At 49.1% G+C, this 71,079-nt stretch overlaps 1 protein-coding gene across 1 annotated transcript; it reads left to right on the forward strand.

Annotated features, from left to right (window-relative positions):
- Positions 1-13,459: 13,459 nt before the first annotated feature.
- SIK1 (salt inducible kinase 1) lies at positions 13,460-24,676 on the forward strand. Its single transcript, XM_066370075.1, has 14 exons — positions 13,460-13,642; positions 14,160-14,327; positions 14,808-14,924; positions 17,296-17,359; positions 17,536-17,697; positions 17,839-17,963; positions 18,063-18,186; positions 18,873-19,093; positions 19,403-19,552; positions 20,007-20,129; positions 20,259-20,472; positions 21,039-21,317; positions 22,021-22,252; positions 22,721-24,676. Exons 2-14 carry the CDS (start codon positions 14,172-14,174, stop codon positions 23,103-23,105), a joined length of 2,352 nt encoding a protein of 783 aa, XP_066226172.1. The 5' UTR covers positions 13,460-13,642; positions 14,160-14,171; the 3' UTR covers positions 23,106-24,676.
- The last annotated feature ends 46,403 nt before the right edge of the window (positions 24,677-71,079 follow it).

Below are 71,079 nucleotides of genomic sequence, written 5' to 3' on the forward strand. Positions count from 1 at the left end.
TGTCCCAGTCAGTCACACCCTGTTCCCTACCCCTCCAAGTCACCTCCCATGTGCTGCTCTGATGACACCTCCTTCCTGGGCAGGGCTATGAAGGGGACAATATGGGGTAGGCCTATACGCTGATGGGGTAGCAGAGATGCTATGTGCTCTCTAAGTTACTTCCTCCAGGGCTGAGAAGGGGGGGGCAATAATCTGTGTGCAGTAACTTGGGCCACAGGTGCCCCTGTGACTGTCCCACACGCCTCCCTGTTCTCTCTGCCTTGGGCCCCACCCAACAAGCTCGTTCCTGCCAACTGTGCAAAAGAAATGTGTCCTCCTGGGCCCACAGTCGTGCAGCCCCTTATCAGGAACCTCTGAGATGCTGTTACCCTTGAAGGTAAACATAACAACATGACTTGGGATCCTGACAGTGGGGCGGGAGCAAAGTGTTAACAGGGACATTCTCTCTTGGAGTTTTAGAATCTACCCCTTGGAAAGAAGAAGAAAGAAAGGAGGAGAGGAGAGAAGGGATGGGCCAGGGCCAAGGCTGGAAAGGACGGTGCCAGGAGCTGGACCTTGGGCTCAACCTGGTCCCAGGGCCCACCTGAGAGCTCCTCCTAGGCAGGCAGTACCAGCCTCTGGCAGGGTCAGGTCAGCGTCCTAGTTACCTTTAGTTCAGGTTAACAAGTTCAAAGTTACATTCCTTATCACATTTTTAAGATTGAGAGAGGACTTGAGACCTACTCATGCAGAAGTAGCCCTTGGCGTTCTTTTCTTTTATTGCACAACCACAGTGACTTTTATAGGCACAGTCACACTTTTATTAGATGCAGTAACAGTTCCTTTGCTTTATCATTCAGCTGTGACGTCTGTAGTAATAAAGATAAGCTTTCAAATGTCAATTCATTTACTGAAGTACGAGACACAGTTTTTTTCTTCTGCTGCTTGATGGCACTGTTCACACTCAGAGTGTGTGGCCTGAAAAAAATCCTCTGATTTGGCATTATTAGGCAATGATGTTATTTAGTAAGGGCCCCACAGTGGTGATACAGTCCAAAAGGCAGCATTTGGCATATCCAGCAGAAAAAAAACTCCACAAAGACAAACGTAAGAAAAATGTGTGTAAGAGATGTAAAGTACTAATATCCTTAATATATAAAGAGTTCTTGGAATAAATAAGAAAAGCATTTACCTTACTAGGAAACATCTTTTAATTTTACCAACCAAAGAAGTCTATGGCTTCTTCATCTGGTCATAACTCTTAGGAACCAACCCCTTCCAACCTTAGTCCATGAGATTTGAATGAGTTGACCTATTCTTCACCTCCAGAGGTCAAACATGTGACACATACCTGGCCAGGGAAGGGCTTCCCTGAGTCACTGGCTGGAAATATTGGGAAAAAGGCATGCTTTTTCCATGGGTTGTTACCCTGGTAAGATATTAGCTATCATTGCTACAAAATGGAACTGCAATAGAACAAAGTCAGCAAGGGAATTGAGCTGAGAAATGTTGGTGAAAAGACAGAAGAGAATGAAGAAACATTTAAAGACCCAGGTCTGGCCCAGCCTGAAGCCTAATATACTCTGAACCCTTTAGTTTTATAAACCACTAACTTTCCATTTTAGCTTAAAGCACTTTGAATTGCATTTCTGTCATTCACAACGTCGGGAGTCTCAGCTAAGACCCATTCATATAAAATAGAACTGGAAAGAAGAACTGACACTCAGAGGAAATACAAATGGCCAATGAACATAAAAACAAGGGTCTATTTTTGTAGGGACATTCAAGAATTAACACAGTAAAGTGCATACTATTACAGGTTGAATCATGTCCTCTCAAAAGCTATGTTGAAGTCCTAACCCTACACCCTTTAGAATGTGACCATATTTGGAAACATTACAGATATAATTAGTTAATATGAGGTCAGACTGGAGTAGGATGACCCTTAATCCAATCTGACTGATGTCCTTGTAAGAAGAAGAGACACACAGGGAAAAGGCCATGTGATGATGGAGGCAGAGCTTGGAGTGACGGATCTATAAGCGCAAGAATGACAAGAATTGCTGAGAACTGACAGGAGCCCGAAGAGGCAGGGCAGACCCTCCCCTAGAGCCTGGGGACACCCTAATCGCAGACTTCAGGCATCCAGAACTGGGAGGGTAAACTTCTGCTGTTTGAAGGCCCCCCATGTTGTTACGGCAACCCTAGGAAACTGATGCAGATACTACTTCCACTTCTGTGATGAACAAATTACTTTTTAAATGAAAATCCTTAAATGCTGGCATGGTGTAAAGTCAGGAGTCTCTTAGTATTTCTGCAACATGAGCCTAAGGCTTTAAGGGTATTTTCCCATTGATTCATTTGTCAATTCCATTTTTAAGGCTTTATCCTAACAAAAATTTTCAGGTAAGAATGAAGGGATTTGGAGAAGATGCTCATGACAGCATTGTTTAGAATAATGCATTAAAAAACAACAAATACCTTAAAATAGCAGAAATAATAAATAAATGGAAATGTTAAATAGATGTTAGACATAATGGAATAGCAGACATTTAAAACAATGTCTTTAAATAAAATAAAATGTGACACAAGGATATTACCTGTACATAAATAGAAAATATAGGATATAAAACTGTTCTTATTCTTAGCCTATAATCCAAATTTATTTTTAAAAGATTTACAACATATATATTTATATAACTAGGAAAAAAATATACCAATATAGTAACAGTGGTGATTTCTGGGTGGTAGAATTATAGATTCTTTTAAACGTTGTCTTTCATTATTTCTTATAGATTCTTATTGTTATATATATTTCTTATAATAGTCATATATTCAATTTTATGATCATGAAAAAAGTTTTTAAAGTTCCAAATTATTAATTGGCATGGATTTGTGATTGAAACTAATGTAGAAGAAATAATCTTCTCCACACCCACATACCACATACCCCCCCCCACACACACACACCACAAAACTTGCTGCCTGTGAAGACATAAAACAACTTACAAATAAAACAAATTTTGTAGCAAAGATCTGATTACAGGACGGGTGTTTCCAGATGAAACCTGAGGAGCAAAGCAAACTCATGACTGCTTCCAAAACCCTCCAGGGCTCAGTCAAGCCAGAGAGCCTGTGCAGTCCAAGTTTTAATGTGAAGTGATTTTATTTTCATCTGGGGACCCTCTCATGTGCCACGTCCCTCAGTGCCGCCTTCTTCTTCCCCGTTTACCTCCTGACCTGTGAGTGTTTGCATTGGGAGAGTCGGCTGCCCTGGAGCAGAATACCTGGACCTGCTGCTGCTCTAGGTCAGCCAGTTGGAAGAAGGCTGGAATTTGACCCTCCACCCCCACCACCCAGCTCAGGCTGTGAGGCTCACAGGGCAACACTCAAATAAGGATAGAAGTGTCACCCAGCCAGGCCCTCTGACATCTTCCCAGAGTCATGGGACAAGCTGAACACATTTCCCTGCCCCATGCAAAACCATGTGGAAAATCCCTCACGCTTTCCTGAAACCCTGTGCATTTAAGAACAGGCTGTGCGGGGCAGGGCTCTGCTTTAATGATTTGTTTTCTCCACCCTCCTCCCCTCTGAAGCTCTGCTGGTGTGGGTAGGGGCCTGATGGGTTCACTGAGCCATCTAGAAGGAAGGTGGGTGCCACCTGGGGAAGGCAGGTTTGCTGCTGGGACCAGCTGAGCTTGTTGGGTGTCCATCTTTGCCCTTATGACAATGGATGTTGTCCCCAGGCTTCAGGCCACACCAAGAGGTCCTGGCTGGGCTCCAGTTGCAGTGCTGGTCCTGGTTACCCTGTGCAGGAAAGGGTCAGGTCTCGCAAGGCGCCAGGTGGGCTGGGTGGGGCCAAGGTGACTCAGGGTCCTAGCCTACTGGTTTTCAGCCCCATGGTTTAAGGGTAGGGACCCCATCAGGTCCCTCTCCTCTGGGGACCCAACCTACGGGCATTTGCTGAGCTGTAGGACCCCTAATATCCTTTGGGAATAGCTCCTCTCTGTAGTGGGTGACTGCTGTAGCCACAGCTGGACAAAAAGGCCAAAAGATAGGGGTGGGACAGGAGCCCCTCCACCCGTTCCATGTTACAGGGATGTTCCATGCCATTTGTACCCACCCACCATCACATGACCTGCACATGGACGATCAGTCAATTTGTGCTCTTTGGTGGGTCTGGCTGCCACTGAGGCTGGGATCTCTGAGGGGGTGGCCAGTTGTCCTGGTATGGGCTCCGGCTCCTGACCTGTCCAAGCCTTGTCCGCAGGCCTTGATCTGCCGACCCCAAGTCCTTCCAAAAGGAATGGTCTTCCTTCTGGTCTCCCCAGCTGGCATCCAGCCCATGGGGTGCTCAAGGCCCAGGAATCCCAAGAACATTAATTTCCCTTTTTATCAGTGTGAGCAGACACCCTGAGAGGCTCAGTTCTAGAAAGTCCCAAAGCGTGAGCACAGTCTTCACCACAGCCAGAGCCAAACATGTGCACATGCCTAGAGACAGATGACACAGACACACCCCACACATATGCCAGAGACATACAAACAGCACACACGTGTGCCACATGCACACACAAGCACCCTCACCACCCACACTTCTGTCCACCCTAATGTGTTGCAAGTACCAGCTCTTGGACAGAAGCATGTCACCTGGGGTTGGAGGGGAGGGCTTTGGGTCTGTCTGTGCATTTGACCTTTGCAAGAGAAGGTGAGTGAGTCACAAGTATGACTTAATAGAGAAGTGATCAAACCTGGACCCTGAGCTGGCTGCCTCTATGGTTGGTCTCTCAGGAGCTGTGCTGGGCCCAGCTTCATTTGGTCAGGAGTCACTTATCAAGGTTGAAACCGGCAGGCAGGTGCAGAGGTGGCCAGTGTCCACCCATAGAGGACACATGCTGGCCTGCCTTGGTCCCAGAGTAGCCTCTGGTTTCCAAAGGTAGGGGAGGCTGCCAGATGGTCCTATGGGGCTTTTGGCTCTGCCGGACCCTTGGACTTGGCTTTTAAAAATATTTTTGTTTATTATGGTAAAATATATGTAATATAAAATTTACCACTTACCCTTTTTAAGTGCACGGTTTTATGGCATTTTGCCATAAAATTATGCACATTGTTGTCCAACCTTCACCACTGTCCATCTCAGAACTTTATCATCCCAAATAGAAATTGTGTCTCCATTAAATACTAACTTTCTCTCCCCCATTCCCTGCAACCATGATTCTACTTTTGCTGTGAATTTGACTACTCTAGAAATCTCATGCCATTGTGGAATCCATAGAACGTTTGTCCTTTTGTGACTCTCTTACTTCACTGAGCACAATGTCCTTGAGGCCCATCCCTGTTACAGCATGTGTTGGAATTCCCTTCCTTTTAAGGCTGAGTCATAATCTATGGTATGGATGGACCACATTATGTTTATCCATTTCTCTGTGAGTGGACACTTGGGTTGTTTCTACCTTTCAGCTGTTGTGAGTAGTGTGGCCATGAATATGGGAGTACAGGTTCAAGTTCCTGCTTTCAGTTCTTTTGGGTCTATGCCCAGGAGTGAAATTGCTGGATCGTATGGTGATTCTATGTTTAATTTTTTGAGGAGGTCCCCCTCCTATTTTCCATAGTGGCTGCACCATTTTACATTCTTTTTTTTAAAAAAATTTTATTTATTCATTTTAGAAAGGAGAGAGAGAGGGAGAGAGAGAAGAGAGAGACAGAGAAAGAGAAGGGGGAGGAGCAGGAAGCATCAACTCCCATATGTGCCTTGACCAGGCAAGTGCAGGGTTTCGAACCGGCAACCTCAGCATTTCCATGTCGACGCTTTATCCACTGCGCCACCACAGGTCAGGCCCATTTTACATTCTTGACAGAGCCTGGCATTCCCTCTGTCCAGATGGAACTGGCATTGAAGCGGGCTGGACACACCCTGCCTCTGTGTTTCCTCTATTTGTTTAGGTGTTGAAGCTCCGTTTAGGTTCTGTATGGATCACGTCACATCACATCACATCACATCATCCTGTGACATCTGTGTGTGCTGTGGGACAGCACCGAGGGAACTGGAAAGAGGCCCATCCCGCCCTCTGTGCACCTGTGTACCGGTTCTCAGAAAGTAGAAGCAAAGCCAGCTGGTTTGGAGATCTGAGAGCTCTGTGGTTCCAGTCCTGGTGACCCAGGTCCTGAACCTGCCTACTGGTTTTGAATCTGTGGTTTATTTGTGAGAAGAAAATTTTAGAAATATTTTTCTACATTTTGAAGTGACCCAGAGATTTCTGGCCCTGAGACAAGTTTGGTGGACTTTCTTCCATGTCCGGCTGGTCCTGAGACACCTTAAAACTCTTGCCTTGTACTAAGCAGTTTTCAATTTAACTGTGTTGTACAAAAAAAGTATACCTCCCCCCCCCCACACACACAAAACTTTTGTTTGTTCTGGTTTAGCAGAGGTTATGGTGGAAACACCAGATGACAAGGGTTTGCTAGTACCAATGGACTTTGTCTCATTTTGTTCCATGTCCTCTATCTTTGCATGGCTCATTAGTCATCACAATGTCCCTGTGAGGTACCATTATGGACTCCTTGGTCTGGGGACTGGTTTATGCTCATTTTTATTACTTGACACTGATGATGTCTTTGCCCGTTTATGACGTAAATCTGTGTGTTTTCTTTTTAAACAAACAACACAACAACAATACCAGAAACCATGAAAACCAGGTCAGAAAGAATGAGAACACCTTTGCAGTCTGCACCAAAGAGGCAGACACCGGGCCAGGTGCTATGTGTTCTCCTGGGCAATCAGAGGCCTCCGTGTCACCTTGGCAACCAGGGGATGAGGTACTCTGCTGCGATGGCCTGAGCCTGCAGGCCCTCAGGGGTGTCTGGGAGCCCCTGAGTTGATGGGATTCTGTTTTTGGTCTCCAGAGACCTCCCTCCTCCCCGGGGCTGTGCTGTCCTGAGCAGGCTGGGCCAGGCGTCCAGTGTTGACCCGGCTGCTCTCAGATAATCAAGTCTTCCAGAGAATGTGTGACCAAGATGTCAGCATGGAGGGGAAGGACAAAGAGGGGTTGAGCAGGGACGGTACAGCCACTTCCATAATGGAATTCCAGGCAGACGACTGAAACTCATGGTTCTGATGACCATTTAATGACATGGCAAGTCCTCAATACAGCTTTGGAAAAGGCAGGATGTAAGTCATGTTCTGACAACGACGGGGTGAAGGATTTCAAGCCGTCCACAGCACCACCAGTGCTTTTGTTTCATTCCTACCTGTTTTTTTTTTTTTCTACTGAACATTTTCTCCTGATTTTTATACTTGGAAAAACAAAGTGTTAATTTATAGGAAAATGTTCTGCTGAGGGAGCATTTCATCTTGTTCCCACTTGACACTAGGATACATCTAGAAGCTGCCAGGATCATACCCCTGCCACCGCCATCCTCATTCCTTTCTTCCCCAGCTTGGAAGCCATGCTCCAAACCAGATCTGCTGTCAGGCCAACACCCCCAACCCCTTCTCCCCATCATCTTCTCCTGGCAATGCCCCAACCCTGGCTAAGCCCAGATACCCACAATGCCATACCATCCTCGTCCAAGCATCTGCAGAGAAAAACTACACCACCATCTGAGCAATAAATGGACAATGTTGACTATTTCCGCCAGTCTCAGAGCTGGTCCTGTGCCCTCTCTCTTCTCCCCACTCAGCTGCCTCCTCCTACCCCTCCTGTGCTGTGTCTGCACCCTTTGCCTTCTCTCCGGTGGAAATGGCAGGAATCCCCACTTATTAAGACCACTTTTTCTGCCAAGCCACTCTATTTAGTCAGCCTGATTTTCTTCCCCTCAGTCACTGCCTTCTGAAAATACCTTTCATCATCTACATCTTCATTGTATGTCTCCTTAAATAGGTGACAGACCTTGAGAGAAGGCACCTTGTCTGTTCCCTTCCCACTGTGCTCACACCCCCAAACAGTGCACAGCACACAGTAGGTGCTTCACGAGACTGGGTGGATACCTGCTGGTGACTCTCCCCGCACGTCACACCATCTCAGGACGTGTGTCTTTCCTTTCTACTTTGTCCCTACTAGCATGTCTGTAATAATACAAGGCAGTTTCATGTTCACTTTCACTATCTGGCATAGTTCTTGCCAAGTTCTTGCAAAGAGTAGAAATTCACATATTTTTTGAATGATTGAATAGTAATAAAAAAGATAGTGCATCATGCCTGACTCTAGTGGACGCCCTGGAGGCAATTAAACAAAAAACACCACTTAGAAGTCTAGTATCTCTCAGAGAAATTGGAGTGCTCTGTGTAGCTCCTGCAGAAAGTCCAGAAAAAAGGACGTGGTGGCACCCCAGCTCTGCACTGAGGCTCCTGGCCCTGTTACCCAGTGTGCTGAAGCCAGAGAAACCCAAGGCATTCTACTCTGCTATGTGGAAGGAGCTTGAACTTTTCTCCCAGATTGCATGGTATTGCCAGTGAAATGGTGAAAAACTCTGGTATGTGAGCATAGGGTTCCTTCCACCTGAGGTTCCCAGCTGGTTTACTCTGGGGGTGTCAGCAAGACAAGTGGCCATACCCCACAAGGTTTCTTGATGCTTTTTTTTTTTTTTTTTTTTTACAGAGACAGAGTCAGAGAGAGGGATAGATAGGGACAGACAGGAATGGAGAGAGATGAGAAGCATTAATCATCAGTTTTTCGTTGAGACACCTTAGTTGTTCACTGATTGCTTTCTCATATGTGCCTTGATGGTGGGCCTTCAGCAGACCGAGTAACCCCTTGCTCGAGCCAGCGACCTTGGGTCCAAGCTGGTGAGTTTTGCTCAAACCAGATGAGCCCGCGCTCAAGCTGGCGATCTCGGGGTCTCAAACCTGGGTCCTCCGTATCCCAGTCCGACGCTCTATCCACTGTGCCACCGCCTGGTCAGGCTTGATGCTGCTTTTCTTAAAGGAGCCCACCACTGAGTACTGATGCCTCTGCGTTGGGCCCTTGCTGACTCACTGCTGTTCACCCTGCTTCATTCTGTACCCCCAACTCCCACTTCCTAGACAACTGTCTTTAGAAAACGGGTTAGGGAGACAGACGCCCTAAGGTCTCCTGGGTCCTCAGGTGCAGTATCACTCAATGACCTATTTTAATATTGGGCAATGCCAACAGTCCCGTCAGCAACTGCTTGCTGTAACAGAAACAGACTTGGAAACTAGAAACCCTAGAACTTTGCTATTGGAAGGGTCAGTGGTCCATGAACCAGAAGTTTCTGCTGGGCTGAAAATGCTGGAATTCTGCCCTGCCCATCTTGTGGCTTCCTTTTTGGAACCCTCTGGATGTTGAACCCTGGTCTCAACATCCCCAGGATCTGGATTCCTTCACTCCAAGCCTGCAGAGGGCCTAGACTGAGAAACGTGGGCATCACCCAGGCAGTCACAGACAAACACACCCCAGAGCAGCGGGGTGTATGAGGTGATGCCATCAGAGGCTGGAAAACTGGCCTATGTCCAGCCAGATGGTTTACCCAGGCTCCTGAGATAGCCTGTGAACAGCTGGGCTGTCCACTGAGGGTTAATGCTTTTCTCCTGCCCGCTGGACCCCAGGTCATGAGCTGCAATTCCCTGATGCAGTGTGTACTTGTCTATCAAGAGTGTCTCTGTTGAGCTCGGAAAATATAGCAGGAGGCAGAAGAAACCAGGGTCACCCTTGAGTCCCGAGGACGCTGCTGGGAGGCTAATCTTATTTTCTGATACCTAAAATCTTTGAACTGGCGCCACAAACAAACCAGACAAAACCAAATGAAACAAAGCCAGGACCGAGAAGGGCCTTGGTTTTCCAGGAGGAGAGTGAGAAGAAATAAAAGCACCTTGTCTTACTCTTGGTGACAAGGGGAGAGCCATCGTGAAAGGGATGCTGCTGGCCCCACAACCTTTAGTTAAGGAGGAGAGCAGGTTTAAAATACTCAGTGGGTAGGCTGGGCACACTCATTCACTTGTGTAAGTGCTGCTGTCAAGGCCGCTCCCTGTGTTTATTGGTTTATTTTTGAGGGTTTCATGATTTCCTCATGCTCACCTCGGGTTGCCTGCCAGAAACCTGTGGGTGTTAGAGATCCCCTTCCTATTAATGGGGTCTCTAGGTTCACATCTGAAAACAGTAAGATGAATGCCAGAAACACTGCAGTTGAAAGACAGTTAAAAAAACACAAACCAAATGGAAAAGAAAACTGACTTACTCTTTCTCCCAAATCTGCAAAGATTAAAAAAAAAAAGTACCATTCTTGCAGACTTTCAGAGTATATCTTCCATTACGTTAAAGGGAGAATTCCTAGAATCATTTGAATATGCCTATAGAAGCAAATGCTTCTATAGGTCTCATAGTGTGGAGACCAGAAATATAAAAAGAAATCAAGGATTCTGGAAGGAATTACAGCTTCCAGGGGCCATGGGTACAAACAACTATAGACACTCAAGCAGAGACCCCTCAGTGGCAAATTCATGCGTATGCCAGGAGGAGCCCGCTGAGGGGGGGGGGGGGGAGGGGGAGATGATAGCCATTCTGAAGTAGCTTTATTCTCTGCTCTGCCTGCATTCTCCAAGAGCAGGCTCCCACCAAGAGTTCAGGGATGGCCACAACCCACACAGGGCTGTTTAGGGAGAGCCAGGAGTGGGGGTCAACTGTACCTGGGTCTGGGAACCGTCTCTGGGAAGGCAGCTCAGTCTTTTGGTTGCAGTTTTTATTCAGTGATTACCAAATGTTTCCAAACAGCTAGCCAGGTGTTTGCAAACACCTAAGACCTTTCAAAAGAGTCTGGCTAGCGCTGGGGCAGGTAGGGAGGAGGGGGCAGAGGAGCCGGTTTGCTGGATATTACCTGGATGAGCCTAAGGAAAGCTCTTAAGTCTCAAATAAGAGACAACAGGTGAGTGTATTCAGGTCCATGGTTTCTTCCTTCTTCCTCTTATTCTCCTAGGAACAGATTGGCGGGCCTCCCAGAAGGGGATAAAAGCTGTTGTAAACTATTTAGCTATAAGGAAGTAAAAATATTCCTCCAAATTCTAACTGGATAAACCTGGGACAGATAACGAGGGCACTTGAAAGACAAGGGAAATGTTGAGACTCCTCGTGTCCTTGAAAGGCCTTTTCAAACAGATTGACCCACAAACCTCCTCCCAGAGAAGAGATTGGGAAATGTCCAGTTGGGCCAGTGGTTGTGCACCACGGGAAGCACGTCCAGTCCGCATGGTGCCCTGGCCAGGTGAGCCATGGCTCCAGGCAGCTGCCCACGCACACACCGCAGCCTCTCCACTGCCAGGTTTCTCAGTTCTGTATCCATTTCACTTAACTCTTGCTTCCCCCGCTTCTGTGAAGTGACATTTTTATTTAAGACAAGGAAAATTATTCTAGGCTACACGCAAAATTGAAATCCTAAACTTCCACTTTCTTAATTAAAAAAAAAAAAAAACTAGTCCCTTATAGCCGCTGTCTTCCCTTAGAAAACATTTATTTTGTGATGAGGCATGAAGAATATAAAATAAACAGCAGTACCAATGTAACTTGTCCCCCACTGCCACTTTTATCCTCTCCTCCTCTTTCCTCTAGAGGGGACAAGGCCACCAGGCACCTCAGTCCAAAGGGGCACAGGTCCATGCCCTACTACTCCCTTGCAGCTCTGGGGAAACAGTGAAGTGGACCGGGTAGCACACAGAAGTAACCAATGTTATAGGACCTACCAAGTGTCCACTCTGCCAACGGGTGAAGTCCTTGCCCACTGTTGATTCCAACCACTGGCCCTCTGGCGTAAGGTGGGGCACTCCTCCAAGGGCAGGGTCCTTTCACTGTGTACAGAGCGCCTAGCTGCTGTTCAATGGACAGTTGTCAGATACACACACACCAAATGAGCCATCATGTGCTGTATTGAGGGTGTTGCTAACCAGGTTTTCCACTACTCTGGTTCCAAGAACCCAAGAACCTAAAGACCTCAGTGAGCAGAATCCATTTCCACTTGGACCTCTGACCTTCCGGAAACCAGCCCGCTAGGCCTTTCTGCCTCTCTCTATTCTGCTGGGTGTTTTCATTAATCACCTAGGGGCTGCAGCACCAGCACCCACTTAAGACGCCAAACCCGGTAGTCACTGGTCAGTGATGCAGACCAGCTTTTATTATTATTGTTATTATTATTGATTGATATGAGACAGGGAGAAGAAGGGGAGAGAGAGAGAAAGAAGCATTTATTTGTTGTTCCACTTAGTTATGCATTCCTTAGTTGTTTCCCCTATGTGCCCTGACTGGGGATTGAACCCACAACCTTGGTTTTTTGGGGAAGATGCTAACCAACTGAGCTAATCAACTTTTTTGTGCTTGAGATTCGCACAAAAGGAGACAGGGCTAAGTTGGGCGACCCAAAGGTCCTCAAATATATCATTGCCATGCTCCACAGCAGGGGTCCCCAAACTATGGCCTGCGGGCCGCATGTGGCCCCTTAAGGCCATTTATCTGGCCCCCACGGATGGGGCACCTCTTTCATTGGTGGTCAGTGAGAGGAGCACATTGACCATCTCATTAGCCAAAAGCAGGCCCATAGTTCCCATTGAAATACTGATCAATTTGTTGATTTAAATTTACTTGTTCTTTATTTTAAATATTGTATTTGTTCCCATTTTGTTTTTTTATTTTAAAATAAGATATGTGCAGTGTGCATAGGAATTTGTTCATAATATTTTTTATAGTCCGGCCCTCCAACGGTCTGAGGGACAGTAAACTGGCCCCCTGTGTAAAAAGTTTGGGGACCCCTGCTCCACAGAGTCCCAGGCAGTGGACGATCCCTCTCCAGGATGAGGTATACTCCCCTTAGTGGGAGCTGGTGTACAGTCACATGTCACTGGTTTCTGGCCTCATTCTGCCAGTATTTGAGGTTTCCTTAGCCTCATCTGGTAACTTCCTAATAGAGGCTCCAAGGCCGAGCGCTTCCAACGGAAATTGGGGGGGATTCATGGAACCTGTACCCCAACAACCAGGGCCGTGGAGTAGGGGTCCAAAGAATATCCAGCTGTGCTGTACTTCTGGGTTTTAGGAACCTTCTTACACCCAGACCTTTTGGGGTGGGTGCAAAAAGAGGGGCACGCGCGAAGGTGGCTGTACGCGCGAGCAAGCGGGCAACCTGCGCACCGGAGATGCACGGGTTAAATCGCTTGCAGCGCCCCCAGCTCCCGGTAGGGGGCGCGCGTAGGCGGGAACGCGGGCGCGGAAGGACCTCCGCGGGCCTTCGGCTCCCGGCGTCCTTGACGTCACCGTCCCGCGGTCGCCAGGGCGACGGCCTCATCACAGTGCGCGTCAGAACCTCCTGTCTCTTGGCAACAGCCCGATCTCCCGCTCTCCCTCCGCCTGGCGCTGGGCCGCGCGTCGTTCTGGCGTCAAAACGACGTCAATCGGGCTGTATCAATCCAGCGCGGCATCGGGGCGGGACCGGCGGAGGCGGGCCGGGGGAGGGGCCGTCCGTATTGGGGCGGGGCCTGGGCGGGGCGGTGGCGCGTGCGGACGGATGCGCGGCGCGGCCTCAGAGCTGACATGCGGCGCGGTGCGGCTGGTGGCAGAGACGGCGGCTTTGGCGACCGAAGCGGCAGGCGCACGAACAGCGCAAACGGCCAAGCGGTCGGCGGGGACCGCGGGACGAGCGGCGTCCTATTCTCGGCGCCCCGGGGGTGGTGAAAGTAAGAAGGAGGCTGGGGTGGTGCCATGGGGCTCCAGACTCTGGTATCCGCCGCCCCGCGGGTGCGCGCGTGGAAGTCGGGCTGGGACTCGCTCGGCAACTGCCGCGTCCCCTTTGTTGTGGGGTGCCGGGAGCGGGTCCACGCGCCCCTCGGGTTCGGGATAAAACCGACCGCGGGCGGCAGGATACACGGCCCGCAGTGTGAGGGGTTTGTTGGTTGTTGGAGGGAGTCCGCCGCGGGATTGGCGGGGGCGGGTCCACGGTCTCCGTGGAGCTAAGGGGGTCCGGGGAATTGTAGTGGAACCGACCACAGGGAGCGGGATATACGCGCAGTGGGAATGAAGCGCCCCAGGGTTCGGGATAGAGCCGACCGCGGGCAACGGGTGGCGGGTGTAGGAGCAGATCCGCGCGCCCCGCCGGGTACGAGGTCCGGGGTCAGTGGAGTGGAGCTGACCGCTGGCGGCGGGACGGGTGGGTGTAGGATCGGGGTCGTCGCTGAGAGCTCCCGGCATCCGCAGGTGTCCGGAGCCATGGTGATCATGTCGGAGTTAAGCGCGGCCCCAGCGGGCATGGGCCAGGTCCAGCAGAAGCCCCTCCGGGTGGGCTTTTACGACATTGAGCGGACCCTGGGCAAGGGCAATTTCGCGGTGGTGAAGCTGGCCCGGCATCGAGTCACCAAAACCCAGGTGCGTGGGGCAGCAGGACCGACATGGTGTGAACCCTCCGGGGGCTGTACCCTGCCACGGGGCAGCTAGCTGGGTGGGATCCCTGCCTATACGGTCCCCTGTATATGGTCTAAACGCGGACAGTTTTTAGTTTGATAAAGAAAAAAAAAGTTTTATATTATGATTGCATAATTTATACAAATATTAAGGAACAGCAAAGAGGATAATGCTCAAATAACCCCGGAGTGCAGTGCTCTCGGTTCCAGAGCTAAAGCCCAGTGAAGTGAGCCTGCAAAGAAAGAGTCAGGACAATTATTTTACTTTGGCTATTTTTAAATATTAATGGTGACTTTGGTTATTCTACCCCCACCCAACTTTTTGTGACCTCATAGGGACATAAAGTGTTTTAGAAATTAACCTGCAAAAAAATGAAATGTGTAAATTAGGTTAAGATAGAGTTAAAAAAAATCAAAATATTCTTTTTGTTTTAAAAATATTTAGGTAGCAATAAAAATAATTGACAAAACACGCCTAGATTCAAGCAATTTGGAGAAAATATATCGGGAGGTTCAGATCATGAAACTTCTGAATCATCCACATATCATAAAGCTTTATCAGGTAAGGACTCCAGTTTGCCTTTCATTGTAACTTCTAGCAACTGTGTTAGTTTTTATGTCCAACAACCTAAATCTAGTTTCTGAAGGCTGCCCTACTCTTTGAATATATGTGGTAATCAGCGAGTTGACTGTATAAGGTAAATAGATTGATTTCTATAAGTGGTGAAGATGTGTTTACAGTTATTTTCTTGCTTTTGGGTCATAACTGAGATTAGCTTTATGAAAATTTTATTTAGTATTATAATTTGTTCCAGTTTGGGTTTTTTGGTTCCAGTTTTAAATGCATAGAGGTGGGATGTTGTTGCCTTTACTATGACGAAAGCCAGATCTATGTATTGCCACAAATCAAGCATTTAGTGTAGAAGGATAGCTTCTAGTGAAACTAAACATTTCTGCTGTTGCACATAATTATTAAACTTTCAAACCAGCTGTGCTTACCAATTTTCATAAACTTATCTTTGCAAAGGCAGCAGTGAGCATTTATCTTCATGTAACCTCTCCATCAAAAATGGAGAGATGAAAACACTTTTGCGATGGTGAGAGCATGGAATTTACACTTAATCCATGTTAAGAACAGGTCTCACCCTGTCTGTTGGTTTGTTTTGTGGCCTTATTTTTGTTCTCCTGTTGAAACTAATAAATTATATCTTTGGAAAACAAAAGCCGGTTTAATTAGGACAGCAGAGCAATCTTACTTAGTGACCACTTTTGCAAAGATGAAATCAAGTCACTTGCAGAAGAAGTTCTTTGCAAATGCTCACTATTTCATCTGGTTGTGTTGGCTACAAGTTTCTTTGATGACTCTCACAAACCCCCAGGAGCCTGAAATGAATATGGGATGATGTGAGTGTGGGTGCAGTTGGCAGGGTTAGGTGTACAGTGGGTAGGAGAGGACTGTAATTGAAAATGATACCACAGAAGGCTCTTTACTCAGTTAAAATGAAGGTAGACATAGTCATCAGATCTTGTGTTTCCAGAATGACAGTTTACTCATGGTTGTTAATTGTAGCACTCATGGTCACGTGCTCTCTGGTTTGTGTTTTGTTTCTGTTGTCATTTGTAAGCTGCAGTCTGGATAAGAAGTTTCATCCCCGGTCACTGATGTCATTGCCCGAGAAATGTGCCTGGCCTGTTTCCGCAAGAGTGGGCTGACCCTTCCCTGTTTTTGACTGAGCTGAGGGGATGAGCCAGAGTGTGGCTTCCTTGTCCTCCTGTCCCCTCTGGTAGCCCAGTTAGCAATGCTTTGCCCACATGATCCAAGTTATTAGTCTTTTCTGGGTGAAATTTCTTGTTGCTTTGTGTGCTGCTCTGCTTGGGACATCAATGATTGTTCTTACCCTGGTTTGACACTAGTATCTGATTTTCGTCTATTTTGGCATATGCCCAGAACCTGGGGGAGACTCTCTAAACTCTTTCCTTGAGGTTTTTTAAAACTTAAAAAATTTACTTTTCATTTTTCTCTGTCACTTTTTTTCATTGAGAAAAAGGGTGAATTTACTCGTTAAAAAGTTACACGCATGGAGGGCAAGGGCAGTGAAAATTCTAGCTAAACTGTGTGATGTTCATTTTTCTTTTTAGATTTACAACTCAAAGCAATTGCCTTTTAAGTGTCTTTTTAAAAGGATACTGTTTTGAATTCCGAAGAAATCTTTTTCTGTAAGAATGCATTATCTGTCTCCCTCCGAAATATTTTAAAATACCCTATTATGAGTTAGTTTTACTTTCAGTACCTGTTTCTTAGTTATGTTTTAAATTCTTCAAAAAAGTTTTTTTTCAAAGTGAAATAAAATTCTTAATAAGGAGACCTTTAAGGTATGCTTGACATAGCTGTTGCTGTTGACACATGCTGAGTAGTTTGCTGTACGCAGAGCAGATTGTTGTAGCTTACTTGGCAAAGCTGGCTTTGTGTGGCCTAATTCAACATGTTACCAACACGTGAGGAAGGGTATTTGCTGTCTATTATTCACTGTACTGGCCATTGGCTTGAACAATCTGTTGCCTGCTAGGTAGAACTCTCGAAATCAGTTTTACTTCTGTAGCCTCCAGAGTCTTCAGGTGGGTGAGACAAAATGAATTAAAAATACATTGTAGGAGAATTACACACATAAACTTTTACAGTGGGTAAAGTTATATCTGGAAAGGCAGGCTGGCAAGGAATTCACCTCTGATATTTTACAAAACTCTCTTTCTGAATAGAATTCCCCTTATTATTATTTTTTTTTATTTGTAAGTTTTTCATTTCTTTCTTTTCCAAAAATAACGAATGCACTCAGCCAAAGAAGTTAACAATTCCCTGGGGTTCAGGTAGATTATTTATACCATTGGTATGTTCCCTTTTCACATGGTTAAACATTAGGTCTTTATTTTTTTAGGTTATGGAAACAAAAGATATGCTTTACATTGTCACTGAATTTGCAAAAAATGGAGAAATGTTTGGTAAGCCACACTTATTTTTAATACTTGTTAAAAACAAATGGTGCCACTTGTTAATAACTGGTCCTCCAATGTTTGGATCTACTGACCCTAAAATTCCACAGCATTCTTCAGTCATTCCCCCAATGACAACCAGTCTTGTGATTTGGGGGCTATAATTTTGTTTTGTTGCTCCTCAGATTATCTGACTTCCAACGGGCACCTAAGCGAAAATGAAGCGCGGAAGAAGTTCTGGCAGATTCTGTCGGCTGTTGAGTACTGCCACAATCATCACATCGTGCACCGGGACCTCAAGACCGAGAATCTGCTACTGGATGGCAATATGGACATCAAGCTGGCAGGTGAGCAGGGGTCACCCTGCACCCAGGAACTGCCGTCCTGTGGGTGGGGCATGAACATGCAAGTGAGGGTTCGTGTACCTTTGCAACCTAGGCCCCTGCTGTTTCCACCGTAACTTCATCGTTCGTTTCTTTGTCTCTCAGACTTTGGATTTGGGAATTTCTACAAGTCTGGAGAGCCTCTGTCCACGTGGTGTGGGAGCCCCCCATACGCAGCCCCGGAAGTCTTTGAGGGGAAGGAGTACGAAGGCCCCCAGCTCGATATCTGGGTAGGAGACCTGTGTGGAGTGATGTTAGGGGCCAGTATGAGTTAAGTGTTAACCAGTATAGGCGTGCCGATGCTGACTGTGCTATCTGGTTATTTGCAGAGCCTTGGTGTTGTGCTGTACGTCCTCGTTTGCGGGTCTCTCCCCTTTGACGGGCCCAGCCTGCCAGCCCTGCGGCAGCGGGTGCTCGAGGGCCGGTTCCGCATCCCCTTCTTCATGTCTCGAGGTAGGTGTGCATGCTGAGCCCTCCCCTAGCCACGAGGAGATGTTAGGTGCCAGCCTGCTGCAGAGGTTGTTGGGGAACCTGGGATAGGAGTTTTGGAGGAGGAGCAAGAGGAGGTGGAGGAATTCATTTCCTGAAATGCCTGCTTGACTATCTTCTGAGTCTGTGAGTCAGGCTCCTATTACTGTATGGTGTTTACCTGCAAGAGAAACCCAACCCACGGGGTGTGTTTGCACTGCCCTACTTATGGGGCAGACAGGTGCCTTTCTCTGGGTGTCTCCTGGAGGGCCGGCTGAAGGCTGGTCTCTAGAGTCTCTGCCCAGCACTCCCTAGTCTCGCCTGCTCCACACATGCTTTCCTTCTCCATCAATAAATAATACGACCTGCACACTGACATGGGTAGTCACTGCAGAATAGGAAGTCTGAGTGGTCTCTGTAGGGATAGTAAGAGGACTGTGTCCCCCTCAGATGCTCATCTCTCAGTGGGGAGCTCTCTTTAGTGGTTGATCTGAGCCGATAGCACAGGCTGATGCTCCTGGCCTTGATGTTCTTTAGAATGGTCACTTGTCCAGTTGCCCATATAAAAGGAGCCTTGTGCTCTGTAGGGCTGCACTGGGAACCTGGTGAGTGGTGGGAACCGTGCATACAGGTGGCCCACAGAGGCTCAGTGTACCTCCCTTAACCTCCAGACTGTGAGACACTGATCCGCCGCATGCTGGTGGTGGACCCTGCCAAGCGCATCAGCATCGCACAGATCCGGCAGCACAGGTGGATGCAGGCCGACCCCACCCTACCGCATATGAGCCCCGCCAGCACTGCGCTCAGCTACAACTCCAACCTGGGTGACTATGACGAGCAGGTGCTAGGCATCATGCAGACCCTTGGGGTTGACCGACAGAGGACCATAGAGGTGAGCACTGCCCCATTCCTCCCCCCACTTGGCTTTGACAGAAGATGTGCTTATTCTAGAGGGGGCAGTTTTATCAGGAAAAGCAGTCACTTGCCAATTGAGTTAAAATGGGAACACAGCTAATTTAAGGGCCAGCTTGTCCATTCTTCTAAAGGATATTCTGGACCACCCAAGAATAACCCTGGGAGCAGCCTTGTCAGGGAGCCTCTGCAACTCTCGTCCCGACGTGCTACCCGCAGATGGGAGCCCTGCTGCTCCACTGAACCCCTCCTCTGGCCTGGCTCTGACCTGCTTCTCCGTCTCTCCTAGTCACTGCAGAATAGCAGCTATAACCACTTTGCAGCCATTTATTACCTCCTGCTGGAGCGGCTGAAAGAATACCACAACAACCCGCTGTCTGCCCGACCTGGCCTGGCCCGGCAGCAGAGGCCCAGAAGCTCTGATCACAGTGGTTTGGAGGTGAGGACGGAATTGCCAAAGCCTTGCCCCTATGTCCCCTGAGTTAGGAATCTTTTGCTCAGATGTGCCTGGGAACGAGATATAGGCTGAGTCCCTATCCCCTGTTCATGCCCTCCTCCTGTTAAGCCCAGGGTAGGGGTGGGAGTTCCCCTGTAAGTCTTGGACCAGAGGATGCATGGAGATGAGGGCATGCTGGCCACTCTGTTGGGAGTCAGGCCCACATGTTTCTAACTGGCCCTGGTACTGGCCTCTCGGCACCTTTTCCTGGTCACTTCTGCACAGCACGGCCTTGGAGGGAGGGTGCACGTATTCCGATCCTGGTAAGCTAGTGACCGACATCTGTTTATGCCAGAATGAGGCTAGAGTGAGGCCAGCATGGTTTTTCTTGTGATGCTAGTGGGTGTCCCCAGAGCCACCTTCCTGATGCCGTCTGTTCTTCAATACTGGCTCATAGGTGCCTCAGGAAGGCCTCCTCAGTGACACTTTCCGATCCTCCGTGCTGTGCACACAGCCCCAAACTTTGGGTCAGTCCATCCTGCAGGCTGAAATGGACTATGACCTCCACAGCTCACTCCAGGTTTGTGAGCATCTGCATTGGGCCCCATCTGGGGTGGAGCAGGGCTTGCCTCATTCCCAGTGGTGGTGACAACCCCTATACTGGTCTCAAGGAGCCCCAGGGTCACTGGATTATGTTTGTCCCATGCAGCCCTTGCTCTTCCCTGTGGATGTCAACTGCAATGGCGTGTTCCGGCATCGCTCGGTCTCCCCCAGCAGCCTGCTGGACACGACCATCAGCGAGGAGGTCAGGCAGGGCCAGGGCCTGAAGGAGGAGGCAGAGGTGCAGAGGCCCCTGCCTGGCAGCACAGGTCGGAGGCACACACTGGCTGCAGTCTCCACCTTCTCCCCGTGTGCCCCTCCGTGTAAGTGTCCACATAGGTGGGAGTGCAGCCTGGTTTATAGTTGGGACTTTAAAAGGCTAATGCTAAACACCTTTCCTACTGGGTGACCTCTTCTGGTTACAGTTCTCCGACCTGCCCCTGGTGACCCCTGAGGCCACGAGGGTTACATTTAGACACTCCATGTGCTTGTTCAGTGGTGGGGAAAGTGTAGGGTTTAGCTGCCACCATGTGCTGGGAAGGCAAGTCCTCGCCCTGGTGCCTCTGTGTCCTTGGCCAACTTCACCGATGAGGTGTAGTTGGGGACCTTGTGCTGGCGGCTGTCAGGACTCCCCAGCCTCCTGTGGCCTCTGGCCATCATAGACTCCCAGTCCCCCAAGGTTGAGGATAGATGTAGGGAGGCAGGTACAGCTGTCTGCTCCTATCAGCAGACTGTGAGGGCTGTCCAAGGGCCTGGGAGTCGCTGCAGCAGGCATGGGGAAGGTGGCAGAGCTGGCTTCTCTACCATGAGAACTGTCAGGCGGGGGTGGGTTGCACTGGTCGTGGGGAGCATGAGAGCTCCCCCTCAAGAGCACCCTCTCCTTCTGCAGGTATAGTCATCTCCTCCTCTACTGCGAGTTCTTCAGAAAGCACCAGCTCTGACAGCTGTCTGACCTTCTCAGCGGCTGATGGCCCCGCAGGGCTTAGTGGACGCCTGGCTGCTCAGGGGCTGGTGGGCACCTGCTCCCCACTCAAATTGGCCTCACCACTGTTGGGAGCCCAATCTGCCACCCCAGTGCTGCAGGCTCAGGGGGCCCTGGGAGGAGCTGTTGTGCTCCCTGTCAGCTTCCAGGAAGGCCGGAGGGCTTCGGACACCTCGCTCACTCAAGGTGACTTCCCTATCCTTCATTCTCATTTCCAACTTCCCAGGACGTGCCGTGAGTGATCATGACAGGTGTCACTTTGTCCTAGATGGCAGAGGTTCCCCCATTCTCTAGCTGGGCCTGGGTGGAGCAGCAATGCTTTCTGGACAGATCAGGGTTACTGCCGGGTTCTGGATGGCCTGGTCTCCTGTGCCAAAGTCATGTGGCCACCAGTATCTGGTCTTAAAAGTTTAAGAGACACTTGGATGCCAGGCAGCAGCTCCTGACCTGGAGGGAGGATGGAATCAGGAAGGGACCCTCCACACTTGGCTGCCTAGGCTTCCTGCATCTCATCCAGGGCTTGGGGGGCCCTGAGCCCCCTCCGTAGCCCCATGGCACTGCTCATACCCTTCTGTCATGAAGGATCTGTGGTCTGCCCACATACATGCTTGTTCAGTGTTGGAACTGCTGCCCCAAACCAAACTCTAAAAGAAAGTGACTTCCTAATCCTGCATGGGGCTGGGGGATGAGGGGTTCACAAAAAGCAATTAGATGACCAGAGAGCACTCTCAGCCCTGTAGAAAGACACACCAGTTGTTTTATCAGTCACTTCCATGTTACGGCATGCCTCCCTTTTTCCTCCTTACTGTCTGGAAATCCCAGCCAGCCTTGGGCTACTGGTCCTGGACTGGGGGATAGAGGCCCATAGACCATCTTTTGCTCTCCCCAGGCCTGAAAGCCTTTCGGCAGCAGCTAAGGAAGAATGCAAGGACCAAGGGGTTTCTGGGCCTGAACAAGATCAAGGGGCTGGCTCGCCAGGTGTGCCAGCCCTCCTCTAGCCGGGCCACCCGGGGTGGCCTCAGCGCCTTCCAGCTGCCCACACAGAGCCCAGGCGTGCATGGCAGTGGAGTCAGCAGCCGGGAGGGCAGGAGCCTGCTGGAGGAGGTGCTATACCAGCAAAGGTACGCCCATTCTGTGCCAGTCACCTGTGACCCTGATAGCACTCATGTTCATTGGTATTTTTTGAGCAACCTTGTTTCTTAAACCTCCCCTTCCCCGTGTAATCACATGTGTATACCTCTGTCCCTTCAAGTCTGGGGAGACATGTGGGTCCTTGTTCCCACAGAGGGGAGCAGTCAGGTTTTGTCACTTTGAAGCATATAAGTAGGGGAAGGGGGGGGCAGTGAATAGAAATGTCACATCTGGCTGGCATCTCTGAGCTGCTATAAAGCATGACGGAGAATGGAAATGTCAGGAGTTGCTCGGGGATTAGTCACGCACGGAGCGCGTGTTCTGGGCAGGTCTGCCAGCATTTCCACAGCACGTGGAGACTGATGGTGTCTGAGCCCAGTTGGGTGGAACTTGTAGAAGAAGCCATGCTCAGAGCTGGCAGTGACCTGTCCCCTCCCTGTTCCCTGTGTCCCCCCCAGGTTGCTCCAGTTACAGCACCACCCAGCAGCTCCACTCACTTGCCAGCAGGCTCCCCAGCCACCCCCAGTCCCACTGGTCCTGGCTCCCTGTGACAGCACCCTCCTTGTGTCAGGACTTCAGAAGGAGCTGGGTCTGGGGTCTAGCCCACTGCTGCCGCCCCACCTCCTCCAGACCGGGATCTCCCCAGTGACCTCAACCGCCCAGCTCCTGGACACCCACCTGCGCATCAGCACTGTTGCGGCACCCCTGACCATTGTGACACCCCAGCAGCCGCACTTGGCCATGCTGCCCCCAGGTTTCGACCCCATGGGGCTGCCGCAGGGGGACTGTGAGATGGAGGACCTGACCTCCAGCCAGCTGGGCACGTTTGTCCTGGTGCAGTGAGGGACACCACCCGCCCCCCTCCTCCTGCATGGGCTGCTGACTCCTCGAAGCAATAATTTCAAGAGTATGTGAAGACGATTCCGGACTCAAAGCCAATAACTTCCTAGAAGCGACACAAGCAATACGTTATGGTGTTTTGGCTTTTTAGTTTATTTTTTGTTTTATTGTCTCCTTGCACTGAGCACCTGCTGCCATGAATAGGGACTGGAAAGTTTCTGAAGAAAAATAATAATTGAGGTTGTGTCGTCGGGTGGGTGGACAGGAGGGGGAAGGAGGGAAGCGGCGCAAGACTGAGGACAGGGCTGGCTCAGCTCACCAGACCAGCGCCACTGAAGATTGGGTAGTGGCAGGAGGGGACCATCAGCTCCCTCGTCCATGGGCAACGTGTCACAGAGGCTTGCGTTGGACAAAGCCATGGTGTGAGCCACATGCCGTGGAAGCGACTATATGTGTTTTGTCTCCACCGTGTGCGCGCGTGCTGTGTTGAATAGTATCTTTTTTTCACATAACAATTCTCCACTTTCTGAAATACTTGTGCTTGGAATGAAAGCTGTGAACTTTGTGCTTTACATATCAGTTTTTTAAAAAGCTCTAATGGCAGCCCAGGAAAAGATAATCTAAATTCTTGGAATTCTCTCCCCTGAAGTCAGAACACAGAGGATCACCTTTTCTTGTTTTAAATAAGGAGTTTATAAACTGTTCGATAGTCGGTTCCAGGATTCCTCAGAGGAGCCACAAGGAAGAACCTCAAAGCGGCGGGCTGGCTGCGGGTGGGCTCTGTCCGTGCACTTGGCACAGGGCCTTTGTGCCTGCAGGGAAGTTACCTCCTGCTGCACTTCTTATTTCCGCTGCTAATTATGTTTTATGCATTTCATTATCAGGGTCCAAAAAGAACAACTGACTGGGGGGGATGTGCAATATGGTGAGGCTGGGACTGGGATAAGAACAGGCAGGGCCTGCCTGCACTCATGGTCACTGTCGCTGGACAGCCCACCTGCCCCAGGCCTGCGTTTGCTAGGCTTTCATTCAAGAAAATGAACTGAGAGGTCAGGTCAGTGTTGTTCAAGCTTTGTTCCTTTTCAAGCGAATACTGTATATGTATATAAATAGACAGACACTACTTATTTTTTATATTTTTTACTACACCTTTGTGTTTCTGGTTTAAATTTCCCTCTGGCAATGTTACAAAGTGCTACACCAGGTCCATGTGGAGGAGGGAGACAAGGTGCTCCCTCACCTGGCAGGTAGACTCAGGTGGCCGCTCAGTGGGCCAGAGGCCTCTTGAGTGAAGGGAGGGTGGTTGCTGCATGCTCCGTCTGCCTGGTCAGCACTGGTCCTTTACCCCAGGTGCCTTTAGCTCACTTGGCTCTTACACCCTTAGTATTAAACAGGTGAGGACGTCAGGGGAAGGGGGGCATTTGTAAAAGCCAAAGATCACTGGAGTTTCTGGAGGGTGGGGCAGGAGCGGCCCAGCACGGTCACAGTCCCCACCAGCCTTGTGTTTGCCCAGCTTGCTGCTGATGTCCCTCCTGCTGCCGCCGCAGGGGCTGCTGCTCTGTGACTGCTTTAAGGATCGGGGCAAAAGACTCGCCTTGTGCCTGGCCACTGAGAAATCCCCGAAGCCTCCTGCTGACTTATAAGGAAGGGCGGGGACTGAGAGAGAACCTAGAGTTGGGCCGCAGGATCCTTTGCCTCCCCACAGAGGTAGCACGTGGATTCCAACACAGAATTGGCTCCCCTTTTGAAATTAATTTCTTGTTCTAATGCCAGAGATCAAAGGCCTCAGAACCATGACAAGCACTTTACTTTTATGGTGGTTTTCTTTTCCCGTTGCTGTAAGTCAAGTTGTGTGTCTTGTTTTTAAGTGTGTGTGACGTGTGTTTTATAGGTTTCTTGACAGCGCTGTTCTCGAATGAATGCAATAGCCTGTTTCAAGGCACTATGTGATTTGATTAAGATGTATATGGTTGTTGGGTTTTTGTTTTTTTTACCATAACTGAATTATTTTGTTTCTTATGTTAATATGAGAAATGTATGCCAAATGATTAGTGGATGTATGTTTTTTAATTTAATATTTAAATAAAATATTTTGGGGGAAAAAACTTGACTTTTTCCCGTGGCTCTCTGTGGGAACGCCTTCCTTCTAAGCACCTCACTAAGAGGCCAGGTCCTCTGGACTCTGACATTTCAGATCCTAAAGACAAGGGCTTGGTGCCTACTCCTGCATTCAGCCTCACCACAAAGAAATAGCAGCAACCTAGCTGCAGATGCCACTCCCCTCACCTGGCAGTGGTGGCGGGCACATGGTGGTCAGGGTACGGGAGGAGTGGCCTAAGTCTGCCATCTAAGGGTGTACACTAGGCCTCACCGGTTCTCAGGCCTAGTGGAGGACAAGCACTGCTAATCCGATCAACATCTTCACACCCATGTCTATTTCCAGCTGGTTCTTCCCCTCCCAGGGCACCATTCACTCTTTACTCCTACCCTCTTAATGTTCTCTGAATCCATGTATAAATCAGGGATTTGGAAGATTGACAGCCAAACTATTTCCTGGTCTCTTTGAGTTAGCTCTACCACCTTCTAGCGGGCAGGCAGACGTGGCTGCCTGGAGAACAAAGGATCTTCTTCATTCCGTACCTGGCAAATATTTCTTTGGTTCAAGTTTTCAACTTCTCACCTGTTAGGATGGTCGTTATCAAAGAACCGTGAAGTGTGGTGAGGGTAGAGAAACTGGAACCCTCACATTGCTACTGGTTGGAGACAGGTCCTCCAGGCTCATTGACATTTCAGATTGTTTAGCAAGTTAAACAGAATCACTGCATGTCCAGCAGTCCCATGTCTGGGCATAGACACAAAGGAACTGAAAGCAGGGATGCAGGTACCTGCACACCTTTGTTCATGGCAGCATCATTCACAATAACCAGGGGGTGGAAGCAGCCCAAGTATCCATGCAAGGATGATTAGATAAGCAATTGTGGTCCAGCCACATATTGGAATAGTATTCAGCCTTGAAAAAGACATTTGGCAGACTACTATGTGGAGAAACGAGGACAACATGCTCAGGAAATAAGTCGCATACAAAAGGGCCAACACTGTGTAATTTTACCTACATGAGTTCCCTAGAAGAATCAGATTCATGGATACAAAGTGGTGGACAGAGCTTCATTCTGGGAAGACAAAAAGTTCTGAAGATGGATGGTGGTGATGGCTGCACAACAGTGTGAATGTACCTCATGCCACTGAGCTGTGCGCTTAAACATGGTTAGGATGGAAAATTTTGTGTTATGTGTATTTTGCCACAATAAAAGAAAAACTTTTTTGGGGGGAAGATGCCCAGAGATGGACAGGAGCTTCCTCGTGGAGAGCTGGGCTTCAGGGCGAGGAGTGAATGAACAGGTGCGTGCAGGACAGATGACTGTAGCAGTCAGATCCTCAGGGAAAACTCAAGAGCATGTGTCCAGACCTGTGTGTGTGTGGAATGACAATGTGTCCAGTGCTGCTCAAATGCAGCCAATGGGGTCTGAGAGGCCGGCGGAGCCTCCCAGTTTGGGGGAATAGGCTCAGCCACCATCTCCCTGTTTTCCGAGGAGCATTGTCAGTGAGGGCTGCTTGGTGGAGAACAGAGGTATAGCACTGTTCGTCTGGGCTGCAGCTCCCGGTGCCCAAGGAGCTGTGAGGTCAGCCTCTGACAGAGAGGTGAGTCAGACCGTGCATGCACCCCCAGGAGAGCTCGCTGCCCCTCCCACCCCCGTGACCTGGGCCTTACACCTAGGTGGCGCACACACCACTCTTGACCTTTTGGTCACCGTGGCCTGGAGAGGGAGCCCAGTCTCTGCTGCAGAGAAGACTAAAGGCTGGGGGGGGGGGGGGGGGTCTCAGCTCACTGCGTGGGATGTAGTCTTGTGAACTAGGAAGCACTTGGTGTGTCTTGGCTCCTCAAGTGAGTGGTCGCTCCTGTAGGGCCCATCGGGTCACATTCTACCCCAACAGCACCGAGCTCTGTTGGGCACATCTGGCTCCCCAACAAATAGTTGGTAGCTAAGGGATTCCTGTGTTCACCTGCTTGGCCTGTTCTTCTGGAACTTGTGATGTGTCATGATTATTATTATTATCTTTATCATTATTCATAACACTGCTTGGAATGATCAGGTTAGAAATTTAAACCCTGCTCGGGCAGCCTCCTGGGGACCTTGTGAGACACTAGAATGCAGCCCCAAGCTCACTGATCTGCTCGCGAGCCATTGCCCATCCCACAGATGGAGAAGGGGCTACATGGCTACGGGGTGCGGCATGGCCGTAGGACTCAGCAGGGCTTGCTGTGTGTGAAGGGATCGATCCCCTCTCGGGGCCCCACCACCTGTGTCCAGCTCTGTGTCCTATCTGTGCCGTTGATGACTGCGCCTGCTGGGTATTTCACAAGATGTTGACATTGTGGTTGTGTCCGTTCCTGCAGGGGTGAGGCAAGGCTTAGGCGTGCTTCGGCACCACCCTCAGCACGTGACCACACATGCTGGGCCCTTGGAGGTTCTGAGAGTTTCTTCCTCCTGATTCCTCTGGTGAGGGGTCTGGGTATAACCTGGAGAGACGACTGCTGCAGACCAAGTGGCTGCTTGAGTCCTTGCTCATGCAAGGTGGAGCTGAGCCCCAGTGGACCCAACACATAGAGCAGCATGTGGCCTGACAAGGTGGCTTTGATGTCAGCCACCTGGGTTTGATCCCCACTCTGCAGCTTCCTGGTCCTGTGACAGTAGACAATGACCATGCAGTGCATTGACTTTCTTGTTTTCAAAATGGTGCATGTGACCATGCAATTTACTTTCTTCTTAGGGTTGTGAGAATACTGACTCCCACAAAAGCTGCTTAGTGCTCCTGGCACACAGTGAGCACGCCATGAACACAGTGGTGCCCACGGTGCCATTGCAGTCGGGGCAGAGGTCCACGAGGGAAGAAGCCTCGGTGGACCAGGATCCTCGTCTCAATGCTGATGTTTAAAATGCTGACTCCTCCCACAGTAGATAGGGGACATTCACCTAAAGCTGCCCCGGTGCCATCTCTGTGTTCCTGTCACCCAGAGCTGGTAGCACTTTCACTGCAGGCCATGGGGTCACGTGTGCTGATGTGCACCCTGGTTTCAGGAGTAAGTTCTTTTGAGCTTCCAGAATTGTGGTCTCAGGACTGAGGCTGGCTTCTGTGGCTGGGGCCCTGGGACAGCATGATGGAGTGTGAGGGAAGTTCCAGGCAGGGACACAGTTTATCTCAGAGGCAGGAACCGAATCTGGCTTAAGAGGAACTGACTTGTTTGGGGCGGAAGAAAAAGTGTTGGCCTATTGGGTTTCCTTCCAGAATAATAATACCAGGCTGTTTCTGTGGTCAGGGCAAGATGCACACAGCTGTCCTGTGGCATGACCTTTGATCTTGGTAGAGAGTCTCAAAGAGTGTATCCAGGTTGGAGAGTTTTTTAAGGGCCCCTCAGGTTTTCAAGGTCTGGTTTTGTGGGCTGCTGTCCAGGCTGAGAGAAGAGAACATGCAACCAAGGGGGTGGGAATCTGGGCTGGGAATATGGGCTCAGGGTTGAGCATCTGGGAAGGCAGTGCAGGGGGTGGGGGAGAGAGGGCGGGGAAGGAGGAGGCAGAGAGAGCATGTGCAACTCCTCTCAGGGAAACTCCTGGGGTCTCAGTCTGACTTACTCCTCCCTGATTATTTCATTCATTTGAATGTGAGTTCTGTTTAAAAATAGAAAAGACTTAAGCATTACTCAGAAAGCCCAGGTGGCCAGAGTGCTCCATTCCCCTTTTATCACTGATAGCCTTGAGGTGGGATGAAGTACCTGAACTCTGGGCCAGCCCGGCCTCCCCAGCAGGCTGTGGGATTTTTGTCACTGTTGTTAAATCTGAGAGAGAGGGTATCTTTCTTCCTTCACAGTGTGTCCACCTCTAGCAAGGAAGGGGGTAAGTGCAACTCCCGGGGCTCCCGGGTCACCCTGGAGTGGATGGAAGACTGTGAGGGACAAGGGGCTGGGAGAGCCCTTAGTAATCACATACCCCCAGAACAGATCAGCTTGCCGGGGTATAGCTGGCACACACTAAAACACACCTATCTATCGTAAGGGAATAGTTCAACGAACTTTGACAATGTACAGGCCTGTGTGACCACCACCAAAGCCAACACACAAGACATTTCTGTCACCGAGAAAGCCTGGCCCTTTGTGGAGGACCCTTCCTGCTCTCCTGGCACTAGGCAGCTGATGGCCTTTCTGTCACTGTGGATTAGTTTGCATTTTCTGGAATTTCCTACCAGTGGCCACACTGTGTGTCTGGCATCTTTCATTGGCATAATTAGGCAGAGACTCGTCCAGGTATTATATCACTGGTTTAGTGCTTTTGACTGCTGAGTTGTGTCCACTAACCTGTTGCTGGACGTTTGGGTTGTTTCCAGTTTGGGGCTCTTACAAATGGTGCTGCTATGAATGTTTGTGTGTGAGCCTTTGTGTGGACGTGTTTCATTCCTCTTGGGTAATAGAGGTGGAAACAATGGCTGCATTGGATGGAATGATAGTGATGAACTTCATAAGAAGCTGCCACATTGTCACCCAAAGTGGCTACAGCAGTGTACGTCCTGCCCACGGTGTGTGAGTCCAGGTGCTCCACATCTTCACCTGCCCTGGATCAGTCCCTTAATTCTGGCCATTCCAGTGGAGCTGTGGTGCTATTCTACCATGATTTTGCATTTTCCTAATGACTAGTAATGTTTGACATCTTTTATGTGCTTATTAGCCATTCTATTTTTCAAGTTTATTGAAGTCTTTGACAATTTTTAATTGGTTTATTTGAATTCTTATTATTGAGTTGTAGTTTTTTATATATTCTGCATATATTCTTTGTCATATTTGTGTATGTGTATGTATACATTTATAATGTAGTATACACATGCCTGTACATACACATATAGATACGTACATAAACATCTGTGTGTATATGTACACACACACTCACACATAGTATTTCTCCCATCTGTGGCTTGCCTTTCACTTGAAGAGTGGAGTTTAAGGTTTCAATTTTTATAAAGTCCAACTTACTATTTTATCTTGTAAAGTTAGTGTTTTTGTGTCCTGTATACGAAAGCCTGTGTCTACCTCAATGTTCAGAAGATCTTTGTTCCCTTCTAGAGGTTTTATACTTTTAGCTTTTATGTCTACATCTATGATCCACTTTGAGATTATTTTTGCCCCATGGTTTAGAATAGCAGTTGACTATCTTAATTACCTCATTTGTCTCCATGTGGAAAGGGAGGTATGTCACACATCCCCTCTGTCCACTTCCCACTGGTCAGACTATGGACACAGCCACACTTCCCATCAGGGGGCTGTGGACTGCAGCAAAGTTGCCCACTTTTATCATGTTCTGTAGAGGAGTGTAAATATAAGATTTATTTTTATGATAATAGCAACAACAAAAAAGTTGAACTAACCAAGAACTAACACAACAGCCTTACTTGATGGATGCAGAAATAAAGAATTAGTGAGAATCAGTCAGTTCGCTTTTGCATAAGCTCCAAGCCTGCACAAAGGCTGCCTGCCCCACCAGGAGGAATTCACTTGAGCCAGTCGGCTGCAAGTGGAGGCAGTGACTCCCTGGCCACGAGCTGTACTGGCCTGGCTGTAACCCCCTCAGCCCCTTCCTTCCTCCTGCCACACATATAACAGCAGCACGTGCCCCAGGCTGTCTGAGGACCAGTGAGGGCAGGCATGGGCGGAATGTGTCCCGGGGGATTCCAAGCAACAGGCGCTGCTGTCATCATTATAAAGCTTGTCCCTGTCATTTGCAACCTGGATGCCAGTGTGTGTTTCAACTCCTGCCTGAGGGGAATGCAGGGCCCAGAGGCTTGTGGCTGGTGTTTCAGCCTGGGCCAGCTCAGCCTGGCTTCCAACTCTGGGCCCTAGACACATCTGCTGTCCATTTCCTCTTGAGCAATCAGAAGACCCCAAAGAGCGTGTGGGGAGAGGAAGGAATTCTGGGGTGGGGCCAACCATTCAAATGAGTGTAGAAACAGCCTTCCTTCAGGGGTGCCTCCAACTCGGCCTCTGAGGTACAAAGTCTCCAAAGGGGCACCAGAGCCAGCCAGGTTCTTGGGTCAGCCCCAGCCTGGGCCCTTCCTGGCAGCGAGTAGGCTGATAGGCTCTGCTATCCAGTGGGACTCCTTTGGTGGGGGTTGAGAGACGGATGACTGGGAGAGGAGCCCACCTGGTGGGGCTGGGGCTCCTGGAGGCCCCGCCCACTCCCTCCTGGGGTCCCTGTTGCAGGCAGGCTGTGCTGTGGCATTCCAGGCCAGTGTGTTTAAGACATTTAATGGGCGAGTTCCCTCTCCATATGGGGTGTAATTAATTTTCCTGAAATAGGCATGACAGCCCAATAGTCTTTGCCTGTCTGAGTCAGGCGGTGATTATCGCCTGTCATGGGCACAGTGTGCTGTCGGCCACTGGGAATTCAGGGCACCCGCAGCAGCTCCCAGCCATGCTGGGTGGGTGGGGTGAGAGTTCAGGGGCAGGCCAGAGGTCGGGGGTGGGGGCACTGCCCACCACAGCCACTCTGTGCAGAAGTCTTGAGGGACCAAGAGGCACATGTAGTTCCAAGTTGCCACTGGATTGTTGCCAAGAGGGGCATGGCAGATCACAAGGCTGGGTGAGGGGTTGGGGTGGAGGGGTGTAATAAAGCTTGGATGGGGAGGCCAGAGTTGCCTGCTGTGAACAGAATGCAAAACTGAGTCTTGGGTGGGAGGAATGCACCCCAACATTCACCCCAGCTGTGGTGGCAGGAGAAAGACTCTCACGACCCAGCAATGTTGGGCCTGGTCACGCCTTAGGCTAGACATGGCTGGTAGTGAATGGTCAGAGTAGGACCCATGGAGGGGGCAGGCAGAGCTGATGTTTGAGGCCCATGTGTTGGGGGGGTCACCTCCCCCCTCTACTAGGCCCTTGGTGGCAGCTGGCATGGAGCAGCCCCTGCAGAGGTGCTGGGGCTGCTCGGGAGGCAGCAGCCATCCTGGAGCAGGGAAACAGGCTGGCATGGAGGGTGGATGTGCACTGTCTTCAGCTGCGGGAGGTGTGGACTGTGGGCCCCTCCAGTGATAGGCAGCCCTCCACAAGCAGGGCCAGGAGGCCATGTCTGGTCCCCCTTCCATTCCTGGGGCTCCTCTTCCCCGCTCAGACAGCCTGGAGCCTCCTCCACTGGGGAGGCTGGAGACAAGAAGGCTTTGTCCCATAGGGTCACAGAGGAAGAAACTGAGGCCTCAGAAATTATCTATGGAGGGGCACTGCAGGCCTGGCAATGGCAGGAGGGTCCAGGCAGAACACAGGACCCACCGCCCCTCTCCTCTCTGCTAGGGGATGGAGTTTCTGTGGCCAGAGTGACAGAGAGCCCTAAGGGTGGCTCAGCCCAGGATTTCCACTCTAGCCCTTCGCATGTCTATTCAGCCTGCTTCACAGAGGGAGACGTGGGAATGAAGCCCCTCATCCCAGGTCACAGAGGTGGGCCCTCACCTGGCAGCCAGACTCTGGAGCTCTCCTGAGAAGTGATGGGACTCTCCTGGCCTTTTCCCTGCTGTCACTGCCCTGTGGAGCTGCCCCTGAGAGACCTTGCCTAAAGCCGGTGTGGAGTCAACTCACAGCTGAACAGGGCAAACCCTGTTTCTGACGGGGTTTTCCAGTTATACCTTCTTTTTAAGAAGAAGGATGTGGGTTGCACTGTGTCCTCCAAAATGACATGTGGAGGTCATACCCCCCTCCCATCTGCAAGTGAGACCTTATTTGGACCTCAAGTCTTTGCAAATGTAAGCAAGTTAAGCTGAAGTCATCAGGATGGGCCCTAAATCCAACACTGGAGACCTCATAAGAAGAGGGACATTAGGACATGCATGGAGGGAAGCGGCTTGTATGAGGCAGAGACTAGGGTGATGCTGCCACAAGCCAAGGGATGCCTGGGGCCACCAGAACCTGCAAGAGCTGGAAGAGGCAGAAAGGACCTTCCCCTAGAGCCTCTGGAGGGAGTGCAGCCCTGCTGGCATTGTGATTTGGGGCTTTCAGCCTTCAGAACTGGGAGAGAATAAATTTCTGTTGCTTCAAGCCCTGCTCCTCCACCCCCACCCTTTTCTGTGGAATTTGATACGACAGCCACAGGACAGTGACACAGAGGCCAGAATAAGCAAGTTCCTGTCTCTGAAGGACAAAGGACTCACAGCCTAGGTCACAGGTCTGCTCGTGGGGAATGTGTGGAGCCACCTAGCCTACAGCCTCACCCCTTGTCTCCTGTGGCTTCTCAGAGATGTGCTGTGTCCCCTGCCCTCTCTGAGCTCCCAGACCAGTAGAACAGCTCTCTGACCAGCACTCATGTTCCTGCTGTGAAACAGACACACTTGCTGTGAGCAGAGCCATCTTCAGAGAGACAAGGGGCCTTAGTGAGGTGGAGGGATACAGGAAACAGGACACCACCCCTGCTGAGTCCCCTTCCTCCTTGGGAAGCCTGGCCTCTTTCACCCTTAGTCTCCAAGGGAAGTGAGAGTCCACCCACCCGGCAACACACATGCTTTCCTGTGGAATGTGGGCAAGATGTACCCGGCTATGTTTCCGAAGGCTGGACCCAGGCTGGGGACACAAGGTGCTCCTCCCTACCAGACTAAACAACTGTTTCCACCCCTGTCCAGGCTTCATCTGAGAAATGGCTTCAAGGGTCTCTTCCTGGGCTGGCAAGGACCTTAGTCACCTGCCAGGAGAGGCAGCCTTGCTCCCAAGGCCCAGGGTTAAGGGGCTGAGGGAGCAGCCAGCCAGGAAGGCAAGGGCCAGGTGAGGGCTGCCCTGCAGGGTAGGGCAGCTGCACCAGGGTTTGACACACGAAGGGTTTTGTGGAGGGTTTAGTGGGGGTTGGGGTAAGTGTGGAGAGCCTGCACAAGGTCTGCTCAGCCCCAACACAGAAAGGGTCTAGCAAAGAGGTCAAGGAGCAGTGGCTTGCCTGCATTGGGCCAGCACTGTCCCCACTGGCTACAGCAGGGCTGGGTGTGTGTGGGACGAGGTGAGATGCTCACCCTGACACGCTGACCATGGATCCTCAGCCACCTCCCAGCGGCTGGGCTGCAGACTGCTGAGGGGTGCTTGTCCTGGTCTGCTGGGATACAGGGGCCGGCCAGTGAGGCCACAGTGGATGTGTTGGGGTGAACTGCGAGGAGGCTGAGCCAGCCAGAGCAAGTCTCCCCAGCCTTGCTCTAGGGTGTGGGACTGCTGCAGCCTGAGTTGGGGTGGGGCTGTGGTTCCCCTGCAGCCAGACTTGTGGCCCAGCCAATGGCCATTTCCTGGCTGAGCCCCATCTCATCTGGGGGCAGGTGATGCCTCTCCTGATTTGTCCTTAGGAAGGACACTAAGTCCCAAAAGCTCCTGCTGCCCCTGGGTGCCAGACCTGCTGCTGCCGCCCTGGTGAGAGCCTGTCCCTACTTGGGAAGAGGGAAATGAAAGCACACGAGGGAAGTGGTTTGCCCCAAGTGGGCAGAGCGAGTGCAGGGCAGAAAGTCACAGGGCACGGCCTGCGGAAGGAGGGAGGCGTGCCTCGGGCTGGCCGTGGTTCTGGAACCACAGACCTCAACCCCAGCAAGGAGCTCTGGGCCCCTTCACTGCTCACAGCCAGATTCCTGGACATGTGTAAACTGCTCAGCTGCCTGAGTGAGCCTATTGGGTGTCTCAGGGGAGAACCTCCTAATAAGGCCCCCTTGTGGGGTGGGGCTCCCACTCCTGAGCAGCCAGCAAAGTCCTAGAAGCCAGTGCTGCTGCCTAAAGGCAGGGCATGGGCACCCCATACCTGCTCCCACAAAAATTGCTCATCTGCGGTTTACACAGGGTAAAACAAGTCAGATGTGAGGCAATGGGCCGAGACAGAGGACAGGAGCATGACGAGTGGCTCTGGCTCTGTCCCTAGGGCCTTAGTGGGACCTAAGCTCTAGAGGCAGCCAGAAGCAGTCATTGTCACTCCCAAAGGAAAATCCCGTCCTTGTATTCCCTGAGCTCATAACAACGGGTGATGCCTCTGGAGGTGGCAGGGCATGTAGCCACATGCCACAGGTCAGGGACAGACAGAGATTCCCCAGGAAAGGACTGTGAGGAGGCAGCAGGGAAACTGAGGCCAGAGGGGAGCGGAGCGGCCTTAGAGCCACCAGCACCCAGGATCAGCTGAAACATGCCTTGTGGGTGACAGATCTGATGCTGGGTCTAATCAGCAGGCGCCATAGCCCAGGAAGCTGAGTGCTGGACCCACGCGGGCAGAGCAAGCACCAGCTGTCACACACAGTCACTCGCCCTCACACCTGCACAGAGGGGCAGTGTGTGTCTCCAGCCCAGGAAGCTGAGCCCCAAGCTCAGCCTGCAGAAAGCAGAAGAGAGGGCACTGGGCTGTGCCTGCTCCCCAGGGCTCACCACAGGCCCTAGCACCCGGATTCCTCCCGCTTCACCACGAGTGCAATGCACATCGCCAAGCACATCTTCAGAGAGGCCAAGGGAAAGGAAGGTGGCCAAGAGGCTGGACGGGCTCTAACCTGGAGTGGGCTGCTGTGTGGTGTGTATTTGCACAAATTTGCACATACACATGGACAGGCCAGGGCGCATGCGGGCACAGCAACCCATCATCCCACTTGTTCTGACTCAGTCACCACAACAGGTTTGAAGAGCAAATATTTGTCCCCATGCTGCAGAGGAGGAAGCTGAGGTTGGAGAGGCTCAGTGACTCAGATGAACTCCAGCTTACTAGTTGGTATTAGTCTGTGTGACTACAGGTCAGGTGCCTGGAGCCGGGGACAGTGCTTTTGGCCAACAGGGCCAGGTGGGCGGGCCCCTGGCAGGAGATGAGTGTCTCATGTTGATCACTTGACCCCAGGGGAAATAGTGACTGAGGGAAGAGAAGTGACAATGTGGGGTTGCAGGGGCAACGTGGGGTTGTAGGTGACCATGGTGGGAGAACTAACCCCAGGAAGAGGTGACTATAGGGAAGAGGTGACTAAGTGGCAAGAGGTGAATGCAGGGAAGCAAAGCCTGCCCCCAAGAGCAAGACGAGGGCACAGGCTTCCATGGGAGGAGGGCAGAGGAGCAGACCCACCCTATGCCCTGTGTGTGGGGACAGCAGACCAAGGTTTGTTTCTCTCAGCCTGGTGGCTGGTCTGGGGCTGACTGGCTGCTGCCAGCCAGAATCCCCAGTGCCTTGGGTCCCTGTGCCATGTGCCAGGGTCTCCCCTGCATAAGGGGCTTCTGCTCCTTCTGCCCTGACCCATTCACAGTCATGGGGCCACCTAAAGGCTCATGAGCCAACCTGGTGTCACCCACACCAGCTGTGTTGCAAGTTTGTGCCCTACGATAGTGGCCTCGGGGCTGAGTGAGTTGCAGCCTTGCTGGGACATGTGAGGAACACTGCCTGTGGGTGCACATGCATGTGTGTGTGCTTGTGTGTATGTGTGTGCATGTGCGTGTGTTCTGAGTCTGAGCTTCCATTGGAACTGGATAAATGCCACATGGTCACAACCGTGCTAAACATCTTGGAGGAGGCTATAGGCTGGACCAGGCAAAGGGTCTGTGTCATGCGTGACCTGAGAAAGCCGAGGGGAGGAGACTGCTGAGGCCAACACCAGCTTTGCTCCAGAAACCAGATCAATGCAGAGACAGATTTTCTTTTTTTCTGGCCCAGTGAATCCTGTGCAACTGGGCAGAAGGAATCAAAGTTTACTGCAAACTGAGTTCCTGGTAGCCTTAGTTTGTCGTCAAATATTATGATAAAGACCTGCCTCAAAGAGGGCCCCTGTGGGGAGCAGAATTGGCCAGGGTGTGGAGGGAAAGCTGGGACCAGCTCTGGGTCCAGAGGAATCTCACTGGCCATGGGCCGGGGTTCTGGCCACCTGTGCCTGCATCCCTGCCCAGCGGGGCCTGCCCTGATCCATAGCTCCCTAGCCTCAGGGCTGAGTGAGTCCCAGCCTTGTTAGGCCTCAGCTAATTTTCTGCACTCCTGTTACTGTGTAAACATGGGTGCTTTTCACGTGGCATTTTATCCTTGACTTTGAAACAGAGGTGACTTTTCCTTTGCTTATTTTGGGGAATAGGTGCAGACGAAAAGCTGAGGCCTAGCAGCCTTGACTCTGCATTCCTCAAGACAGACCTCCTGTCAAGATCTTTCTGCAAGTTGGAGCTGTGGTCCCTTTGCCTCAGGAAAGCGCTGCCTGCCACAAGGTCCCCTTCCCTAGTCCCTGCGCAGTAATCTTGGCCTCTTCGGGCTTCTGTGGACCAGGTGCCCACTTGTGCCCTCAGCCCCCAGCTCAGTGAAGGCCCCACCCCTCCTGGGAGAGGGAAGCCTCCGGAAGGCCCTGCAGGAGTCTTTGCTTAGCATTCGCTCTGGCTTCCTGGCCTGTCCGAGCACGGCTCTGTCAGACATGGACACTTTAGTCCAACTCAGCAATGGCTCCAGCATCAGGCCTCCTGCCTTCTCTCCTGAGGTCGTGAACCAGGTGAGACTGGCTGAGGGGTGGGAGGCAGGCACTGTGTCCCAGGGAAGTGCTCTCAGAGTGACTCATTCACTACAAGCCATGAAAAGCTTCTCTCCTCACCCTGACTCCGCCTGGGCAACCTGAAACTAGTTCACTCACGAGCTTGGGTTGGGAACATTCGTTTAGCTGGTCTAGGCAAGGCCCATACTAGGCATTGCAGCCACCCTAGACTGAGGGCCAGCATGATTTTCAGGAGTCATGAACAGCTCCTAGCCCAGCCCTGTGCCCCTGGGAGCCCTCAGCAACCTCCCTAGGGCTCAGAGGCTGGGTCTGTCCTGTTCCTAGATGCAATCCAGCCCCCAGAAACAGGGCAGGGTGACAGCTCAGGCCTAAAGCCCACATTCTATAAACTGAGGCTGCCTCCAGGCCCAGGTGTGTTCTGGGTCAAGATTTGAGGAGGCATATAGGGGGCGAAGTCTGCAGGCAACATGACTTGTGGGGCCCAGTACAGAGTGAAAACGAAGTGCCCGTCGTTCAAAAGGACCAAGACAGTCCAGGAGCCTACAGCAGAGCCACACCAGGCAGGCTCTCCCGAGCACAGAACCTGTGTCCCTGTGTGGGCACACCCATGGTCTGGGTTCCCAGGGTGGAGGCTGGGTGCTGCTCAGAGCTTTGATGGGCGCCATGAATCAAGGCATTGGGGGGGGGGGGTCTGGTGGAAGGAGAAAGGAAGAGAGGTTCATCTCATGGATAATTAGGTGGGGAAGAACCAGTTGGGCCAGAAAATTAGAGGGATGCAGGGGTTTGAGCAAGGGGTCCTATGGTCTGAGGAATCCATCATGTGGCTAGGAAAAACTGCAGGCCAAGGACTTGTTTGCAAAATATGTTTGGTTGCTGTGAGTGTGTGTCCGTGAAGTGTTTACTCACCCTGCTGCCCATACAATGCCTGCCTCACTGTTTCTCAGCCACTGGCCTCTGACCCACCATTCCCTGCCTGTCTTCATTCCTTCATGGTCATCTTGTGTCCGCAGCAGCGCTGAACACCCTTCTCTGACTGCCTGGTACATTAACCGGGCAGTCCTGCACAAGTGTCGGCCTCTCTGTGCAGGACTCTTTTTGTGCAAAATTCCAATTTAAATGAATGTCAGTAGAAAGAGAATTTGTTGGCTTACGTTCACTACATTGCCCAGTGGCAGCTTCAGGCATGGCTAGATCCAGGAGTCTAATTGATGGCCTATGGCTCTGCCTCTCCATGTCTTGGTTCTGCTTATCTTCATTCTGGATGTCAACTCTCTCCCCATGGGGTGGGAGTGGCCTTTGGGAATCCCACATTTGCCTCCAACCAAGTTAGCAGCCCCACTGGGAAGAGGGCAGTTGCAGACAACTTCCGGAGGGGGCTCTTAAGGTGTGGTTTGGATCATATGAGCATTCCAAAATAAACCACTATGGCTGGCAGAGGGGGTGAAAAGCTGTCCTCATAACTGGATAAGGTCAGCCCCATAGGAAAAAGAGGTTTGCTGGTGGGCAAAGTGAGGGAGGGAGGGTAGGAAGTGTCTATGCCTCCCCAGTCAGATGGACAAGCTCCTTGCAGAAAGGTTATACATTTTTTGGAACCTCTACACCCCCATTCCCTTGCATGATACCCGGCACGTAGGTGAGTACAATTTTTACTGACTGCCACCCCTGCCTGTAGGGGTTCTTTGGTCAGAGAGAGTGGAGCACATGGGCTCTGGAGAAATTGTAAGGTGATAAAGATCATTTTTGGGAACCCTCTCAGCCTCCTAGGTCTTGGCTCTTCTTCCTCTGGTGGCCTCAAGCTAAAGGACTAAACTTTGCTACAGCACTGACCAGGGGGAAAGGGTGGGCAAGTTTTTGTGGCCTTGAAGCCTTTCTCCCAGTTATCACATTGCTCAACCTCAGATCAAAACCTGTAGCCTGCAAGGTTCACTTTGAGAACAGGGGATAGATAGCAAGTGTGAAATGGGTGCTGGGCACTGGTTGCCATGACATTTTTGGCAGGATGCCTAGTGCCAGCCTTGTCAAAGTGCAGAGCTTTGAGGCCCTGGATCCAGCCATACCTGAAGCTGCCATGGGTGATGCAGTTATGTAAACCAATAAAATCACTTTTCAACTTAAGTTATCTGAATTGGTGTCCCAAATTAGCATGTCCCAGAATCCGGAAGAAGGGGGTTAGATATTTGTGAGAATGCAACTTAAAACATTTTTCACTGACTGTACAGTTGTTGACAGGACCACTCCCAGGGGTGGGTAGTGATGTCAAATGGGCCTGATTCCCAATGAATGGTGTATTTCCTTAGACTTCCCCATCACCTGGAGCTCGCTGCTTCCAAGTTTCTTCCTCCCCAAGGGCCAAGAGGCTTCTTCCTTTGCAGACACTACTGCAAACTACCCCCCACACACCAATACACACCAATATAGGGTTGCAGCATGAGGGATTGAAATGATAACCCACGTCGATCTGTTGTTGACTGCGGGAAACAGTGAAGCCTCAGTTTGTGACATTCACACAGGGTTTCTGGTTCACTCCCTCAGTATTTCTTCACTAACTCCCTTTCTTCCATTGTCTCTTTTTACTTACCAAGCTAAAAACTGTCTCCCTAAAATGCACACAAATGCATTTATACTATTGTAATTGTTTCTTTTAAAAATCTGCAAGTGATATAAGTTATTGCAGAAAAAGAAGAAAGATCACTACGTATGCATTCTCTCGGTGTACAAGATGGATCGCTGGGCCTCAAGTCGCTGTGAACCCAACACTGTCTCATGCGGTCACAGCTTTCAGTCACGCTCGTCAATTCCTCAGCCCCCAGTGAGCCCAGTGCAGCTCCCACTCCTGCCTGGTCACTTTGGGTCTAAAACAGCTCTCCCACATCTGCTCAATGCTTTTCCTCCCTCTTGGGAGCTAGCTGGTGTCTCTCAGGGTTTGGCATGTATTTACTTCCCCTGGGCCCTTCCATGACAGGCCTCCAACTCTGACGACCCTGTCTCCCCCCGTTCCACACAAAGGATGGTTGGGAGTGGGGTATGGTGTCTACCCTGGTCAGTTCTCATGCATGAAGCCTTGCAGGGAGGGCCTCTTGGGGTATGTGTGTGCATGCATGTACACATGTGTATATGTATATGTGTATAGATATGAGTATATATCCTATTGGTCTGTACCTCTGAGAAGCCTGACCAGCACAGAGAGCATTGACAGTGCACTCAGGGACTTTCCTACCACTGTGGCTGCAAGGTTAGTACCTGTCTCTGCCCAGGTTTAGGGGCAGACACGAACCCCTCATGGCAGGGCAGGATGCCCCCATTCCTGCCTTGCTTCCTAAGACCCATTTACACTTTTGCAAATGTCCTTTTATAAAACACTCTTCAAATGACCCAATCTGAATGTACATCTATTTCCTGTCAGGCCCACAGCTGGCATTTCCCTCTCCAGGACAAGGCAGAGCCAACTTCCATCGGAAGGGACTTCCCCAGGCCTTTCCCAGCTGTGGAATCAGGAAGCAACTTTCATCCCCCCCCCCCCCCTCCAGATTTATCCCCAGTGGCATCAGCGACTGGTAAGGACTTTAAATAAAGAAAATGCAATCAAACGCAATGCAATGGGTTTTGCTTCCTATGACTTACTAATAGTTGATTCCCAAAATAATTATGCAAAGGAGTAACGCGCTAGAAAATACTGACCGCTTAGCCTGGTCTGGGTCTCCTGGGGTCCAGGAACCACATTCCCCCAGGGAGAAAGGGTCTGAGGCTCCATTCCTGTGACCTGGGGGCAGATTCTGGGAAATTCTGGGAGGAGGGACTTCCTCTCTTCACTGTGAATGATGTTCCCTCTGTAGGAAGCCCTGGACACAGCGCCTCCTGGCAGGGATCTCCCTCCTTCTTGTCTGCTCCCTACACCTGGGCTGTTGCCAAGGAAACCTGGGAGTGGCTGGTGCCTGTGGAATGGGTGCAGCACCAGCCCAGATGCCTGGCCCCCCTGGGTAGAGTTGGACCTTGCCTTTGTTTAAAAGTTTGATATTTTGTTCATCACGAATTGTGTACTTTTGATTTTTAAAACTATTGCTCTAAAATATTATTGATCTTGATTAGTGAGTTTTTGGCATTCTCCTTTAAATTTTAGACAAAGACAAGTGTCTCACTCATCAGGCCCTGGGGCTGGTGTCTGGTTCCTGTCCTTAAGGGATGTGACATGTGGGGCTGAGGTGGGCCAGCAAGCAAGACCAGGATCAGCCAGAGCCTGGGTCAGTGCCGCCATCTGCACAGAAGTCCACCCCCCATGGCAAGCAGCATCGGGTTTTGCTCCCCACCTCAGCCCTGTGGCAGCACCTGGAGGGCCCCAGTGGAAGCCCAGTAACAACCAGTACACAGAAGGGGCCTGACCATGTCCGACCAGGATCCTGGATTGCAGCTGACCCTGGCATGGCAGGGGCAGCCCTGAGAGACAGAGACTGCAGGTCTGTTCCTCCTGGGCCAGCTGTCACCATGGGCAGTGACTCGGCTGTGTTGGGACAGCTGGGGCTTCTAAGGCAGGAAAAGCCTGAGCTCTGGGTTGGGTCCTCCCACCAGAGGGTCACTGGCCACAGCGGCCCCTCATCCCAGATAGCCCTGCTCTGCAGCACTCCCCCAGCAGCCTGGCTCTGGGCCCAGAAGCCCCCAGGACCAGGTTGTCCAACCTTGTTCTGGAGCTTCCTCCCTGGCTGTCTGTAACACCAGAGCACGCCTCTGCCCCTTCCTCTGGTGCCAGTGTCATGCTGAGCCACATTTTGGGCTCATGAATGGTGTATTTGCAAGCAGGTCGGCAAACACCATGATCCCAGACATGCAGAGTGCAGGGAACACTTTCTCCTCATCATCTGCAAGGTCTCCCAGCCTTGACTTGGGGGCTTGTTATTCCACTTTATAAATAGATAAGGGGCAGTAATGGCTCCCCCATGGGGTGTAATCTTAGGGCTGCTTCTTGTCAACCACTCTCATAATCCTGACCCTGTTTCAAGACTAGGGCTCAGCAGGTGACTTGTCTGAGGTCACCCAGCTAGTGTAGCTGGCTGGGGACCATGTTGAGCTCCAGTGCCACCCAGTTTCCTGGAGAGGAATTCCCCATCCAGAGGAGAGCTGCTCCTGGCCTGCCACATCCCGGCAGTGTTCACTCAGAGCCACAGCCAGGAAGCCAGAAAGTCCCTGGCAGGGCTGACGGGATGGTGCCTGGCCAGGACAGGCCTGTGTGCAGGGGAGTGAGAGTGACTGTCACACACCTCTCACATACACTGCACAGACACATATATCACACACTTGTCACATGCATATCATTTCACACACACACACATTCACTCATTCATCACTTCACACACTCACCCATGTCACATCCATATCCACACACACAACACACAGACATACATAACCACATATCACAGACACACTCCCACACAGACACACACACATCACACACATCATCCCCCCCACATTATACACACATATCTTCTCATACACTACACAGTCACTCATTTGTCATCACACACACACACACACACACACACACACACACACACACACACACACCCTAGACTCGGCTTGCATTTTATATGATAAGCACAAAGCTGCCAGGTTCCACATCAGACAAAGCCGCAGTTCTAGCTCTCACCCTCTGCCCCATGTACCAGCTGTCCAGTTCCTGCAAGGCCCACCCATCTGGGCACGGATGAGCCCGATCCAGTCACTGCTCAACCAGGGCATCCCAGGAGGTGTGAGGCCAGTGTCTAGGCCTGCTTCCTGGACGGGCCATGTGAGTGCTTGCTCAGGCCTCCCTGCGATGTGCCATGCAGTATTCTGGGCACTAAGGGTTCTATCAAAAGCCACCAAGGTGAGGTCCCTGCCCCCTTGAAGCTTCTGTGATAGAGAGGTGATAAGCAGTTGACGTGCAAACAACAGAAACTAGATAATTTCTGAAGCCAATAAAGCAGGAGGTCATGAGAGAAGAGAGTGAGGGCAACAGCTGTACGGACCCTGTGGTCAGAAGCTGTCTCTGCTGAGGTGCGTTTGAGAGGCACTGATAAGCGTAAGGAGCCAGACCTGCAAAGGTGTGGGCCAGCATGTCAGGTGCGGAGTGCAGGTGGAAGGGCTTACGCCGGACGGTGCTTGAGAATGGCCGTGGTGGTGGAGGCTGTGATGCGGTGCCACATGTGCATGAACAGAGAGAACGAGGATGACGCCTTTCTCAGTCTCCCCTGGAAAGCCCTGGGATGGGAAAATGGGGTGGGCAGCTGGGTGGTGTTTGCAGAGAGCCAGCCCTGCCTACCGCTTCTCTCCCCGGTGGCTCAGGAGCAATTCCTGAGCACCCTCTTAGCCCTGGTGGCCTCAGTCACTGCTGCCCTTCCTCCTGCTGAACCTGGACACAGCCCCAAATGTTCCTAACATTGCCCTCCAGGAAGCCACATGTGATAGGAAACCCTTTTGTCAAGAGAACGCAGCCAGGATTGGTGAGGGTCAATTCTGTTTGCTCTTAAGCAGAGGGAAAGAGCTTCTTCTGAACCTCGAGCTTGGTACCATTGATCAGCCCAAACACAAGCCTCAATTGCAAGCCGTGAGTGCAGTGGGTCAGAGGCCCCAGAGCAGTCATTTCAGCCAGAGGGACCAGGTGCCCAGTGGGCTTCTGGGAGCAAGGCCCATGGTGCAGTAAGCCCCAGACCTTCTCTTCACCCTGAACACAGACCACTCTCCATCTCCCACCCACCAGAGGGAAGAAGGAGGTCAATCTCTAATGGGTGAAAAACTGCCAAGCACGGCAAGTTGTTCTGAGATTTCAAAACAGGTCCAACCATGGAGGCCCAGTGTCCGAGCACAGCTGACCCTTTTACCCCACAACAGTCCTGGGAGCTAGGAGATAGAGTGAGCCCCGAAATACCAACAGGAAAGTGTCCCCAAAAGTGTGTGCTCAGCAAATTATCTGCCAGATGGAGAGAGATTTCTATGAGTAACGTGCGCACAATCTTGTCACTGAAGTCACCAAGCACCAGGACTGCTGTGAGCATTTCACATGGACTCACTTAGACCTCCTGCAGCCTTGCAATGGGGTTGCTGTGGCCATCCTCGTGTCACAGGGAAGGAAACTGAGGCACAGCAGACGTGCTCATTGTGCATATCTTGTGTGTTCTGCAGCCACCCGTGGAGCCTCACTCTGCTCCAGGCATCGCCTGACTGCTGGGGATACAACAGGGACATGTGTAATGCTGGTGGCCAAGGCCAGGCAGGTTCCCATTGGATTTGGGCAGACGGTAAAGGAACTGTGAAGCCAGAAAGCATTGAGCCATTCCCGTTTACAGTCATCCCTCACCATATTGCAGTTCACTTTTTATGGCCTCACTGTATCGTGGATTTTTAAATTGTATATATCTAATTTTGTGTTGCAGATTTTTCACTATATCGTGGGATTTTGCAGTATATAGTTATTTTTATATACTTATTATTTTAATTATTTTTGCATAGGAAAATAAGAGCATAGGAAGTGTTTATAAGAGTGTGGGAAAGGTTAATAATTAAGGTTTATAAAGCCTTAAAATATATATAAATAATAAAATAAATATTAGGTTGCTACTTCACAGATTTTCACCTGTCGTGGGGGAATGTGGAACCTAACCCCTGAGATAGATGAGGGACCACTGTAATAGATTTTCGCAAAGGGAGACGAGCAAACAGGCAGGGGAAAATTGCTTCTCATGGCAGCAGGTGAACAAACAGCAAAACGGCCCCTCACAGTGGTGGGCAAGTGATCTGCAATTCATGCCAAGTTCTTGAACCCGTAGCCTTACATAAGCTATACACACGTGGGTTTGCCATGTGCTCACACACTAATCATGCAAAGTGCAAGTGAGCAACCCAAACGCAGCTGTTTTCCCTACAAAACGCCTGGCACAGAACTGTTCCACATGGCACAGAGCATGCAGGGGACACTGATGTCAGGCAAGGGCTGAAGCAGACACCCTATTGTGGACGTGCTCTGGAGGAGCCCCAGCTCTGTGCATGTATGTCGGTGCTTCCACCATGCATCCACTGCCTAGGGATGACCAGAACTGCTTCTGTGGCTCTAATCACTCCACAGGGGAGCATTTTCCTGGATCGCCAGTTCCCCAGCTTGGGGAAGACTGTGCTAATGCCAAAGGTAATTTCTGGAAGGAAAGCCTCTGTGCTGAAAAAAATCAGAGGATTCATTTTGCACACGAGCTTCTTAAAGGCTCTGAGAAGGCCTGCAGTTAGAAACACACACAACTCTGCCTTTTACTTAACTGAGAGGGAAACAGCTGTAGTTAGGCTTGCTCACTGGTTTCCTAGCTACAAGAACTTCTCACAAGTAGTGCATGAACATGTGGCAGAGAGTCACACGTGTGTCTCTATGAAAAGCTGTGGGTCTTTTCCTCAGTGGCGATTCTCCCAGATCGCTCTCCCATCACTGCGAGGTATGGCTCCCTGATTCCCTCAATCGCCACTATGAGAGGTGGTGTTCCTGATCCTTTGCCCTCCACTGCAAAAAGCGCTTTTCCTTTGCTTATTTGCTCACCCATCTCTGCAAGTCTCCAATAACTGGAAATGGGCCAATGCTTTCTGGCTCCACAGTTCCTCTACCATCTGCCCAAATTCAATGTGAACCTGCCTGGCCTCAACCACTGGCCTTAGACTTAAACATAAAATTCTTTTGTTTGTTTAATGTCACACTTATTGACATCCCACAGGATAAGCTCTTCTGTAACTGCACCCTCAGGACACATGGCCAAAGAGTAGCCACTGTGGGCGCCTATGAGGACCGAATGCTGTCCAGAGCCCATGGGAGGAAGAGCCAAAGTGAGGGGTCCTCTCCTATGTTAGACCTGACACACTGTCACTGTGATGAACCTTCATCAATATGGTAGCTTGCTCTTCACTCTCCTGCCAATAGCATGAATGGCCCACTGAATCATGCCTGATTCATTAATCTTAATTAAAATGCAAATGTATTGCCAACCTTCCCTGATAATTAAAGCCCATTGTGAGAATATGCGTAAAGCTTCTAAGATGATGTTTCTTTTGCTGAAGCATTTTGGTTTTGCCCGTAGTTGTCCTGTTGGTGGGTTTGCAGCAAGGACAGACCGTCCCCTTGATGAAGAGGCGGCTCTCTCTCCCTCTCGCACACGCACAGCCTGGACACACAGGTTCGGCCATAAATTAAGCTGTATTTTCCTCAGTCGTACCAGGCTCTCAAGATTCCAATTTGGCAAGGGAGAAGAAAACTAATTATGGTTTCATTTCCTGCAAGAAAGATCATATTTCTTTTAGGTACTCTTCAAAAACTTCAAGTGGGTCACAAGGACTGTCAGGGTTGCTGTAAGTGCCCTTCTGGAAAGAACCAGCCCTGAGCAATTGGACTGGTCTGTGACTTAAGGGGTGAGGGGGGTGAGAAGTGCCACTCCCTGAGCTCATGGGGTTCTGATGCTGTGGATGGAAGTTGAGTCCCAGTGTCATGCACATGAGCCCTGGGCTGCTGTCACTAAAGCATACCCCAAGGATTTGCCAGAATTGGGGGCGTCTGCCCTAGCAGCGTGTACACTCCCCAGAGAACTGTGGCTGAATGTACACTCTGCCCACCCAGAACGCTTGGTGTGCCCAGGGTTCCCGAGCTAGGTTGTGGGATGGGGCAAAGGTGAAGGGATCAGGAAGTAGAAATTGCCAGATATAAAAACAGTCATAGAGAGGTAAAGTACAGCATAGGGAATATAGTCAATAATATTGTAATAACTAGGTATGGTGTCAGGTGGGTACTAGACTTATGGGGGGATCACTTAGTAAGTTATATAAAGGTCTAATTATGTTGTATACCTGAAACCAATGACACTTTATGTCAACTATAATTGGAACATCAATTAATTTTAAAAAATAAAGAGGAAAGAATAAAATGATGAATTTTAAAAATGCACAGCACTTTGAGGAACAAATCATGCAATCACCAGAGGGATGTTTGCAAAGATTAAAAATTAAAATAAATATACAGCATTTTATTAATAAACATAAACTTGAAAATTTAGAGGAAAATGCATTTTGAAGGCCTTTCAGGCATATGTTTTTTAAAAAAATAGACTTTATTTTTTAGAGCACTTTTAGATTCTCAGCAAAACTGAGTAGAAAATACAGAGGTTTCCCATTTACCCCCTGACCTCACACAAGCACAGACTCCCACACTGTCAATACCCCTACCAGAGGATACATCTGTTATAGTCAATGAACTGACATTGACATCATCATCACCCAGAGTCCATTAGGGTCAATGTTGGCATTGTACATTCTATGACTTTGGCTAAATGTATATGAGATGTGTCCATCCCTGTAATATCATAAATAGTTTCATTGCCCTAAATATCTTCTGTGCTTCTCCCTCAATGCCTGGCAACCCCTGACTTCTTCACTGTCTCCATAGTTTAGACATTTGCTTTTAAATGAATGGTTGATCTGACAATAAACGAAAGCAGTTGAAAATAGGCAAAACCAAAGACAAACACAAGGGCTCGTGGAAGGCATCTGGGGTAGTGGGTGGGGCCTGGGAGGGGTCAGCCCTTTGGGCTCTCTCTGTACACTATGCAGTCCTAGGCTGTGCCTGGCTGAGACAGAGGCAGGGGTCTGTCATCCGTTGGTGGGCCCCACAATCCCCAGGGCAACATTTTACTTACAGGAAATGCAACCAGTCTTCCCTGAACAAAGGCAGCCCCCAATTCTGGAATCTGTTGAGCTGGGTTCTGGCCTTGGCCTGGTGCTGACTAGCTATGTGCTGTGGGGAGAGGGCCCTCCTACTCATGGGGGTCCAGAACAGCCTTGGCATCTCCACTTTTCATCAGTCATCTCTTGACCAATTACCATGGAGGTCCTCTGGCACAACAGCCAGTCCACCCCCAGGACAGGTCAGACCAGGGACTACCTTAATACTTGGTATCCTCCTCTGGATACTCTCTGCTCTGTCCCTCCTACCCTGCTCCCCTCCCCCTTGGCTGTTCCTTGGCCTTCAGGCCTGGAAGCTGGGCTGGTGGAGTTGCTGGCATCAGGCCTGGAAAGTCCTCCATGCTCATGAATTATTCACAGTACAGAGAAGACTCTGCCAGCTTCCCCACAGCCCCCAGGTGACCTTTCAGGGGTTTCCTCCAACTGCTGGGCTCCGAAACCCAATACCCCTGACCATTTTGCTGCTTGTGCCAAGGGTTGGGGTGGGCCTATGTGACCTGAGCACCTGCTTCTTCAAGCTGGTCCTTGTAGCCAGCAGCTGGGAACAGAGCCTTGACTGCTGGTTGGTCATGGCTCAGGGCCCTGATGTGCAGCCATCCGTTGTAAGGTCTCTCTGGGCCATACTCCCAGCATCACTGTCCTCAGGCCTGACCAGAGGGCCTTTCTGACCCCCAGAGGCAGGGGCCCCACAGTGGGGTGAGTGCAGCCTGTGTCAGGCCCAACAGTGTTTGCACAATTCCAAAAGGCTGTAAAAATGTGAGACAAAGAAGGATACGTGACAGAGATCAGACGTGGCCGCCAACCCTAAACTAAATAATGAATAAAACATTTGGTCCTTTACAGAGAAGGGAGTGCTGGGCCCCACCAGGCAGCTGCACCACCCAGCATTTCAGCCCCTTCCTCCCAGGTCCTCCATCCTCAGGGGCTTCTCCCCTGGGGGTTGGGGAAGGGCTGGGCCTGTCCACCCCAGCACAAGGGCAAAGGGCTCACCTTTCTCCCAGCATTTCTAGAAGACTCCACAGCTGGTTCTGTGGCTCTGCTTGTCCAGGGGCAGGTGACATGGCTTGGAACCTGGCGGTTGAGGGGTGGGTACTGCCTGTTCTTCATTGATGACGGGTTGGGGGTGGCTCCCAAAGGGAGACTGGGGTGCTGCACCAGAAAGGGGATGGAAGCAGAGGGTTGAAATAGGACCACCGCTTCCCACAGAGTAGGGAGAGGCTTGAACCCAGCGAAAGATGTGGCATGCTACAGACTCACTGTGATTTGATAGAAGATGCATTTTTTTGCCTGTTTTGGTGGGTCAGCTATTACCCTTTGTTCCAGGACCCAGATGGAAGTGCAGCCCCTGCCTGAGGCTACCTCCTTGTAACCAAAGGGACAAAGCCTGATAGAGCCTAGCAAAGGCCATGAGGTTTCCACTCAGGTGGGGGTTCTGTCATTGTGCCCATTTCAGCAGCCGAAACTGCCACCTGGCCAAGCCTGCTGGACATGAGTCAAGATATCCAGTCCTCCCCCAGGAAGGAAACTAGAGCCCAATATCCCACCATCTCATTGTGTAGACCTCTTTCTCAGCAGGGCAACAAACCTGGTGACAACAGAGACAAGAGGAAGGGAGACAAGAAGGGTAAAGGCAGGGCCTCCAAGAGAGCATATTCTCAGTGGGGGTGTCATCTCTCAGGCATGGGGACTCCCTGCTGACTGGTCTCTGTGCCCTCTGTCTCTCCCAGTTGAACTGAAAGATGAAGCCCAGTGCAAGATCACCCAGGAATATCCCTAAGGGGTGTCCACAACCCTCAGTACAGTCTGGGCCAGGTGTCCCCAAACTACGGCCTGTGGGCCACATGCGGCCCCCACCGCACTTCCGGAAGAGGCACCTCTTTCACTGGTGGTCAGTGAGAAGAGCACTGTTTGTGGCGGCCCTCCAACGGTCTGAGGGACAGTGAACTGGCCCCCTGTGTAAAAAGTTTGGGGACCCCTGGTCTGGGCTGATCCTTGACCCAAACAGCCCCCCATTTTTTTAGCACACTGAGCCCGTGGTCCACCTGCATGCCAAGCCCTAGGGCATAGCTGCTTGCTTTCCTGGCCACCTCTCCCAGCACGTCACAAGGAAGGGCCCCATCAGGCTGAGGGAAGCTGACCTGGCCTGAGTCATGCTCCTGGCCTCTCTGTCACCCAGACGTGGGAGGAAGGAGGGGTCGCTTGGCTGCCTGAATGCTGTGCCTTCCTGACTCATCTTACCAGTACTCCTCAGCTCCTGCCCTCGGGACACAGGACTGGCCAGCAGACTTGGAGGGGCTTTCTCAGGCATAGCCTCTGGAAAAACCCAGGACCCTCTAAGGCCACAGTCTTGAAGGACATTGTACCCAAGACCTGATATACCATAGGGAATCACTGAGGCACTGTTTGGCTAAGCCTACTGCTAGGGATGCACATTTTACACAACTTGCCATCTGATGGGACAGGTTCAATCATTATGAAAAAAGATGGTGGGACAGGGAAGTAGGCTTGAGTCAGTTCTTTTAAGCCTGTGCTTACTCCTGGTTCTGCAGCTTTGGGAAGCAAAAATGCTGTACAGGGAGGCCCCCAGCCCCACATCCCCTAAATGAGTGGATGTTAGAAATGAGGTCCTATACAGATGGCCAATAGGCAGATGAAAAAATGTTCAATGTCACTCATCATCAGAGAAATGCAAATTAAAACCACAATGAGATACCACCTCACACCTGTCAGAATGGCGCTCATCAACAAAACAACACAGAATAAGTGCTGGCGAGGATGTGGAGAAAAGGGAACCCTCCTGCACTGCTGGTGGGAATGCAGGCTTATGCAGCCACTGTGGAAACAGTATGGAGATTCCTCAAAAAATTAAAAATGGAACTGCCCTTTGACCCAGCTATCCCACTTTTAGGAATATATCCTAAGAATACCAAATCACTGATACAAAAGAAGATATACACCCACATGTTTAGTGCAGCATTGTTTACAATAGCCAAGGTCTGGAAACAGCCCAAGTGTCCATCAGTGGATGAGTGAAGTAAAAAGCAGTGGTACATATACACAATGGAATATTACACGGTTGTGAAAAAGAAGGAAATCTTACCTTTTGCAACAGCATGAATGGACCTGGAAATTATTATGCTAAGTGAAATAAGCCAGGCAGAGAAAGAAAAATATCATGTGATCTCACTTATATGTGGAATCTAATAAACAAAGTGAAATGAGGAATGGAATAGAGTCAGAGGCGGGGTCACAGGGACCAGAGGGAGAGGACAGGAGTCAGAGGAAAGGGGGATGAGGGGATGGGATCAGAGAAGGTAAGGGATTAGTGAAATTATATATACATAATACAGAGATATAGATAACAGGACAGCAAATCCTAGAGGGAAGGGGGGAGGAGTTAGGGGGAGGGGGGCAAAGGGGGTATAAAAAGGGACACAGGGGTGGGGGATGAGGGAGTTATATTCAGTGGGACACTTGAGTCCATGTAAACACAATACATTAAAATTAATAAAAAATAAATAAATTAATTTTTTTTAAAAAAAGGAAGAAATGAGGTCCTGACAGATGATACGACTATGACTCGAGAACAGAGGGAAACTGCTCAGGACTGCGGACCAAAGGGCTGGTGACCTAGGAAGAGTCAGAAAGTGATTCTAGAAAATAGTGGCAAAGATAGACCCTAAGGAAAGTCCAGCTTCTTTTGTGGTGCTCAGGGTGACCACAGAGACCAGCTAGCCCCAGCAAGTCCAGCAGCTGCCTCCTCACCGGCACATCTATTCAAGAGTGGGTCCTCTTTTATCCTCAAGGGACTGATTCCAAGGGGCTGCACCTCCCCTGCACAAAGGGCTTACAGGCAAACACCCATCTTCCTAACCAAGGAAATTAGGAAAAGATTATTCATTTTCCTAGAACTTCTTTTCCCAGGAAAGAACACCCTTGATTTGCCAGAAGCAGTGATAGCCACTTCCCTGAGTGCATGTACTGTGTGATTCGTTTACCAAACTGAGTCCGTGTTCTAGGAACACATCCAGTGCATGCATGAACCCTTTTGTGCTCGGGGAACTCCAAAAGGCAGCGTGGGTGCTGGCCTGAAGCCAAGTGCCCATGTGGCCGAAAGGCTGATTGATCCCTCGGGGTGTGGACCCAGGTGGCTATAGGAAGCAGCAGCCTGAGCTGTGCTTCCCAAGGGGCGTTTCCTGCCCTGGACGTGGGGAGGAGGGGTCATAGCACCCCGCACCCCACAGGCAGGCCAGGCAGGTGGCATGTGATGCCGGTGGAGACCCGCTGAGCAGCTGACCCGGGAAGCAAGGAGGATGACGCTCTGTGTGACGGCAGACAGCAGACTCATCCTGAAATGTGACACGAGAGAGAAGAAGAGGGGTCATGAGAAAGTACACAAGGAGAGACATCCCCTGAACAGTTTTCTCTTGGAAAACAAGCCGACCCCTCTGAGCCATGGGTTCAGAATTCCGCATCATGCCTCATTTAAGCAGTGGGATGGGTAACATCTGTTTGCCTACTGTGGGGCCCCAGATGGCAGGGCCAGTCTGCCCACCAACGAAGACAAAGAGGAGTTGTGGACAGGCTGGGAAAATCAGGGAGCCGCAAATCAAGGCTTCCTCTGCTCTCCTTGTGTGAGCTGGGCAAGAAGGCGAGCCGGACTCCCGCTCTGCAGATGGGTCCCTGCCCAGAGGGAGCTGTCCGGCCCGGGCTGGGTTTATGACCTTACATGCAATGCCAAGTGAGCCAACAAAGTCCAAGGCCAGCTTGTCCTGTAATCCTTTCTGACTTCCTCTCCCCCCACCCCCACCACCCATCCTTGGCTAAAACTTACTTATGCAGGGGTGGGCAAAAGTATGTTTACAGTTGTAATAAAAATAAATAATACAGTTATTAATAAATAGTAATACAAGAATAAACTCTGATAAACTCTGTTTTGCTTACTCACAACTGCAAACCTACTTTTACCCACCCCATATGTATATCGTCACCTAAATGCACATAGGACCAATCCCAGGACCTTAAAAACAGACACTGCTGTGACCCGGACCCACTGGGCTGCACTATGGACTTAGAATGTCCATTCTATGACAACTCCTTGGGGCCAGCTCTCCTGAACATGGACATGGGAAGTCAGGAAGGCCAGACCCTCCACTGTCCCACCCTGAGGGGCAGGACCGCAACCCAAATCACCATGACCAACAATGTCCTGCAAGGTTTGAGACTGCAAACAAGTGACCTGTTCAGCCAGGCTGACTTGTGTGTGCTGTCCACGTGCATGCTGTGTTGGCTCACACACAAGAGGTCTTTCTAAAGCAGTCACTGTATGCAGACACACTCTCCCTTTATCTCTGTAGGATGGAGGTGATTAGGGCACTCCAGGCCCCTGATGCAGATATTTCCAGCATGGTGGCTGTGGTATAGCTTCTGCTTTTGTCTTAAGTTAAAGGAAAACGGCACCTCTCTGTCTTTCTGTCCTGCACACTGGAAGTCAAAGGTGATGAGTGTCCCCGTTATAAAATGCTCAGATTTGGAGTATTCCAAGCTTCCCTTCCACTCTGCTTGGTGTTATGCAAAGGGCACAGGTGAGCCAGGACAGTCAACGGCTGTGATGACAGTCCATGGACAAGTGGGATCCAGAGGTGCATCAGGAAAGTAAAAAGTGGAGGACATACAGGGTAAGTCATTCATACATCATAAGCTCTGGCCCCATCTCTGTAAGTTGGAGAGGGCCGGGTAACTCTGTGTCTGCCCCCAGAAGACTCCATGGAGACCTCAGCAATGCAAGGGGCTTGTAAACCGTGGGGCCCTGTCCAAGTACTGAGTGCAAAGAGATGCTCTGTTTTATAATTAAACCAGAGATGCCAAGACTAAACCCAAGTGCAGACAACTTTCCTTGCTGGTCTTGGCCACACCAAGACCCGCATCAGAGTAGGGCAGAAGACAGCTACATGGAGACCACATTGTCATTGCCACCATCACCGTCACCATCAACACCTGGGCACACTGTGCTCCTGCCCTGTGCCCCTGGTGCCCTGGTGATTAAGAGCAGTGTTTTGGCCCTGGCTGGTTGGCTCAGCGGTAGAGCGTCGACCCAGCACGTAGATGTCCTGGGTTCAGTTCCTGGTTAGGGCACAAGTGAAGCAACTATCTGCTTCTCCACTTCTCCCCCTCTCCTTTCTCTCTCTCTCTCTATCTCTCTTTCTTCTTCTCTCACAGCTCCATTGGAGCAAGTTGGCCCTGGGCACTGGGGATGGCTCCATGGCCTTGTCTCAGGTGCTATAATAGCTCAGTTGCCGAGCAATGGAGCAACAACTGCAGATGGGCAGAGCATCGCCCCATAGGGGGCTTGCTGGGTGGATTCCTGTCTGGTGCATATGCAGAAGTCTGTTTCTCCACCTCCCCGCTTCTCACTTAAGGAAAAAAAAAAAAGAATGGTGCGTTGTGGTGGGCCTGGGGACCTGAAGGATATAGTAACCATGTGACATGTGCTTGAGTTTCTAGTGTGAAGGACAGCAGGAGACCAATAGCTGATAGTTACCAAGGGCTCCTTACATGGACCTGGTAGAGGTCTTATTTAATCATCAAGACAGAGTGTGCCTCCCATCTTACGGGAAAACTAGGGCTCAGAGGGCTAAACAAACCTTCACAATATTGAATGCCACTAAGATGGCATGGAGAAGGGAAACTCTCCCTTGTACTGGGCTGTGCTGTCTTCAGGCTTCATATGACTCATGTGTTTCACACGTCAGGCCCATGGAACTTTCAGTTAGACCTGACCCTCACTTTTTGAGAATAACCTGCTTCTCTCGTACATGCCAGAGTCCTGCATGTGCCCATATCCTTGCACACGCACCACAGCAGGTGAGCAGGGATGCTGGGCTGCTGCTCGCATTGCCTGTAAATGTCTTTTCTTCTGTAGCTTTAAGTAGGAGTCCAGGGGAGTCAGAGGCCAAGACACACCATTGGAATAAAACTGCAAGGAGATAATCTCACGCTACCAGATACCCAATCCCTGCAATGGTTGATTGTTTGCAGGGTCTCTGTTGGGAATGGAGTGGGGATGAGTGGATCCCTATCAGCAGGGAGTGATGGACAACATTTGGGCAACAGAGCATAGCTGGATGTGCAATTCACTTTTGGGGGAACTGGGAATGCTATGGCTAAGTTCTAGATCATACCATGCCCTGAGTTTGGGGGCTCCTTCTTCACAGCAGTACTTCTTACTGGCACATTCATAGACTGAAATCTATTTCATTTCCAAGGAAAGGAGCCTAAAGTTTTTGCTAATGCCAGTCTCCCTGAGACAAGACAAGCACTGAAGGAGACACCATGAGCCCAGGGCCAAGTATAGCATCATTAGAAGAACTCAAGGGAACAGAGAAATCCCAGCCCAGGGTCTGTTCTCAGCTTCCTACCAAGTCCTATGTGCCCTGGACATGTCACTTCCACTCGATGGCCAGTCTGCTCCTCAGATGAATGTCCAGATACTAATTCTGTTCAGGGATAATGATAAATTAGCTTCTCTCTAGGCCTGGTTGTTGGTGTCAGTTGGAGAGTCCCTGGGTGAGGCAGTGGGTGCTGTTGGCATCCCACCAGACCTCCTTCACAGGGCCTGACACCCACAACCAGCTGTGATCTGCTGAAGCTCCACACCTGCCCCATCTCTGGAAGGGGGTGCCCTCCATGGTACAGCTCACACTTAGAGCCCATAGGACCAGGTTGAAGCAGTCTCTAGCCCATGTCTTAGCTTAGTCATTTCCCTGTCTGGCCTCTCCCTTTCCCTCCATTAGTGTGCCCAGGTGGCCATGACAAGATATGACTGACATGGGGGCTTACATAACAGATGTTTATTTTCTCACAAGCTGGAGGCTGGGAGTCTGAGTTGCGGGTGCCGGCAGGGTAGGCTGCTCTGAGGCCCTTCTCCTCTGCTTGTGGACAGTGTCTTCTCTTGTGATCCTGTGTCCTCCGCAGCCCTGGCCACTGCTCCCTGTGTCCTCATCTCCTTTTCCTATAAGGATGCCAGTCAGCTTGGATTAGGGCCCATGCTCAGGCTTTTTTTTTTTTTTTTTTTTTGACCAGAGACAGAGAGCAGAGAGAGTCAGAAAGAGAGACAGATAGGGACAGACAGACAGGAAGGGAGAGAGATGAGAAGCATCAATTCTTCATTGCAGCTTCTTAGTTGTTCAGTGGTTGCTTTCTCATATGTGCCTTGACCGGGGGGGGGGGGGGAAGGTTGGCTACAGCTGAGCAAGTGACCCCTTGCTCAAACCAGCCAGTGACCCTGCGCTCAAGCTGGTGAGCCTGCACTCAAGCCAGTGACCTCGGGGTTTCAAACCTGGGTCCTTCGCATCCCAGTCCAATGCTCTTACCCACTGTGCCACCACCTAGTCAGGCAGGACTTCTTTTAATGGAACCTCCTCTGTAAAGACCCTGTCTCCAAGTATAGTCACTCAGAGGTACTGGAGTCTAGAACTTCAACATAGGAATTTGGGGAAAACATAATTCAGCATAACACTTGGTGATCAGTTTCTGCATCAAATGCCCTCAGAAGAATCTCTGTCTCAGGCTTTGCTTCTGGGAAACCCAGCCCAGCTCCCTGAATCTCAAAGAAAGGAAGGATTTGCCTTGGTGTGAGGTGGGACAGGTCTGCTATCTGCTTTGAGGGGCTTTTAAGGGAACTTGGCTACAAGCTACTATCATTCACGGAGGACAGGGTGGCTGCAAGTTTGAAAGAGAGGACGTGAGCTCCAGGGCCGGGTATTACCCATCCTTTGGAGTATTTCAAAATGTGGCTTTGTTCAGAAACTACTCCACTATGCCCTTTTGTTAACTGGGTGCAACATTTTTCTCAAATAATAATTGGAGCAGTTTAACAATATGAATAATTTGCACTTAATTTGGTTGATAGGCACAATTTCTTATTCCTGGAAGCTCAGAGGAACAAAGTAATTATAATTACAAGAATGGAGACAAATCCTGACAGATTTGACCCAGCGTCTTTCTCCAGCTGGCTTGGGAGCTGCCCTGTGGGGGTGGGAAACTTCAGCAGTTTCTGGGCTCAGCCAAAGACAAGGGAGCAGGTCTCCTGATCCTCCCAGCCCCAAAGCTGACTTAACCTCTGATGACAAGCTACTTAATTAACCTCTCTACTCGTCCATCTGTGAAGCGCAGCTCACAATGCCAGAGTCCGCACAGACAGATGCATGTGTTTGCAAGAAACCTCCCTGCTTGGAGTTGAAGACGGCAGTGCTCAAGACAGACAGAGGCAACTCAGATCTTCTGGATGAGATCCTCCCATCTCTCCTGTCCCTGGAGCCAAGGCTTGGTGGTGGGCAGAAGTGAGGGGGACCAACCAGATGGAAACAATGTATCTGAGTGTTGGAGAGCCACAATGATGTCGGATAGAGACTGTGCAGGTCTCCCCTCCCCTTGAAAAATAAAAGAATTCTGATATAAATATAGCCATGCCTGCTTTCTTTGGGTTCAGTATCTTTTTCCACCCCTTCACTTTAAGCCTACTTGTGTCTTTGATTCTAAAGGAAGTCTTCCATTGACATCATATGGCTGGATCTTGTCCTTTGTCCACACAGCCACTATATTTTCTTCTTTTGGTGAGTTTAACCCATTTATATTTATGATAATCATTAATAAGTAAAAACTTGCTATTAACATTTCGTTAATTATTTTCCGTTTGTCCCTCTTTTCCTCTCTCGTTGTCTCCCTTTGTTTTTTTTATTTTTTTTTATTTTATTAATTTTACTAGGGTGACATCAATAAATCTGGGTATATATGTTCAAAGAAAACATGTCCAGGTTATCTTGTCGATCAATTATGTTGCATACCCATCACCCAAAGTCAGATTGTCCTCCATCACCTTCTATCTAGTTTTCTTTGTGCTCCTCTCCCTCCCCCTTTCCATCTCCCCCACTCCCGTAACCACCACACTCTTGTCCATGTCTCTTAGTCTCGTTTTTATGTCCCACCTACGTATGGAATAATGCAGTTCTTGATTTTTTCTGATTTACTTATTTCACTCTTATAATGTTATCAAGATCCCACCATTTTGTTGTAAATGATCCGATGTCATCATTTCTTATGGCTGAGTAGTATTCCATAGTGTATATGTGCCACATCTTCTTTATCCAGTCTTCTATTGAAGGGCTTTTTGGTTGTTTCCATGTCTTGGCCACTGTGAACGATGCTGCAATGAATATGGAGCTGCATGTGTCTTTACGTATCAATGTTACTGAGGTTTTGGGGTATATACCCAGTAGAGGGATTGCTGGGTCATAAGGTAGTTCTATTTTCAGTTTTTTGAGGAACTACCATACTTTCTTCCATAATGGTTGTCCTACTTTACATTCCCACCAACAGTGAATGAGGGTTCCTTTTTCTCCACAGCCTCTCTAACATTTGCTATTACCTGTCTTGTTGATAATAGCTAATCTAACAGGTGTGAGGTGGTATCTCATTGCAGTTTTGATTTGCATTTCTCTAATAACTAATGAAGATGAGCATCTTTTCATATATCTGCTGGCCATTTGTATTTCTTCCTAGGAGAAGTGTCTGTTCATGTTCTCTTCCCATTTTTTTATTGGATTGTTTGTTGTTGAGTTTTATGAGTTCTTTGTATATTTTGGATATTAGGCCCTTATCTGAGCTGTTGTTTGAAAATATCATTTCCCATTTAGTTGGCTGTCTGTTTATTTGTTGTCAGTTTCTCTTGCTGAGCAAAAGCTTCTTAGTCTGATGTAGTCCCATTCATTTATCTTTGATTTCACTTCTCTTGCCTTTGGAGTCAAATTCATAAAATACTCTTTAAAACCAAGGTCCATGAGTTTAGAACCTATGTCTTCTTCTATGTACTTTATTGTTTCAGGTCTTACATTTAGGTCTTTGATCCATTTTTAATTAATTTTAGTACAAGGGGACAAACTGTAGTCGAGTTTCATTCTTTTGCATATAGCTTTTCAGTTTTCCCAGCACCATTTGTTGAAGAGGCTTTCTTTTCTCCATGTGTGTTGTTGGCCCCTTTATCAAAAATTATTTGACCATATATATGTGGTTTTATTTCTGGACTTTCTATTCTGTTCCATTGGTCTGAGTGTCTATTTTTCTGCCAATACCATGCTATTTTGATTGTCATGGCTCTATAATATAGTTTGAAGTCAGATATTGTAATGCCCCAGCTTCATTCTTTTTCTTTAGGATTGCTTTGGCTATTCGGGGTTTCTTATAGTTCTATATAAATCTGATGATTTTTTGTTCCATTTCTGTAAAAAATGTCATTGGAATTTTGATGGGAATTGCATTAAATTTGTATATTGCTTTGGGTAATATGGCCATCTTGATTATATTTATTCTTCCTATCCAAGAACAAGGAATATTCTTCCATCTCATTATATCTTTTTCGATTTCCCTCAACAATGCTTTGTAGTTTTCATTATATAGGTTCTTTACATTCTTTGTTATGTCTATTTCTAGATATTTTTGTTGTTGTTGTTGCAATCGTGAAGGGGATTATTTTTTTGAGTTCATTCTCAAATGTTTCATTGTTGGCATATAGAAAGGCTATGGACTTTTGTATGTTAATTTTGTATCCTGCAACCTTACTGTATTGGCTTATTGTTTCTAGTAGTCTTTTTTAGATTCTTTGGGGGTTTTGATGTATAGGATCATATCATCTGCAAAAAGTGATACCTTTACTTCTTCTTTTCTGATATGGATGTCTTTTATTTCTTTGTCTTGTCTGATTGCTCTGGCTAGAACCTCTAGCACCGCATTAAATAAGAGTGGAGAGAGTGGACAACCTGTCTTGTTCCTGATTTAAGGGGGAAAGCCTTCAGTTTAGTGCCATTTAATATGATGTTAGCTGATGGTTTATCATATATGGCCTTTATCATGTTGAGATATTTTCCTTCTATACCCATTTTGTTGAGAGTCTTAAACATAAAATTGTGTTGTATTTTATCGAATGCCTTTTCTGCATCTATTGATAAGATCATGCGATTTTTGTTCTTTGTTTTGTTGATATGGTGTATTACATTAACCGTTTTATGTATGTTGAACCATCCTTGAGATTCTGGGATGGATCCCACTTGATCATGATGTATTATTTTTTTTAATATGTTGTTGTATTCAATTTGCTAGTATTTTGTTTAGTATTTTAGCATCTGTATTCATTAGAGATATTGGTCTGTAGTTTTCTTTTTTTGTGCTGTCCTTGCCCGGTTTCGGTATGAGTGTTATGTTGGCCTCATAAAATGTGTTTGGAAGTATTGCTTCTTCAATTTTTTGGAAGACTTTGAGTAGAATAGGAACCAAGTCTTCTTTGAATGTTTGATAGAATTCAATAGTATAACTGTCTGGGCCTGGACTTTTATTTTTGGGGAGGTTTTTAAAAGTTTTTTCTATTTCTTCCCTACTAATTGGTCTGTTTAGGCTTTCTGCTTCTTCTTGACTCAGTCTAGGAAGGTTGTATTGTTCTAGAAATTTATCCATTTCTTCTAGATTGTTGAATTTAGTGGCATAAAGTTTTTCATAGTATTCTACAATAATTCTTTGTATATCTATGATATCCGTGGTGATTTCTCCTCTTTCATTTTGGATTTTGTTTATATGAGTCCTTTCTTTTTTTTCTTTGGTAAATCTTGCCAAAGGTTTGTCAATTTTGTTGATCTTTCCAAAGAACCAGCTCCTTGTTCTATTAATTTTTTCTATAGTTTTTCTGTTCTCTATTTTATTTATTTCTGCTCTGATTTTTATTATCTTCTTTCTTCGGCTGGTTTTCGGTTGTCTTTGTTCTTCTTTTTCCAGTTCCTTAAGGTGTGAAGTTAAGTGGTTCTCTTAGGCTCTCTTTTGTTTGTTCATATAGGCCTGAAGTGATTTGAACTTCCCTCTTATCACTGCTTTTGCTGCATCCCATAGATTCTGATATGTTGTATTGTCATTTTCATTTGTCTGTATATATCTTTTGATCTTTGTGCTTATTTCTTCTTTGACCCATTCATTTTTTAAAAGTATGTTGTTTAGGTTCCATATTTTTGTGGGGTTTTTTTCTCTTTTTTGCAGTTGAATTCTAGTTTCAAGGCTTTATGATCAGAAAATATGCTTGGTACAACTTTGATTTTTTCTGAATTTGCTGATGTTATTTTTGTGGCCCAACATATGGTCAATTCTTGAGAATGATCCATGTACACTGGAGAAAAATGTATACTCAGTCACTTTGGGATGAAATGTCCTGTAGATGTCTATCATATCCAGGTGCTCTAGTGTTTTGTTTAAGGCCAATATATCTTTATTGATTCTCTGTTTGGATGACCGATCTAGAGCCGTCAGCAGTGTATTGAGGTCTCCAAGTATGATTGTATTTTTGTCAGTTTTTGTTTTAAGGTCAATAAGTAGCTGTCTTATATATTTTGGTGCTCCTTGGTTTGGTGCATATATATTAAGAATTGTTATGTCTTCTTAATTCAGCATCCCCTTAATCATTATGAAATGACCATTTTTTTCTCTGAGTACTTTTGCTGTCTTGTAGTCAGCATTATCCGATATGGGTATTGCTACGCCTGCTTTTTTTTGGATGTTATTTGCTTGGAGTATTGTTTTCCAGCCTTTCACTTTGAATTTGTTTTTATCCTTATTGCTTAGATGAGTTTCTTGTAGGCAGCATACAGTTGGATTTTCTTTTTTAATCCATTCTGCTACTCTGTGCCTTTTTATTGGTGAGTTTAATCCGTTTACATTTAGTGTAATTATTGACACTTGTGAGTTCCCTATTGCCATTTTATACATTGCTTTCTGTTAGTTTTGTGTCTTGTTTGATTCTTCTCTTTTGTTTTTCTATCATTTGTTTTTGTTTGGTTGTATTCCATACATCTTTCCTCTGTTGCTATCTTTTTTAAATCATGTGCTTCTGTGGTGGTTTTTTCAAGGGTGGTTACCATTAAGTAATGAAAAGGGTTCCTACCCTGTTCGTTGTAGTGCACTATCTTGTGAGTACTTTTGCACTCCATCGTCCTTTGCTACTGTTAATCTCCGTCCTCTCCCCCCCTTTTTTTGTTGTTGTTGTCACAGTTTAAATTTTGTTTTATTGTGTTCTTGGTGGAGCTTTTACTTGTGGTTTTGTTTTGTTTTGTTCTTTGTATCTGGTTGGAAAACCCCTTTAGTAATTCCTGGAGTGGGGGTTTTCTGATGATAAATTCCCTCATCTTTTCTGTATCTGTGAATGTTTTTTTTTTCTCCTTTGTATTTGAAGGATAGTTTTGATGGGTATAGTATTCTTGGCTGAAAGTTCCTCTCTTTCAGGGCTTTAAATATTGGGGTCCACTCTCTTCTAGCTTGTAGAGTTTCTGTTGAGAAATCTGATGATAATCTAATTCAATCTTTCATTGAATACAACTTCAATTTCATATAAAAAGACATCCCTTTTGCTTCCCCCGCCCTCCACATACACTCTTTGTGTTCTTATAAACAGAGTTTGCTTTGTTTTATATTCTGTCTCCATTAACAAATTGTTATGATCTGACCCGTAGTGGTGTTGTTGATAGAGCGTGACCTGGAATAGTGAGGTCTCAGGTTCAAAACCCTGAGACCCACAGTGCTCACCAGCTTGAGCACAGGGTTGCCAGCTTGAGTGTGGGATCATCAACATGACATGGTCACTGGCTTGAAACCCAAGGTTGCTGGCTTGAGCAAGGGGTCAATGGCTCAGCCTGAGCTCCTCAGTCAAGGCACATATGAGAAGCAATTAATGAACAACTAAAGTAATGCAACTACAAGTTGAGGCTTCTTAATCTCTCTCCCTTCCTGTTTTTCTCTCTCTCTGGCTAAAAAAGGGGAGAAATTTTGTACTGACTTATATTAGTGTAAAAGTAAATTAATGCACTACCTTTACAGTGTTACTCTTATCTGTATCTGTCCAAGTATTTACCTTTATCTGTGAGACTCATGCTTTTCTATGTTTAGAAAACATCTTGCTGTTTAGTCACTTTCATTTTAATTTGAAGAACTTCCTTAAAGTACTCCTGAGGAAGGTCTAGTGACAGTTTTGGTTTGTTTGGAGAAGCTTTTATCTCCCCTTCATTTTTAAAGACTAATTTTTCTGGTTATTGTATATCTTGTTAATAATTGTTTTCCCTCAGTACTTTGACGCTATCATTCCATTCTCTCCTGGCCCACAAGGTTTCTGCTGAGACACTTGTTTCTAGTCATATCAGGATTCCCTGATATGTGATGAGTCACATTTCTCTTGCTGCTTTCAAAATTCTCTCTTCATTCTTGACTTTTGACAACTTGATTATTATGTCTCTTCATGTGGTCTTTTTTGGGAAGATGCTGTCTGGAGATTTTTGTGCTTCATAAAATTTGGATTTCAATTTTTCTCCCAAAATTTGGGAAATTTTCAGTCATTGTTTTTTAAATAAATTTCTGCTCTTTTTTCTCTCTCTCTCTTCTCCCTCTGGGATTCAAATAATGTGTGCATTAGTTATCCTATTATGTCACAAAAATCCTATAGGCTTTCTTCATTTCTTTTTTTTTTTCTTTTTTCTCCTCTCTCTGGATAATTTCAAATGACCTGTCTTCAAGTTTGCAGATCTTTGCTTTTGCTTAATGGAGTTTGTTGTTGAAGCTCTCTATTTCACTTTTTTACCTTAGTCATTGTATTCTTCAGCTCTAAAAATATTTTTTATGATTTCTATTCATTTGTTGAAATTTTCTTTTTCTTTTTTTTTTTCATTTTGTTTATGTATTATTGTCCTGATTTGAATGAGTTTGTCTAATTGTGTTCTTTGTAGCTTACTCAGATTCTTAAAATAATTACTTTAAATTCTTTGTCAGGCAATTCATAGACCTCCAAATCTTGGGGTCAGTACTAGAGAATTATTGTGTTCCTTTAACATTATCACATTTTCTTGATTTTTTATGTTCCTATAGTCTTGTGTTGATGTCTGTGCATTTCAGAGCAGAATCCCCTCTTCCAGACTTTACAGACTGACTTCAGTAGGGAAAGACCTTCACCTACAGGTGAGTGTGAGGGCACCAGCAGAGTGAGGTATGGCAGATCCAGCACTGGGGGTGGGGCAGGGGTGAACAGCAGCAATTCTGACTTCATGGAGGGCACAGCAGAGTAGTCTCCATGGAACTACATCAGGTGAGGTCAGCGTTGTCAAGGCTGCAGGTGTCCACGGTAGCAGCAAGGTCTAGTGAGGTCTTTAGTGGTGAAGGCGGCTGGGATTCTTCTGTTGTGGCCAAGGGAAACCCTCTCTGTGCTGGGTCCAGCATATGGGTACACACATAAGGACAGCAGTCCCTGAGTCTGAGGCATGGTAGTGCTCAGGGCAGCTGTAAAACAGGGTTTTAATATGTGTGCATGCACAGCTGTGACAAGCGGGTGGTGGCTACAGCCCCAGGTAGGTGGCAAGGAGCAGAGGTTGTCCTTTGTCTGGGACACTGCAGCACAACTTCTTTCCTCTCTGGAGGGCAGGTGGGTGGCAGCACAGAGTTCAGGCAGCTCTGTCATCTGGGTTCGGCATTGGCAAACACTGTGGGGTCCTTGGTAATGCAAGCTGCGGTGTCCGTGGTGATGAGGAGGGCTGCTGCCATCTCCTACTCTTCTTCTCCCTCATGGAGAGTGGTCATGCCAAGGAGATCCCTTTTGGTGTTGAGGTGTGCCAAGTTGGGGGATGGGGTGAGAAGAAAATGCTGTTCATGCTTTTCTACACAGCTGTCCTTGGGTTTTGTGTCTTCTTTACTGTACTCTGGAGTTCTCTTAGAGTTTTCTTCAGTATGCAGTTGTTTATTTATTGTTTTTGTTGGGTTTTGGGGAGGGGAAAAATGAACATTGCGACTTCCTTGTCTGTCATCTTGCTGATGTCACTTCACTAATTTATTTTTAAGTGGGTTATTTTTTAAATTAGTAAATTGTCTCTGTATGTGTCTAATTAATAGTGACTAGTTAGTGTTGTGACTCCTTTATCTGGAGGTTAGACTCTTATTTGCTTGAGGAAGCCTGGTGCCTGTTACTTTGTTATCTGGGCCAGGAAAGACATACTCAGCTGATGAAGCAGCCAGAAAAATGAGTGTTAGTATTCTAAATTTGCTGTATCTGTTTTCTGTGTTGAATGTACAGCGTTTAAAGGTTTGCTAAAAGTTTCTTTTCTTAGAGACTAGTGTTGTTGAGTTATAGATGAGAGATTTTTCAGACTCTAATGCAGTTGGTAAATTTTTAGAAGAGACATCAGCGCAGGCTGGCCTTTTGACATGCATGCCTGGAAACTAGGGGAAGGTCCATGCAGGAGGCTGGACACTGGCACCCAGCATCAACTGAAGCATCTGTCTGTCCCTAGTGAAGTAGGCCATGCGACCGAGTATCAGAAAGGTCCTGGGAGGAAGGGTCTTCCTGCTACAGCCTCTGCCCTGGTGATGAGGGTGGTGGGTATTGAGCTGATGGGAAGGTAAAAGGAGGCCTCTGAGCAGAGAATGAGCAAGCCAGGTCTGCAGTGGGGTCTCTGGAGGGGCTTTCACGCTCTGAGCTCAACAAGGTCCAACCAAAGGTTTCAACAAAGAAACATCAAAACCAAATCCCAGCGGATAACCCACTGTCAAGATGCACATGCTTTTTAAATAAAAAAAATAAAGTGTCATATTTCTTTAAGGTGCAGTGGTCAGCCTTTGGTCCTGAAGCTCACACTGGATCCCAGGGCAGCCAGTCCTTTATCTCCTCTGGTGCCCACATCTGCTCAGGCCCCAAAGCTCAGTCCTCCCGCCTGCCATCGCACACTGAGGATTGCTGGCGTGGGCAGACCAGCTCCCCAGCTGCTGGGTGGCCTGTCCCCATGGGAGCTAGGCCATCAGTGCTTCCTCCACACTGCAACAAGGGGCTCCCCTCAGACTTCTCTGGCTGGCTGGGGGTGGTGTTGTGCAAACACGAAGGATTAGCCTGATCACCAGCATTCCTTGCTGCCAGCATGTGGCTTTGAAGTGGGTCCCAGAGGTGGGTTCTGTGGGGCAGCCCTGCTGGCCTGTCATTAGGCACATCCGATCCTGGCAGCACCTACTCATTAAAGCAGAATGAGCAGGCACACTTGGCAGTCTCCAGACAGCTTCTCTGGGGCCTCTGGAGTGGGGAAGGCCTCCCTCAGCCTTACCCTAAAGAACGAAAAGACAGACTGGGGCTTGGGAGATCTAGGGCCCAGCTCCCCGGGTTTACAGGGCCCTCTGTGTCCAGGAGTGCTGACACTCTGTGTCTGCTGGGCCCGTGTGCGTGCTCCGATGGGGCTGCCTGCCCACCATTGCTTGCCTCTCATGCCAGGGTCCTTTCTGATACCATTTTAATCAAATTTCATTCTTTGAACAAACAGCCTTTTTTATACATATTGTGTATAGTGGCATACATTTCAAAGTTCCCAAGCACAACAGGGTATATATTCAGTGAGGCCTTCCCTCCTTTCATTCTACCCTCCCTCACCCCGAGACAAGAGTATGGCCATGGGGTGGTGCATCCCAGGCAAACAGACTCCCATATTATTGTCTTGCCCACTTTGTTCAGAGACAGTGACAGGTGACATGCTCTCCTGCACTTTGTGGTGATATCTTGGGTCAGAGCTTCTTCTCTGTTGCAAAGTGGTTCATAACAATTATGGGCACTTAGATTGTGTCTGGGAGTCAGCCATATGTGACTGGGCATGCAGGCACATAGAACACAGGGCAGAGGCCCATGGCGGGGAGGCGAGGGCAGTGTGTTTGTCTCCACGTCTACAGGAGGAAGAGGTGAGCAGCACGCAGGTGTGGCCACATGGACACAGCTCTCTAGCTCCCCCTGGCCTGGGTGCCCCTCACTCAGTAGCTTGTGTTTGTACGAAGGGCCGTGTGCTCAGTGGTCAGGGTCCTGTCAGGAAAACCAGCTGGTACAGGTGTTCCAACAGAGGGACCTTAACACCAAGAACTGGGTCCCAGGGTGCTGGAAGAGAGAAAGAAGCAGATGGGGCTTGGAGGGGGACGCTCCCAGGGGCTGGTCTCAGCCCCAAGCCCCCTGAATCTGTGCTGATGGCTGTTAGAGCTGAGCTGCCCTTGATTCTGGGCATGCTAACAAGGGGTCACCTTGAGCAGTGCAGGAACAAGATCCCAGTGGCCACTAACGCCAACTAGAAGCAGGAAGAGTTGACCCTTCCACCACATTGTTGCTGGCTCTCCACCCATGGGCCGACTTGAGCAGCCATGAGCACCGCACCTGCGAAATTAGTTTGCAGTCCTGGGCCCCTAGGAAGGGTACAGTCTAGTCAGGAATGGGATGTAAAGCAGGGAGGTGGTGTGACCATGATGTAGCATGGGCTGGGTGCCACATCAGTCTTGTCACACTGTCAACCTTGGCGTGAGTATGGACAGTCCTATTGGCTCTGTTAGAGGCCCTGTGGGCTGCCTGAGCCCTCGCCAGCCTGAGCACCCTGCATCCTCATCCTGCCCATCTCTGCCTACACCATCCTCATTTTACATTACCTGTGCTGGCTCAACCATTCTGTCCTGGGTTGCTTATTCAACATCCAGTGAATTTGGCCAATTTGGGCTCTTCTCCAAGATTTGTTTCTAAGAATGGCAGGACCATCAAATGCTGTAGCCAGAGGCCCCCATCAAGTGGCTCTCCTACTGTCACTGGAATCTCAGAATCCAAGCTCCTTTATCAGGATGCCCCACAGAATAGCTATCTCCCGTGACTTTCCCAAGAGTCCATTCCTGGCTTGGGTGACCATATTACCTGGCTCACTTAGGACTTTCCTGGTTTTGGCATTAAAAGTCCTGCATTCCCTCTGTCCCAAACAAACAAGAATAGCTGGCCATCTACTTCCAAATGCCCAATTCTCCCTGAAGGTCCCTGAACCACTGAGGACTCCTACGTCTCCATGCCCCACCTCTGAGCCTGGCCGGAGTGTGTATCTGTTCCATAGTCCCACGGTTCTCAGACCATCCTGGTTCAATGAGATCCATAGCCTGCCACCTCTGGGAAAGGCACGGATGCTGGGGGTGGGGGTGCTATGGCAGAGAGTTTACCTGCATGACCACCTGTAATGGGTGTGGTAGCAAGGAAAGCCTGCCACTGTTGGCTCTGTCTGGAAAAGAGAGTGGCTATGTGAGTAAGTGTGTGTGATAGGGAGCAGGAAGGGACAGACAGTGAGAGAGAGAGAAAGAGGGGGGAGGGAGAGGGAGGAAAAGAAGAACTAGGGGAGGAGAAGGGGGGAGGTTGTATAGGAAGAGGGGAAGTGGGGAAGTGGGGAGGGAAGAGGAACAGGCGAGGGAAGGGGAAGGGAAGAGAAATTAGTTTGGGGATAAAAAGGATCATTCTGGGATTATATCCTGGGGTGAGTCAGGTACCTACTGTGTCTAGAACATACCTGATTCAGCTGTGGCTTTCAGGAAGTTAGTTAAAGTACCAGATAACTCAAATCTTTATTAACATTTCTTCACATATTCAAAATCATTAGGTATGGGATCTTGCTTAGAAATTATGGCAAAAAAAAAAAAAAAAACACTTTTGCTAATCATTTGACTCATTGCATATATACATATTCATAATGTAATAAAAACTAAGATGCCATGCAATTTTAAAGTAAAATGAGAAAAACAAGGATTTAAATGACCCCCTTTACTCTGAGCCCTTTTGGGCGGCTCACCAAATGCAGGCTAAGCTGCTGCTGCTGTTTCCTGCCTGACCAAGGGCTCCCTGGAATATTCCACAAGTCAAGCCAGGCTGTGGAAGTAGGAGTTAAGCTACCAGGTCTGCACTTGACAACTCCCAGTCCCTGTTCCAAGCTCCCCGCAGCCCCAGCCTCGGGCTCTATCCTTTGGGACTTGTCCTGTGCATGTGTGCCCCCTGCTTTGAGTGTGCAAGCAGAGGTCACACAGCTCAGATTCCAAAGTGATGGTGAGTCAGCTGTGCCATGTGGCACCTGGGGACTTTCCCTCCCAGGCTTGGTATCCCCCCTCCCAAGTGGGTCAGGAAGGAGGTCACCTCTCCTGCATTTGCACACCACATCTGCTTTCATCATGGCCATCAGTTCCCATCAACATGACGTGCAAAGCCAGGCCCTGACTTAGCCAGCCCTGCCTCATGGGCGCCCGGACAGCAAGCCCCATCACCCAGGGTGCTCTGGTGTGTGGGGTGGAGGCTTTAGCCTCCTAGGAGCTCCCACAACCTCTGGGCTCCAGTCAGCGGACATCAGATGAGGCTGCATTGTCCACCTTCCTCACTCTGAAGGTGCCAGGCAGCTTCCCTCTCACCCCTCAGACCTTTGCCCATGATTCTCTTTAGGGACAAAAACAAAAACAAAAAACATCTCCTTAGAAAAGGGATACTTTAATTTAAAAAATGGATCTTTTATTCATATGTCTGCTAACCATGCTCTTGCCAAAAGATATTTCAGACCGCTGTCAGATCAATTGATGGCTCCCAGCAGGTTGTTGCTGTGAGGTGACTAGGTTTGAAGTAGCCATCAGCAAGGGAAGAGTGAAGTGTTAAACCAGTTTCCTGTCCTGGAACATTTGGGGATTTTAGCACACGTCACAGGCTCTGACGGCCTCCTGGACCTTTGGAATATTCCGGCGTGCTGCCAGCTTCTCAGGTTCATCTTTGTACAGCAGCAGGCAGCCGAGTGTGACTTCAGCACCCACTGGAGGGGTCAAGGGCAGATCAGGGCTATGACTCACAGCTGCACCGAGATGAGGGCTGAGGGTGTGAGTGGAAAGGCATGTGCACGGTCCTGACCACGTGCAGGAAACAAGGCCATCTAAAGGCTGACGTGTATGCTGGGGTCTGCTGGGCAGCTCTAAGGAGGGGGCCCCATGCGGGGCTGGCTTTCCTGGGTAGCCCCTGGTGTGTTATCTGCTCTCCCAGGTACACCAGGCACTTCTATGGAGCCACAGGGCATGTTTGTGTTTGCTCACGTTCTCCCATGTCGGCCCAGTCCCTGACCCCACAGGGACCTGGTGAGACACCCTGGGCTTCAGGAGCTACTTTACAATGAACTCTTCTGAGCCCTGAGACTTCTGCGTGGCTCACCTTCAAGTAGAGCAAGGGGAGCTCAAGATTCAGAACTTCAGGATTTGAGGGTTGCCGGATACAAAATTACAATTCAGAATAACTTTCACAAAGGAAGTTTATTGGAAGTCCTGGCAGGTAGTGTCACCACCTCTCTGTTCTCCCCTGCGTCATTCCATTCAGGGTAAAGTCTCTCTCTCTCCTCCTGAAGATGAGTTCCTTCAGGGTCTGGGGAAGGGGTCTTGGCCACAGCACCCCAAAGCCTGCATGGTGATTCAGAAGAAGGAGGAACCATCTTTCCACATCCAGGAAGGAGGTGCCCACTCCTGAGCCAGTCCATTAGCCAGGGGGTGGGTTTTATACAAGATTCTAGAATCCCTGTGGGCCAGTTCCTGAAATTGACAGCTCCCGCAAAGAGTCCCACTCAAAGAGTCGAGCTATGCCTGCAGTCCAGAGGAACACACTGCTGCTGGGGTTGAGGGGTGCCACGTAGGGCTGGCCATGAGGGGCCCAGTCCAGGCTCTGCTACCATGTGCTGAGTGCACTTATGCAAGTCCCTTCCTGCCTCTGGGCCTGTCACCTCATCTCTAAATGAGAGCTTTAGACGAAATCAGAGTCACCAACTAGGGCCTAAATTCGGCCTGTTTGTGTCTGACCCACCAGCTAAGAATAGTTTTTAACATTTTTTAAATGGCT

The sequence above is a fragment of the Saccopteryx leptura genome, chromosome 2 (genome assembly GCF_036850995.1).
Source record: "Saccopteryx leptura isolate mSacLep1 chromosome 2, mSacLep1_pri_phased_curated, whole genome shotgun sequence".
Classification (NCBI taxonomy): domain Eukaryota; kingdom Metazoa; phylum Chordata; class Mammalia; order Chiroptera; family Emballonuridae; genus Saccopteryx; species Saccopteryx leptura.

What these genes read in the sequence shown, in the direction of transcription:
- SIK1 (XM_066370075.1), top strand. Translation starts at nt 14,172, where the DNA reads ATGGTGATCATGTCGGAGTTAAGCGCGGCCCCAGCGGGCATGGGCCAG. An exon ending in AAAAAATGGAGAAATGTTTG is followed by an intron (nt 17,360 to 17,535) that starts GTAAGCCACACT and finishes GTTGCTCCTCAG; the next exon opens with ATTATCTGACTTCCAACGGG. An exon ending in ACCTCCACAGCTCACTCCAG is followed by an intron (nt 20,130 to 20,258) that starts GTTTGTGAGCAT and finishes TGTCCCATGCAG; the next exon opens with CCCTTGCTCTTCCCTGTGGA.